Here is a 72,089-nt window from a genome sequence, read left to right as displayed (position 1 = left end):
GTGGAAGAGAGGTGAAAAAGAGAGTGCAGGCAGGGTGGAATGGGTGGAGAAGAGTGTCAGGAGTGATTTGTGACAGACGGGTATCAGCAAGAGTGAAAGGGAAGGTCTACAGGACGGTAGTGAGTCCAGCTATGTTATGTGGGTTGGAGATGGTGGCACTGACCAGAAAGCAGGAGACAGAGCTGGAGGTAGCAGAGTTAAAGATGCTAAGATTTGCACTGGGTGTGCCGAGGATGGATAGGATTAGAAATGAGTACATTAGAGGGTCAGCTCAAGTTAGATGGTTGGGAGACAAAGTCAGAGAGGCGAGATTGCATTGGTTTGGACATGTGCAGAGGAGAGATGCTGAGTATATTGGGAGAAGGATGCTAAGGATAGTGCTGCCAGGGAAGAGGAAAAGAGGAAGGCAAAAGAGAAGATTTATGGATGTGGTGAGAGAGGAGATGCAGGTGATGGGTGTAACAGAACAAGATGCAGAGGACAGAAAGATATGGAAGAAAATGATCCGCTGTGGCAACCCCTAACGGGAGCAGCCAAAAGAAGAAGAAGAAGAAGTAAATGTGTATTCAGGTTTGTGAAAAAATGCCAGGATACAACCTGCTCTACATGCTAGGTGGCTGGGTTTGTGTGTTAGTGAGTAGAAGAGCTGTGTCTGCTTGCTATTCCCACACTGGATTTCAATGAAAAACAAAGGAAACGGGGCTGCCTAGTGAAACAGGGTCTGTGGCCTGGCCTGTGCATATTCGACCTTAGAAAGCCTGTCTGCTCACTGATGAGGCACAAGCGCTGTCTTTGATGGTAGCCTTTGTAGTTAGCAGTGAGGTGGTTTGTTAGTCAGTAAAAGTGCTTCTTCACAGGAAGCAGTTTACACAGCCACGGTCCACCTGCCTGGGGGCTAGCTTCACCCCCCCGTTCATTATTATTACCATGATAAAGGCACAGGCATTGCTCTCTTTCTTCTACTTTCCCTTCATCTCACATCCACTTAAAAAAAAACTTCCCTCACACCTTGAACACTGTTTTTCAGAGACAAGTGACTGTAAAATGAACCAAGGAGGAACATAAGGGAACAGCAAGTTGTTTCTGGTGGCAGTACACTGAATGTACAATTGCAACATTTTCTTGAATGGTAGCAAGGACTGTACTGTGGAAGAAACATTAGCATATACTGTATAGCTTTAGGCAACCCTATGCATTCTACCGGACAGGATGTGTCTAATAGTTTCATTTTGTGGCATTACAGTATGTAATAGTAATAGTAGTAGTACTTGTGGTATTGTCACAAATACAGAATACAAGGAACAATGCAACACTTTACCATTCTTCAGCATCATAGTATCCAGAGAAAAATTCAGTCATACCTTCCAATTTTCATGGTCTCCTTAACTGTGCATAACACAGCCTTTTTCCTCTGTTCTACTGGTCAAACCTATGGTCATTATGTATTTATAAGGAGAAATATATTGGCCTTCCCGGGTCATCCGTGTGTGGAGTTTGCATTTTTTCCCCGTGTCTGCGTGGGTTTCCTCCGGGTGCTCCGGTTTTCTCCCACAGTCCAAAGACATGTAGGTTAGGTGCATTGGCGATCCTAAATTGTCCCTAGTGTGTGCTTGGTGTGTGGGTGTGTCTGTGTGCTCCCTGCGGTGGGCAGCAGCCTGCCCGGGATTTGTTCCTGCCTTGCGCTCTGTGATGGCTGGGATTGGCTCCAGCAGACCCCCGTGACCCTGTAGTTAGGATATAGCGGGTTGGATAATGGAGGGATGGATATATTGGCTCAGTACTGCCTCACAGCACCAGCAACCTCAGGAAATTACTGGCCTGGTCTCAGTGTGTGTGTAGAGCTGGAAGATTCTTTGTTTGTCCATTTGGGTTTTCTCCCAGTGTTCAGGATGTATCCCAAAGACATCCAGTGAAATTAAATAGTAGGTCCAAGAGTGGGTGAGTGTGCCCGTCAAAGTCTGCTTTTTCCTCAGTATCAAATAGTGTTAGAGTACAAATTATAATGGAAAAAATAATGATGGATATGGACTGTGGGATATATAATAACAGAACAGTACATAGACTACCCTTACTGTTTATTTTCCATAATGGGACAAATCTCTTGGACTGTACAATTTGCAGTGCCTTTTTATAGGAGAGTTTTAGAATGTAATATAAATATAGTTAAAATGAGAATCAGGGATTTTTATAGGATTAATCATTCCAGTATAAATAATAAAAAAAATCTGTGAAAATGTAAATTCCCCCCTGTCCCTAGATCAAACCTATATATATTTTCTGTATTTTCACCTTTATACATAAACAGTGACAAAATTATTTTTTAATCTGTACAGCACAGTACCTTTCATGTAATTTTAAAAAGTAACAAAAATGATGTCTTAAGATTAATAAAAGAGTTAACTGAAAACATTACAAACAAAAGTACATAAAGAGTTTCTCGGAGTTTATAGCTTAAAGCGTAAATGTGCTATCACTGGAGCTAGCTGCAGTTGTTTTGATTGATTACAAAATGTGGATTTAGGAAAGAGACACATGAGGTTAAGAAAAAGGAAGAATATAAATCTGCCATGGACTAGCCTCCGATTGCCTACTGGAGGAGGTTCTGTCTCCTCATAACCTTAAACCAGAAAAACATATTTTGATGGAAGAATATATGGATGACATTATATCTTTCCACCCCATGAAATGTCTCCATTTTTCTTTTTTCATGAATCTTGGTAATGTAAATTTTGTTTTAATCTAGTCCACTTCTGAGTTCAATTTAATAGTTATAGAGGTTTATGAGATATGCAACATTTTAAAACGTTCTCCTATTTGATTTGCTGCCTTATCCAACTTCACTTCTAAGAAATTTCATTGGACTGAAGATGTTCAAAAGGCTTTAATTTGAATGAAAAATACATTTCCCTGTACTGTCCAGAGACATTTAAACATGCCTTTGCAGTTCAAAATTTAAGTTGTTTCATATTAATATATTAGTGCTCTTCTGTCTAATTTTTTATATACTAATAAGATACACATTTGTGTTTTCTCTACTTTTGTGAAAGAAACTATGGCATTGGTAATCAGCAGATTTTATCTATGAAGCTAGTTTACTTATTTTCTTTTTATAAACTTCAGAGGTCTCAAAAAATTTTAGGATTTAAAACCAACTCAAAATCTTAAACCTACATAGGGTAAGCACGATAGGTTTTGTTTTTTATATCAGATTAAATTTTGTTATTCCTTATTTTATAGCTGAAAGATGAACTAAGGATGCCACCTGTCTTATCATGTTAGTTTGATGACATAATCACTGAAAATCATTCTGAGCCAGTCTTGTCTAACAAATGGTCCTTAGCTTCAGTATTTCACTGTGCTGATGACATGATTACATTAGCACAAGAAAATGACAACAGTTAGGTTTAAATTTATTTTAGTCTATGTTCTTAGATATTTATTAAGAAACGCTTAAATTTCTGGTGACTTTGAACAACAAGAGAAAAATATTTATTTTGGTGGCCAGCTTATATCCAGGATATTATGAATATTGTGAAAACCTGCATCCAATACAACTAGTACAAAATGGTTATTTGTTGTTCATGCGAGTTTTTGTGTCAAATTCCTGGTCTATGGACTGAGTTGTTGATGTGCTTCATTAATGTTTTTTTTTTCAATGAGTGGAAAATTTATGGATACTACAGCAAAAAAGTTTTATTGCATTATCTTGAAAAGTACTGCATTATTTCACAATTATTTCATAAGTCTTGCATTATTTTCCAATAATCATTGTGTTATTTCACAAAAGTATTGTATTATTTTACAAAGATACTACCTGCTGCTTTCAATAGTATTGTGCACACATGTGCTTAAGCCCTCAAGTGCCAGCTATTGAGGGAATGGTTAAGCAAACACGTAGTGTGCAAATCAGGTGACAAGAAATGAACAAAGGTTATAGGTATACATGCACTTTTAATCAGTTTAGTACAGATGTTTTAACATTGGCAAAGTAGTAACACAGAGATAGCATTCCTGACTAACACTGCCAGGATTTTAATGGCATTTGCACGTTTTCTCCATGTATTTCTGGATTGATTGGTATCAGTCTTGTACTTAACCTATATGATTACTGGTTTAACATGTCAGCAATACTTCTCATTTAACAAAATAGGTATATATATATATATATATATATATATATATATATATATATATATATATATATCCAACCTGCTATATCATAATTACAGGGTCACGGGGGTCTGCTAGAGCCAATCCCAGCCAACACAGGGCGCAAGGCAGGAAAGAAACCCCGGGCAGGGCACCAGCCCACCACAATATATATATATATATATATATATATATATATATATATATATATATATATATATATATATATATATTGCATTTTGAAGGTGTGGAGCAAGTCTACATTTAATGGTAATAGACAACTGTATTGGGATTCTACCAGTTGAAATGTTTTTGAACACCTAAGGTTTCTAGTACAGTTGAAGCAAAAAAAAAAAAAAAAGGAAATTAAAAAAGGAGAAATGTCAAACAAAATATCACCTAATAGGCAAAATCTTAGCCTCATCAAAATAGTCACCCTTTACAGTGATTGTGGATGTCTGATCATTCTATCAATTAAGGACTCACAATATTAAAAAGAAATTGTAGAAGGAGAAGTACCACTTTGATTAAATAGGCTGAAATCTAACAAATCACCAGGACCAGATAACATTTATCCTTGGGGACTTAAGAAATTAGTGTGCACATATGATATATAAACCTTTGGTACATATTTTTCAAAAGATCTTTGCATACTGAGGAAATTCCTAAAGTCTGGAGGCTAGTGAATCTCATCTTGTTGTATAAAAAGGGTGACAAGGTTGATCCAAGTAATTATAGGACAGTAAACTTAACAGATGTCACAGAGCAGCTACAGGTCTACAACAGGTGAATTATCAAAAACTCCATTTGGGTTCAGGCAAGGAAGGTCATGTTCCAATAATATTCTAGAATTGACAACAGTTGGTAGAGGTGGGTATGATAATGTATCTTGATTTTCAGATAGCTTTTGATAAGATACCACATGAGATTGTTAGTGATCAAACTACAAGAAATAGGAATTCAGGGCATAGCCTGTACGTGGGTACAACATTGGCTCAGACACAGAGAACAAAGGATTATGATGAGGGGAACGTTTTCAGAATTAGGTAATGTTAAAAGTGGTGCCCTCCTTGGGTCACTGCTGGGGCCCATGCTCTTTGAAATATATATATAAATGATGTGGACAAGAATATAACCAATAAGCTGAATAAGTCTGCAGGTGATGCCAAATTAGGTGAAAGGGAAGATAATGTGGAATCAGCTTAATTGTTACAGGGGAGCTTGTATAGCATACAGGCTTCTGCAGATTTGTGGAAGATGATATGTAATGTTACTGTAAAGTATTACAGTACATGTTTGGAAGGAGAAATGTTAGATTGGAATACACAAGGAGGCTTGAAACTATGAGAAGCACCTGGAAATATCAGTAGTGAATTTCAGCCAGTAGACTTTGGCTGCAGACCTACAGAGCTCCACTTCATTGAGGAAATTGTTGCTTTATACTATATGTCAGTAATAACACCTGGTTACACTGTGGTCAAGATTAGGGTTGGGTGAGGGTTATCTAACTCAAGTCAAGTAAACCAAGTGACAAAAACCTGAAATCTAATTGGCTGTCTAACAGAACTACTGAATCGCTGTGGAGGTCTGCAGCTGGATCCGTCTCATTTCATCAGGTTTCACTCCCTCTGCCCAAAGAAATCTCACTATGATGCATTGTTCAAAAATGACGCAATCCCACAGCAGAGTGTCCCTGTTTATTTGGCCTTGGCTTCAATTAGACTAATGGCAGAGCGCTGTCCTGTGTGTGTTTTAACTAAACATAAGCCAACACGATCATGTTGTCCAACAACAGAACTGAGTACAAATGGAGGATGACTGGCTTTTAAAACAGGTTGGCGAAAGTGATACTGTATGGGGGGTGGAACCAGAAGTGATGTTCTTGGAGCCTGAACTGGAAGTGACATCAGTGGGGCGGAACTGGAAGTGATGTTGTTGGAATCAGGCAGAATTTCCCATGTCTGGTCTGCAGAGATAAAAGAGAAAGGTTTACTGCACCCCTCCACCCCCTGGCTTGACATGGAATTACCTTCTTTTGGCTGTATGACATGGCAAGTTCTTAGATCCTAAAGGGACTCTAAATTAGATAGATAGATAGATAGATAGATAGATAGATAGATAGATAGATAGATAGATAGATAGATAGATAGATAGATAGATAGATAGATAGATAGATAGATAGATAGATAGATAGATAGATAGATAGATAGATAGATAGATAGATAGATAGATAGATAGATAGATAGATAGATAGATAGATAGATAGATAGATAGATAGATAGATAGATAGTGGAGCAGGATATTGACAGCAGTCTGTCGCTGAAGCTGCTCCTCTGTCTGGAGATGATACTGTTCAGTGGATGCAGTAGATTCTCCATTATTGACAGGAGCCTGCTCAGTGCCCGTCGCTCTGCCACGGATGTCAAACTGTCCAGCGCCGTGCCTACAATAGAGCCTGCCTTCCTCACCAGTTTGTCCAGGCGTGAGGCGTCCCTCTTCTTTATGCTGCTTCCCCAGCACACCACTGCGTAGAAGAGGGCGCTCGCCACAACTGTCTGATAGAACATCTGCAGCATCTTATTGCAGATGTTGAAGGACGCCAGCCTTCTAAGGAAGTATAGTCGACTCTGTCCTTTCTTACACAGAGCATCAGTATTGGCAGTCCAGTCCAATTTATCATCCAGCTGCACTCCCAGGTATTTATAGGTTTGCACCCTCTGCACACAGTCACCTCTGATGATCACGGGGTCCAGGAGGGGCCTGGTCCTCCTAAAATCCACCACCAGCTCCTTGGTTTTGCTGGTGTTCTAGTGTAAGTGGTTTGAGTCAAACCATTTAACAAAGTCATTGATTAGGTCCCTATACTCCTCTTCCTGCCCATTCCTGATGCAGCCCACGATAGCAGTGTCGCCAGCGAACTTTTGCACGTGGCAGGACTCCGAGTTGTATTGGAAGTCCGATGTATATAGGCTGAGCATGACTGGAGAAAGTACAGTCCCCTGCGGCGCTCCTGTGTTGCTGACCACAATGTCAGACCTGCAGTTCCCAAGACGCACATACTGAGGTCTGTGTGTAAGATAGTCTACGATCCATGCCACCAGGAAATTAGCGCTTTGATATACTGGAGATAAAAGACACATACAGTATGCAGTGCTAACATCAATTGGAAGTGAAATATACTGTGTGTTGTCTGCTCTAAGTGCCTAATTAGAATAACCAAAATCTAGGCCATTTCCAGTTAGATTGAGACTGTTTAAATTAAAAGCCTCAGTCATTTCTCAATTCATATCTACATATTTTTTATTTAGATGTCCTAATTTTAGGGTGTGGACATATTTGTTCGACCAAATTTACTAAAATATAGGATGTTCAAAACTTCCAACTGACCGTAGCAAGAAGCCCTTGGATTGCCTTTCTTGTTGCAAAAATGCATGTACAGCGCCAACATGAGATGAATCTAGGTTGAGTGCTTACTGAAATGACCTCTGTAGTTTACAAAATGTTCATTGTATTAGTTATGGTTACTTTCAGCAAAGGTCATGTGCTGAAGATCTGTTTTCATTTTCTTTTGAAATTAATCATGTATGTATAATAAGATTATAGATTGAAATTTAGTCATACTATTACTACAAAGCTGTGAATCTTCACTTAATGAATAATTGAAAATATAACGGGGCGGCACGGTGGAGCAGTGGTAGCGCTGCTGTCTTGCAGTTAGGAGACCTGGGTTTGCTTCCCGGGTCCTCCCTGCGTGGAGTTTGCATGTTCTCCCCATGTCTGCGTTTCCTCCCACAGTCCAAAGACATGCAGGTTAGGTGCATTGGCGATCCTAAATTGTCCCTAGTGTGTGCTTGGTGGGTGTGTGTGTGTGCCCTGCGGTGGGCTGGTGCCCCGCCGGGGTTTGTTTCCTGCCTTGCGCCCTGTGGTTGGCTGGGATTGGTTCCAGCAGACCCCCGTGACCCCGTGTGTTAGGATATAGCGGGTTGGATAATGGATGGATGGATGGATGAAAATATGCCCTTATCTACTGTAGTGATGCAGCTATACACATGTGTGTCTTAGACTGTGTATAGCATCAGAAAAACTGAAGTTGTCTCATATTGTGGAGTGCGCTAGGAACATGGAGTCCACTGAAATGACTGGTACTCTGTACAAGTGATTAATTTACAACTACGGTGGTACATGTGATAATGACATTTTACTAATTAAAGTCCTTTATTAGAATCCCTCGCCAGAGAAGGAAAGAAATTGTAGCCAAGAGCACAATCATATTTTTTTTTCCTTCGTCATCTTAAAAAGAATAATCAAAGCACTTCTTGACAAAATGTGTGCTGGGAAAATGTTTACATGATTTTATTTCTCTGATGCAATCCGCATGTTATACAAAGGCACTAATCCCATTAGTATGTTCCCACTGTACCTGAAGCATGGCCTTTGGCTTTCTTTATACTTACTGGAAAATTGAATTAATTTGTGAATTTCTGGCTTTTAATCTTGAAAGGAAGATTTGTGGATATAATAGATGGCTAGGGTGTAAAATGTTTTGCTCAGCAGTTATTATAGTCAACTTTAATAATAACAACCTCAGATTATATCTTCTGCTGTGTCATGGAGATTTATATCTCAGGGTTCAAGTTAATCTCCAAAGAGTTGAGAATTCTGTTCAATAGTAAGTGGTCTCTTCATTATTTACGATGAAAGGCTAGGAATTTTTCCTGGACAAATTTAGAAAGGTACTATTTCCCACATATACCTGAATTGGACTTAATGGATTTGATAAAATTATTTTGTTACCTTTAATTGGTCATTTTGCTGCTTTGTGTAGGAGGTGGACATCATAGCAAATGAATACATAATAAATATTCATAAAGTGAGGTCAGGTCATTTGATGTGATGTTTCCCCAAGCAATTGTAGCCAATGCGTTGTTCTACACGGTGGTCTCCTGGGGAAGCAAGTTGAGTTCAGGTGATGCAAAACACCTCAACAAGCTTACCTGTAAAGACAGCTGCATCACAGGACTGACTGCAGACACTGCTGTTGTGCTGTTGTGGAAAAGAGAATTGGATGCCATCACGAATATTTCTACCCATTCCCTTCGGGGCACTTTCTTGGTGTACTTTTGGCCACAGGCTCATACTTCCATGGTGTGACAGGAAGCATCTCAATGGATCTTTTCTGTCTCCTGCTGTTAGGCACTTTAATCTTTCCTCCCAACATCCCTTACTTTATTCCAGTTAGAAGTCACTGGCACAATATTTATTGTATTATTTGTTTTTATTTAATTGTCTTCTAGTATACTTTGAATCAGTATCTGTGAATTTTATGTTTTTGTTTTGTTGCAGTATGCATTTGAATTTTTCCCTTAGGATTTAGTATAGTATATCTGATCTAATCTAATCAAAGGTAAGGTGCAATAACATGAGACTAAATTAAGACACATTCTAATTTAATATTAAGATATTTATCTTATGCTAAAAATAATTTTGATATAGAATTGATGATTGATCCAAGATAAATGTGTTCAAAGTTATATTCAATGTGTTAATTATTTCTCTGAATTAACTATAGTAGAAATCCCTGAATTGCCTATAAACATTTAAAAAACTTAATATTTCTGTCAGTCATACAGATGTATACTTTTTTGTTTGCCAGTCTGAATTAGTCATGTTCTATGAATGTTCTAAATGTCTAACACTCTTCGGATTAACTGATATTGCCCATTTTTCTCCATCATCATAGTAGTATCATAGTATGGTATATGGTTTGTAGTTGGGTATTCTGGTACAGCTGAGATATTTTGTGGTATCTAAAAATCATTTGCCCCAGTAGGGACTGAGAAGTTTGGATAACAAATATGTAATGTTGTGTGGAAGATTTTGATCTCCAATTTCAGGTGTGTACATTTTTTTTGTATTTTTTTCAGCGAACTACATCCCAGTACTGCATTACACGTGCTTACATGCGAGCTAAAGAAGATTACATGGCTGGCTCAGAGTTGCACAGTGGGGACTAAACCAGGAGACATAAGGTTTAAAAGTCTGTTGTCTTAGCTACCTAGTCTGTGTGCGTTGACTCCTGTATAAAATACATAGAATTTATGGGTATTGTATAAGCCCTCTGCGGTGGGCTGGCGCCCTGCCCAGGGTTTATTTCCTGCCTTGCGCCCTGTGTTGGCTGGGATTGGCTCCAGCAGACCCCTGTGGCCCTGTAGTTAGGATATAGTGGGTTGGATGATGGATGGATGGATTGATGGATGGATGGATGGATGTATAAGCCCTATGCTTTAGAATATTAATAGTTATCTTTGACTAAACAAAAACTTCTTAGTAAAAATCTAATAGTGCAGAAATTACAATACTAGTTCAAAAACTTTACAGCATTTTGCAGTATGTGCTTGAATGTGGTGTACACAGCTAAGTTGTCCCACTTAACCTGAAATTTTTAACTTTTGTATTCAACAATCAGGCCATGAGTATTATACAGAATATGAACTTAGAGGAGACTTGGTGAACAAAATACAGTAAATAAAGCATTTAAGCAAAGTTTGAGTTTTCAAATGAAACAGTAACATGTCCTCCATGCTCAGACACTGTTGCTCACCCTCTCACTCACCTTTAAAATCCAAAAGTACTCGCTCCCTTCTTAGCACCACTCTGTTTCAGTGCCATCTTGTCAGTCTTATTTTTCCACTCTAGACCAGTGGGGGTCCACTGTTAATACAACTTTTTCTCCCAACCAGCTTCTTCTTGGCATTGGACTCCTTCTTTAATTTAGCAGCTTGTTATATCCCAAATTCTATGGTTGATGTCAGTCCAAAAATAAAAAACTTAACTCTTCTAAATTTTATTGGAGCATTAATGTGTATTGGGCAGCACGGTGGCGCTTTGGGTAGCGCTGCTGCCTCGCAATTAGGAGACCCAAGTCTGTGTGGGTTTCTTCCGGGTACTCCTGTTTCCTCCCACAGTCCAAAGATATGCAGGTTAGGTGCATTGGCGATCCTAAATTGTCCCTAGTATGTGCTTGGTGTGTTGGTGTGTGTGCCCTGCGGTGGGTTGGTGCCCTGCCCAGGTTTGTTCTTGCCTTGCGCCCTGTGTTGGCTGGGATTGGCTCCAGCAGACCCCCGTGACCCTGTAGTTAGGATATAGCGGGTTGGATAATGGATGGATTCATGTCTATTACATGGGGATACTTTGGTGTTTGTTTTTCTTTAAATCTTGCCTTTTAGGATTTTTATCAGAATCATTGAGCTTTTCCAGCTGTTTTGGTTATTTAGTCAATTTTTATTGATGAGTACATTAGTGGGTCTGACACTCAAGTAGCCTTTCAGTATTCATTTTCATTATTCTGGTGTTTACTTGTCAATAACTGCCATTATTAGGATAAAAGTAAGGAAGCAAACTTCATAGACAAAACATCAATTAATAGCAAAACAACTAAAGAGAGTCAAGTATTTCAAACAATAGCAAAAATATAAATACATCTAAGGTTCTTTCAAATGTAAACCTTACACAACTAAATGTTTCTGAATGCAAAATGAAAGAAAAAAATAGCAGTTAATTGAACAATGAGATCAATTATAAGTAAAATAGCTGGCTGATTATGAAACTGGTTTTAACAACAACCACAGAAGTCTCCCAAGACTTAACTTGAAAGCATCACTTTGACTAACGCATTGTAATGCTGTTGAAAAATTGAGCTTTTACGAGTATCCTAAATATGACTCCTAATATTTAATTTTTGTTTTATTTTAGTGTGTTTTTATTTTAGAATTATTTAGATAATGACTCTTAAACTGTGTGTCTAACACTATGCCTTAGAGCTTATAAATTGAAATTCTGTAATCAAAATGTTCTGTAAATGAAATAGCAAGCAGGTACAAATGACCTCATTAGATCATTAACATTCATGAGGTAGTTTTCCAAGAGTGTCAAATTTTGGAAGTAGATAAAATTCTGGGGTGTAGCCTATTCAAAATAGACCTACACAGGAATTCAGGGAAAAAAATGTACAAATTGTTCAAAAGTGTCATTAGTTAGTAGAATTAATATATTTAAGCTTAGATTAAGTGACCAGTGTGTGTATGCTTGTAAGACTGTGTAAAATGGAGTCTTGGGACTTTAAGATGAACATGTTTCGTGTCTAACCAAAAGTAACTTAATTAAAACCAACCAGACCATGGGAACTTATCGGTTGTCCCAAACTTTGACTGATGCAATATCTTACACAAGGCAGTGTTTGATTGTGAGAAGAATCAGTCAGCAAGACACTATAAATTCAAAAGATTTTAGAAGGTATGCTAGAGAGACATGACTGCCAAGAATAGGAGGGGAAAGAGAGAAACAACTACCAAACAGAAGACAGCTTGATCAGACTTTACCACCTACAGACTGGCACTCTGTTTCCAACCATCATGCCTGGTTTAAGAAAACAAAGAATGCAACAACCAAATATACATAGACACCTGAAACAAAGCTTGCTGTGTGACCCTGACTTGAATTGTTCAGGTTGTATATTTTCACATCTTAACATTTACACCTGGTTTCTCCTTCATATAAACATAATAAATGATTGAAATAGTTTTGAGTTCTGCTTTGTTCAAGTTGTCCTATTGTTTATGTTCATAAAATAAGCCATGTCTATGTATGTTAAGTACTGGGTACTTAAAGGGTAGTGATTAAACCTTGGCTTATGTTAGATTGTGTAGCCCTCTCAAAGGTAGCCATCGGGATACAAAGCCCAACAGGAGTAGCCATTCCTAGTTTTTTTCTGGGGTATTCTGAAGTGTAGCTCTTTCAGGGAAAGCAATCTGAAAGTGGATCGACAAGTAAGCAAATCCCAGCAGGGATGCCTCGTCAGCGCAATGGCTTCTAGCCCTCGGTAAGATTTCAAAGTTGAGATAACTGGCCATGGCCAGTGTTGAGGTATTTTTGCTTTATGTCTGAGTTTACCAGTGCTGAGTGGAGGACGTATGTGCGAGTCAAGCATTTCCAGTATTAACTTGTCCACCAATATAAAAAACAACCTTAGAGGTTAAAGTGAATTTCCTGGATACTTTTACACCACAAAACACTTATCTAACAGGGCTTTCACAAGTTTTCTCTTGACTATTTAAGTGCGTAGAATCATGACTTAAATGTGTAGCCTGGGTGCCTCTGTTATGTCAGGTTTATAGGAAAGTAGGAAAAAATCCTGGTCGGGTCGATTTCTGTGTGGAGAACCTACATATTTGTTTTCATCAAGTGTTTTTTCACCAATATCTCATGATTGAGGTGGCACAGTGGCACAGGGGTAGGGCTGCCGCCTCACAGTAAGCAAACCAGGATTCACATCCAGGGTCCTCTGTGTGTGCAGTTATGTTCTCCCTGTGTCTGTGTCTTTCTGTAGTCCAAAGACATGAAGATTAGATGGATTGGTGACACTAAATTGGCCGTATGTGTGAATGTGTTTGCTCTGCAATGGGCTGGCACTCTGTCCCGAGGTTGAAAATATCTGAATGGATGTATAGAGGAAAAATTATTTTCACGCAAAATAATAGCCTTTATCTGTCTTAAATGAAAGTAATAATAATAATTCTTTAATACTTTTTATACTTTAAAAAATAGCATTGAGTAGATTGGGATGTTGCAGATTATGTATATTATGTTTAAAACATTTTGTATGGTTCTAGGACAAATGCTGTGTGTAGACTACAATTCATTTTCTACCTTTTCACATAAGATATGGCTTATTCCTCATTAGTTAAGTGACCTGACATTTCCCCAAAACCCATTGTCATTAACAACATACTGTAGAACGTCTTAACCTGACTTGTACATTCCTTTCCCCTGTAGAATATCACACACCTGACACACAACTATAACGTCAAAGGTACTTACTTTCCTGGACTGAGCCTGACTATGTAGGCTATTCAACGACACTCTCCTGAAAACATCAGCCTCAGACCAGGGTCTTGGTAAGTCCATTCTAGGTTAGCTTCAGTTTGTTTATATTACAACAATCATGTAGAAGGCAAATTTTGGATTGTTTTTCTTCCAACCGCTCCCCTTAGACAAATTTGCCAAGGGTAAACCTACCAGGAGAGCAAAGCTCCTCACACCATAGCTCTAAGGATAACTAAAGTCTTACCAGAGTGCATTGCAGTGTACAAAACAAGCACAAATGATAAGATGACCTGAGCACACCGAAAGACTGACATTGTTTGTCTGAAATAAAATAAAGAAACACTACAGGAATACCCACACTTGCATCTGAAAAATGCAATTTCAAATAAGAAGAGCTGATGAGAAGTGCTCAAAAAGCAACATGGAGGCAGCAATAACTGAAAAACTGCACTTCTTTGCTTGGGGGACAGGGCCTTTGTGTGCAGCAAAACCCAGCATGGTTCATCACAGAACCCAATGATACACACATTTCCATTTAGCTTAAATCCTTGGGATGTAAGTGGAAAAGTAGAGAAGCTGGGGAATAAACCACATCACCAATAACCAAGTGCAGGACTTTAGCTGAAAACCAGTGCATGACCTAACAAATGCATAAAGTATTTATTCTTTATAAAGGAGTGCTCAGTGCTCCCAGTGCTCAGCAGACCCCTTTCCTCTTTATACTGTGAATGTTTTGCTTATGTTTACACAATGAGCAAGCAACATTGCAAACATACACAAAACTAAAGGATTTTGATCATTGAGCCAATGAACACTATATTTCCAAAAGCATGTGAGCGCCCCTCCAAATTATTGAATTCAGGTATCCTCAGCCATTGTTATCAGGTATACAAAACTAAGGCCATTGCCATGCAATCTCCATTAACAAACTTTAAAGATAGAATGGATTGTGCTGAAGAGGTCTAGACCTGCCCCAGTCATCTGTAAGTGCTATTATTCTGAAGTGAAAGTGTCAAGAAGCAACAACAATTCAGGCCATTGAGTTGGACCGCCAAGTGCTGCAACACATATTGAGCAAAAATCGCAATTTTCTGTAGCGTCACTCACAACAGAGTTTCAAACTGCCACAAAAAGCAACAACATCACAGGAAATACAAGTACTTGTATACAAATACAAGCAGTCAGGAGCTTCATTAAATGGACTTCCTTGGTCAAGCAGCTGCACTCAAGCCAAAGGTCACCACATGCAATGCCCAACATTGGCTGGAATGATATAAAGCACGCTGGCAGTAGACTCTGGAGGAGTGGAAATGTGTTCTGTGGAGTGATGGATTGCATTTTATTATCAGACAGTCTGATGGATGAATCTCTGTTTGGCAGATGTCAGGACAACACCACCATTTTGACTGCATAGCGCCTGCTTGGTTCCAGTGAAATGGTACTACAGCATACAAAGACATTTTAAATAATTTTGCTCTTCCAACAGTTTCTTGAAGGCCCTTTCCTGTTCCAGCATGACTGTACCCCTGCGCCCAAATTTAGGTCCATAAACACCTGGATGAACTTGAGTGGCCTGCACAGAGCCTTGACCTCAACAGTATTTAAACACCTTTGGGATGAATTAGAATGCCAATTGTGTGCCAGGTCTTCTTGTCCAACATTGGTACCAGACCACTCTAATGCTGATTTAGCTGAATGGACACAAATGCCTTCAGACACCCTCCAAAATCTCCTGGAAAGCCTTCCTGAAAAAGTGAAGGCTGTTACAGCCACAATCCATTCCATATTAATTCCCATTGTTTTAGAATACGATAGCCCAACAAGCTCATATTGGTGTGATGGTCTGCTGTACACAAACGTTTCCAGTAGATACGGAGTTGACAACTGTGAGTTTTGCCTTTCAAAACATCCATCCATCCATCCATTGTCTCCCGCTTATCCGAGGTCGGGTCGCGGGGGCAGCAGCTTGAGCAGAGATGCCCAGACTCCCCTCTCCCCGGCCACTTCTTCTAGCTCTTCCGGGAGAATCCCAAGGCGTTTCCAGGCCAGTTGAGAGACATAGTCCCTCCAACGTGTCCTGGGTCTTCCCCAGGGCCTCCTCCCGATTAGACGTGCCCGGAACACCTCACCAGGGAGGCGTCCAGGAGGCATCCTGATCAGATGCCCGAGCCACCTCATCTGACTCCTCTCGATGCGGAGGAGCAGCGGCTCTACTCTGAGCCCCTCCCGGATGACTGAGCTTCTCACCCTATCTTTAAGGGAAAGCCCAGACACCCTGCGGAGGAAACTCATTTCAGCCGCTTGTATTCGCGATCTCGTTCTTTCGATCACTACCCATAGCTCATGACCATAGGTGAGGGTAGGAACATAGATCGACTGGTAAATTGAGAGCTTCGCCTTGCGGCTCAGCTCCTTTTTCACCACGACAGACCGATGCAGAGCCCGCATTACTGCGGATGCCGCACCGATCCGCCTGTCGATCTCACACTCCATTCTTCCCTCACTCGTGAACAAGACCCCGAGATACTTGAACTCCTCCACTTGGGGCAGGATCTCGCTACTAACCCTGAGAGGGCACTCCACCCTTTTCCGGCTGAGGACCATGGTCTTGGATTTGGTGGTGCTGATTCTCATCCCAGCCGCTTCACACTCGGCTGCGAACCGATCCAGAGAGAGCTGAAGATCACGGCCTGATGAAGCAAACAGGACAACATCTTCTGCAAAAAGCAGTGACCCAATCCTGAGCCCACCAAACCGGAACCCCTCAACGCCCTGGCTGCGCCTAGAAATTCTGTCCATAAAAGTTATGAACAGAATCGGTGACAAAGGGCAGCCCTGGCGGAGTCCAACTCTCACTGGAAATGGGTTCGACTTACTGCCAGCAATGCGGACCAGGCTCTGGCAACGATCGTACAGGGACCGAACAGCCCTTATCAAGGGGGCCGGTACCCCATACTCTCGGAGTACCCCCCACAGGATTCCCCGAGGGACACGGTCGAATGCCTTTTCCAAGTCCACAAAACACATGTAGACTGGTTGGGCAAACTCCCATGCACCCTCCAGGACCCTGCTAAGGGTATAGAGCTGGTCCACTGTTCCACGACCAGGACGAAAACCACACTGTTCCTCCTGAATCCGAGGCTCGACTATCCGACGGACCCTCCTCTCCAGGACCTCTGAATAGACTTTTCCAGGGAGGCTGAGGAGTGTGATCCCTCTGTAGTTGGAACACACCCTCCGATCCCCTTTCTTAAAGAGGGGGACCACCACCCCAGTCTGCCAATCCAGAGGCACTGTCCCTGATGTCCATGCGATGTTGCAGAGGCGTGTCAACCAAGACAGTCCTACAACATCCAGAGCCTTGAGGAACTCCGGGCGTATCTCATCCACCCCCGGGGCCCTGCCACCAAGGAGTTTTTTGACCACCTCGGTGACCTCAGTCCCAGAGATGGGGGAGCCCACCTCTGAGTCCCCAGGCTCTGCTTCCTCATTGGAAGGCATGTTAATGGGATTGAGTAGGTCTTCGAAGTACTCCCCCCACCGACCCACAACGTCCCGAGTCGAGGTCAGCAGCGCACCATCCCCACCATATACAGTGTTGACACTGCACTGCTTCCCCTTCCTGAGACGCCGGATGGTGGACCAGAATCTCCTCGAAGCCGTCCGAAAGTCGTTCTCCATGGCCTCCCCGAACTCCTCCCACGCCCGAGTTTTTGCCTCAGCAATCACCAAAGCCGCATTCCGCTTGGCCTGCCGGTACCTATCAGCTGCCTGCAGGGTCCCACAGGACAAAAGGGACCGGTAGGACTCCTTCTTCAGCTTGACGGCATCCTTCACCGCCGGTGTCCACCAACGGGTTCGGGGATTGCCGCCACGACAGGCACCAACCACCTTACGGCCACAGCTCCGGTCAGCTGCCTCAACAATAGAGGCACGGAACATGGCCCATTCGGACTCAATGTCCCCCACCTCCCTCGGGATGTGGTTGAAGTTCTGCCAGAGGTGGGAGTTGAAGCTACTTCTGACAGGGGGCTCTGCCAGACGTTCCCAGCAGACCCTCACAACACGTTTGGGCCTACCACGCCTGACCGGCATCCTCCCCCACCATCGAAGCCAACTCACCACCAGGTGGTGATCAGTTGACAGCTCCGCCCCTCTCTTCACCCGAGTGTCCAAGACATGTGGCCGCAAGTCCGACGACAAAGTCGATCATCGAACTGAGGCCTAGGGTGTCCTGGTGCCAAGTGCACATATGAACACCCCTATGCTTGAACATGGTGTTTGTTATGGACAATCCGTGATGAGCACAGAAGTCCAATAACAAAACACTGCTCGGGTTCAGATCGGGGGGGCCATTCCTCCCAATCACGCCCTTCCAGGTCTCACTGTCATTGCCCACGTGAGCATTGAAGTCTCCCAGCAGAACAAGGGAGTCCCCAGAAGGTATGCCCTCTAGCACCCCCTCCAGGGACTCCAAAAAGGGTGGGTACTCCGAACTGCTGTTCGGTGCATAAGCACAAACAACAGTTAGGACCCGTCCCCCCACCCAAAGGCTAAGGGAGGCTACCCTCTCGTTCACTGGGGTAAACCCCAATGTACAGGCTCCATGTCGGGGGGCAATAAGTATACCCACACCCGCTCGGCGCCTCTCACTGGGGGCAACTCCAGAGTGGTACAGAGTCCAGCCCCTCTCAAGGAGATTGGTTCCAGAGTCCAAGCTGTGTGTCGAGGTGAGTCCGACTATATCTAGCTGGAACCTCTCAACTTCGCTCACCAGATCAGGCTCCATCCCCTTCAGAGAGGTGACATTCCACGTCCCAAGAGCCAGCTTCTGTAGCCGAGGATCGGACCGCCAAGGTCCCCGCCTTCGGCCACCACCCAACTCACACTGCACCCGACCTCCTTGGCCCCTCCCATAGGTGGTGAGCCCATGGGAAGGGGGACCCACGTTGCCTCTTCGGGCTGTGCCCGGCCGAGCCCCATGGGTGCAGGCCCGGCCACCAGGCGCTCACCATCGAGCCCCACCTCCAGGCCTGGCTCCAGAGTGGGGCCCTGGTGACCCGCGTCCGGGCAAGGGAAAACGCCGTCCAAAATTGTTTTCCATCATAGGAGGTTTGTTTTGTTTAACCGCTCTTTGTCTCATCCCTCACCTAGGACCAGTTTGCCTTGGGTGGCCCTACCAGGGACATAAAGCCCCGGACAACAGAGCTCCTAGGATCATTGGGACACGCAAACCCCTCCACCACGATAAGGTGGCGGTTAAAGGAGGGGCCTTTCAAAACAATTCTTTGAAATCTTTGTGTTTTCTTCCACAGTTTGCTGCACCTTTCCTGGGATTTATGAAATGACACGGACCACTTTAGAGCTCTAAATGGCTTGGTATTCAGTAAATACATCTTTTTTAATATTCCTTAGCCAAAAATATACAAAAAAATCTGTAAAGCCCAATCTTTTGGGTCGTCTAGCATCCCCTAGTGGTCAGAAGAAATACTTTAGGTAAAACGGTTGAATTTACACAATAAAATACTGTACATTGTTTATGTCTAGAAGATTAATTATAACTTTCAACGTGTATATATGCTCATTTGTAAATTTTATGTTCAGTTTGTCTCCATTCATTCAGAAAATAATACTAATCTCAATGAAATGAAGAAACATTTTTCTTTTTTGTTTATCAGCATTCATTTTTCTGAGTGTGTATCATGTGGAAGTGTTTACCAATCCATGTGTTTTTTCCGGTAACATATCTCATTGAAACATAACATTGGAGTGCATGTTTCATAAAAGTTAAACTCATAAAAAACTGTTTTAATTGTGAATAGTTATTATTTGCATTCATGAACTTAATAAAAAAATGGTATGTTTCCATCACACCACATTTAGGTACAAAATTATTCACGTAAACAATATTATCAATAAATCAATTTAACATGAAAATATTCAGTCAATCAAATATTTTAAACATATGTTAATAAAACAATGCATATTTATTGATGTACATATAACTTCTGCAGTTTTTGTCACTTCTTAGTTTTTTTGATCCAGACCTCATTTGGTTTTCTGATGTGTCCCTATGAATTATCCAGCAGTAGTCATACTGACACCCCAGCATCCCTGGTGCCATTTCCTTGATGTCCTGAAGGAGTCTTTCACCCTGCAAATCACTCACCGCTCCAAGATTTTCAGGGAAGAATTCCAAATGAGAATCCAAAAAAGTGAATTTTGAGAGTCAGTTAGTTATTTTCCAACCCGCTATATCCTAACACAGGGTCACGGGGTTCTGCTGGAGCCAATCCCAGCCCACCACAGGGCACACACACACCCCCGCAGACCAAGCACACACTAGGGACAATTTAGGATTGCCAATGCACCTAACCTGCACGTCTTTGGACTGTGTAGGAGGAAACCCATGCAGACATAGGGAGAACATGCAAACTCCACGCAGGGAGGACCCGGGAAGCGAACCCAGGTCTCCTTACTGTGAGGAAGCAGCGCTACCACTGCACCACCGTGCTGCCCTTGAGAATGTTATGTTAATAATAAGAGTTACCTTGCAACTAAATTCCTTAAACTTAGCTAATAAATTTTTCAGTTTCTTTATAATTTGGATCTTCATTATTACCCAGGAACTTAGAGCTTCCTTTTTTGAATGATACTTAAGCCTCTTATTCCAGGTCATTTATCACACCATCATATTCTGCATCAGAAATCAGTTTTCTACTGTCATGTCCAGCAAAAATGCTCTCTTTCAGTTTATCCAAACCTGGACACTTTTGACAAAAATACATAAAATGGTCTCCATCTTTTGTTAGGACTTTTGTATATTGTGTCTGCTGACCGAATCAGATACACAGAACTTTTAGGTACCAGTGGTGCTTGTTGTCATTAGCAACTATTAAAAAATAACTGTTTTGCTTTGAACATAGATTTTTTTATTAGAAAATATTACATTCAAACAAATTGCCATTAAATTAAATAATTCTAGTGCAAGATGAACAAAAAAACTATAATTGACAGCCAAAAAATATGTTCTGTGAAAAAATGTTACATGATGGAAAAACATTATTTTCATTTTTGAATTCAGCACCCAAAAATATATAAAAGCCAAATTTTCAATGTGTACCTATGATATTCTTACCTTCAGCAGCATACACAAAACAAGATCCAACCTTGGACCACCTGCGGACTTGAAGGGCATGCTTGTGCACATTTTGTGTTGCCACTGAATCTCCTGTTAAACTTCATTATGCATTGTCATCCATCTTAGGAAACTGGAAAGCTGTAAAACGTTTGCAGTGTTTATCAATGAATCTCATGTAAGCAAACAAATGACAATTTTTGCATTTTTAATACCACTGCAATAGTGTTGTCTTTATTTGGGTATTCGTTATGACTAAGGAATCAGTTGTGCAACCCATCTATTAAAATATACCGTTGTTTACTGCATTTCTAATACTAAAAGAACGGATAGTTGTTAAGAATTGGCAACATCAACTGATCTTTTGTAAACCACATTGATACAGATACATTATTGTTTCCTTGATTTTCGAGAATATAGTTAAGTAATAGCCTTTGTGTATGTAGAACACATTCAACTGATCTGCCATGTAAATTAATTAATTGAAAATGCTCACCAACATTTTAATGTAGATGATATTTGCCTCTGTGGTGAGTTGGCACCCTGCCCGGGATTGGTTCCTGCAGACCCCCGTGACCCTGTGTTCGGATTCAGCGGGTTGGAAAATGGATGGATGGATGGATGATATTTGCCTGCCTGTAACTATAAAAAATACAACATTCTGTAAGTGAATAGTTAAAACTAGTTTGATTTATCTACTTTCACAAGTGCATCAGTTATTCATGGCGTAAAGGATATTTATTTATTGCGTATCAATACATATTGCTGATTACCAGATGAAGTATATTATTGGTCATTCGGTGGCAGACATTAGGAAGTGTGTATTGCCCAAATGGCTGTTTAGGGCAAATTAACAATTTAGGCAGACACATCAAGAAGTTAAAAGTGAAGTACCGCATCTTAATGTGCAAGGAGCAGTTGGGGGTTGGGGTCAAATGAGCCGAAGTGGAAAGGGAGGTTTGGAGGTAAATCGTAACAGAATATTTATTATCCTTTAATGAATGTCTTTGATCTTTGGATGTGTTGTACTGTTTGTGCACCTGGAGTTCTGGGCTGGCCTCCAATTGGCTGCTGCAACCTTTGAAAAGAGCACAGCTCACAGGTAACACATTTAAATGAGCCTTGTGAAACGTGGGAACGTTGTAAAACCATTCGGCTTGTCATTGTCTGAGCCTCTTAATGTCTGTGGAGCAAAGGAGTGAGATACTAAACTGGGCCCTGTCTTTAAAAAGCAGTAAACTACCAAGAGCCACACACTTTGGATGTTCAGACTTTTCTACATTGAATACGATAATATAAATAAAGCCTTTATTGTATACAGTTTCAATGTAGAATAAAAGAAGCTATTTTTGAAAAGCTATGCAAAAACTGAGTTAATTTCATAATGATGGGTGATGAAGTAGCCCACTGGTTAACGCAGCATGATCATAGATCTCAGTCCGGACTCTAAATATACGTGAAGCTTTCACAATTTTTTGCATGTTTGAATGGCTTTCCTTTAGTATTCATGTTTCTTTATGCAGCCCAAAGATGTACATTTTACATTAAATAATGTTAATTGACCCAGTATGAATGAGTGTGCATTCAGGGATTTCTCCTACCTTGTGCCCAATGCAGGTAAGAGAGGCTCCTACTTCCCATAACATTGCTTTGGACTGATGGGTTCAAAAGTGAAAAGATGAAATTTGATTAGGCTACGTGATGCAAATAAGCAGTCACATTTTTATTTTGTTTCATACAGATGTGGAAATGCGAAAAAAGCTATTTCTTATGTAATCATTGCAAAATAAATGGAATACAACTTCTTCAATTTGATTTTTTCCACGTGGATTTCTTGAGTAGGCTTATTTTAGGCCTTTTTTTTCTTCACTTGTGTGTACAAAAGCATTCTGAGCAAACACTTCCAGTAAGTCGTGAGAGCAATGAGCTCAATGTGTCCTGATGATTCAGTCAGGGGAGCACAATAACAGTGCCTTTATGAAAAGAAGGGCAGTTTTGGTAGTGCCTAGCTAGCTGTTAGACTGTTCTTTATGATTCTTATTTATGACAGAAATAATATCCAACTCTGTGATATGTTACCAAATAAAGTGGGTTGAATTTAGGTTTGATTCCAACTATAATGCTTTAGCTGGTGTTGTTATTTCAGTAGCAATCCACCTCTTTAGAAATACTACAATGACTCTAAACAGACCCAGTATGAATGAGTGTGCATTCGGGGATTTCTCCTACCTTGTGTCCAGTGCAGGTATGAGAGGCTCCAACTTCCCATAACATTGATCTGGATTGAGGGGTTCAAAAGTGCAACTGAAACTTTAATATAGCTAAATGTGTATTTGCTTGTTTTTTAGGTGTCTGAACAATGTAAACTAAAATACTGCAACGGGCACACTAATCAAACAGATGGAAAATTTATAACATTAAATTCAATATCTGAACTCCAAAGGTAAATGCTAAATGATAATTTAGTATTTAAAGCCAATGTCATTGTGAATGCCATGCCATCCCAAATCAATGAATACATGCAATACATTGTGTTCTTCCTGCTACTTGGGACCCACATGGACAATACGTCTACAGGATTTACATTCCATTCAGTGTTATATAGAAAATATATCTCACCCTGCCTGTTTTTTGTTCAATTTTCTAGCCACTTTCAACAGATCAGACTCCTCAGAGAGTCACTTGGTTAGATATACTGTTATAGTGTTATATGTGAAATAAGAATCAAAATCAGAATTCACATTATTATTGGCCAGGTACACTAACATGTACAAGGAATGTGATCTGAACTGGACCTGCACCTTTGTGGTCTGTAGTCCAGCATTTATGTGGTGACCCAGAAGTAAGCAGAATTCTGTGCAGTTTGGTTACATTGACACAGACCTGTTCACTTATATTCCAGAACTACAAACACATTAGATATCAACTAAATTATCACTGTTAAAGACAGTCAGCTTCTTGTTGAGGTAAATCTTTAATAGATTTGTTTGTTCATAATTATTTAAAAGTGTAGTATGTGATTGTTGAACTAAACAACTAAATCAACAAGCAGCCCACTGTAATATGTATTTGATTCATCTAATTTCTTGAATTAATAAAAATCAAAAAATAATTTTATGAACCATTCATATGTTTTATGAGAAACTAACATTGTGTTGTTTGATCTTCAGACAGCTGACTAACCCTCACTTCAGACAGGCTATTCCATTCCCTTAAATGTTCTTCAAGTAGGACAAGCATCACCCCCACCCCCCGTAAATAAATATGACCACCCTGAATTGCAGAAAACCACATGATTGCTACAGAGTAAACCACCACATAACCAACTGGAGCCGCTTCTGCCTTCATTCCCCTCCTTTTACAGGAGGAGTGGGGGGATGTCCCCTTAAGAGAATCCCTGGGGGTCCCTGTGGTTCGTATTTCAGGATAAAGTTAATCACAGTTTCACAGTGTCAAAGCTGGCGTTTTCCAAATTAGCATCCCAATGGGCCAGGTCCATTGTGCTCTCAGGAATAACAAGGAAAGATGTTTGTACTGAGACAATTAAAAGCACTGCTAATTCTTTTTATCCCTTCAAAGGTGAAGGTGATTAGGAAAGGAAAGTTTAGATTTCCTGAACTTGAAATGGAAATGCAGAAGTGATAGACAGGTCTGGCCTGAATCCACATCCTTCACAAGCCACTCCGTGCCTCTCTAACTCCCAGCTACACTACCTACATGCAGCAGTGATTCATATGCCTGTTTTTAATGCAAAGGCTGATATCTTCAGCAATACATTTAGGTCTTGGAGATCTATTAAAAATTTTCAGATTTTCAAGGTCATACAAAAATTGACCTATAAACTGGAGAAGAGAAAAATGTTTGACTTTTTTGCCCTTTACTAATTCTTTAAAAAAGACAAAACAAATATTAATAGAATAAAACTGGCTTCATTGCCTACCAGAAGGACTCAGAATAAAAATTACCACCTCTTCGGAGTTTTAAATAAAGAGAACCAACTGTAATTAGCCCTTTTTACAGCATATACAGTATTAACAAGAACTACTGCACTGGCACTGAAACTGAGAAATACATTCCATCAAAAGGCAATAGCAGCCAACAATACACAGGCATCAATCTACTCTTCAATACAAAATCCTATTGTGTGTCTCTTGATTAAATTGTACTGTCTTACTCACAATATCGGTCTGACTCAGAAAAAAAGGTTATTTGTTTCTGTCTCCATGAATCATGACTATTAGACTATTTACTAATTTCAGACAGTGTAAGTACTGCAGAAAATATGTAACATATTCCAAGTGTTTCTGTGTGGAATACCAAGCCTCTGTAATATTTCCCACCTATGTGACTAAATGCAGGTTTTGAGCTACAAGTAATCTTAACTCTTTTATGCCTGTGAAGTAGTGTGGCGCTCGCAGACAGGTCCATGTGTACATTACACGGATTGGTGCTCCAATTATCATGAATTAGGTGGTCTTCACAATAATTTTATATCTACAGTATAATGATAGATAGATAGATAGATAGATAGATAGATAGATAGATAGATAGATAGATAGATAGATAGATAGATAGATAGATAGATAACCCATTGTCTGAAGCCACTTTTCCACTGCAACTCAGGAGCCTGTCCCAATGAGTGTCAGGCACAAGGCAGGGGCAATCAGCCCATCGCAAGGTGAAAACACAGACATCAGGACCTGATCTGGCAATACCAATCCACTTAACCTGAACGTCTTTGGACTGTGAGAGAAAACTGAAGACCCCAAGCGGACACAGGGAGAACATTTATTGAACTGGCACCTCATACAGGATTGGCTCCTGCTTTGTGACTCCAACAATCTCCACACAGATGACTGGGCATAGGATTTCAAATCACGAGGCAGCAGCACTAACCACTGCCTCACCATGCCACTTTAGCATTATTTTTTCTTGTGTAATTAGTTGCTAAATTATGAAAGGTTCCAGTGATAAGGATGAACAGTGGAGCCACATTCACTCAAGTAATTGTTTCCATCATTTACAAAGTATACAACTTCAGTCTTATTGACACTTCAGCATCAGGGACAACATTACTGACTTGACAAAAATGAATGCTTTAACAGATGGTGTAGGAAAGTATAATGTGAAAAGTTGTTGACTGAAGATCAAAAATGATACATTGGGGTCAGACTTGCAATTTGATCATGGAAAGGTGCTATATAAATTATTATTGTTGTTTTCTTGATGACTCCAAGAAAATGTAGAAGATGCATGAATATGGCTGGGTGTTAAAGGAAATATTGTATCTGAACACTGTAAATATCTTGATAATTTATTGTTGTTATTGTTGTTGTCATCATTGTCATTGTTGTTAGTTATTTAGCAGACTCCTTTATCCAACATGGCTTACAAAGTAAGTTACAATAAAGGCAAGATTGATTAGGAGGTGCAAGCATCAAAAGCGACAGAGAACAAAATTAAAAAGCAAGCAAGAGGGAGCTGATCTACTACTACTACTACTACATAATTATACCTGCAGCTAGACTAAGGCGAAAATTTGAATACTAAACTGTCTGTCAGTACAACAACCGCCATCCCATAGGAGAGACTCTAAGCAGTTACAACATATTTGATGAAAAGGTCCGTTTTCAAAAAGACACCTACACATTAGTAAATTGGGTGTAGTTACGATTGCCAAAAGGATATTTATTACTCCATAATTGAGAAGCATTGCCAGTCTTGGCAAGAGGAGGGAGAGTCAGCAGGCAGAGACAGAAAGGAGACAGTGAAGAGAGTAAGAGAAAAAAAGTTTTCAGTTTTACACATTTCCATATTACATACCATCAAACAATCACAATCGTAAACTGGATCACATAACATTCCCAAATTGTTTACTCCAATCACAGGATGCTGGATCCTATCCCTGCAACTTCAGACAGAAGGCAAGAACCAATCCTGGAAGAGGTGCCATTGCATCACACAGCCCACTCGTGCACACATCCAGAGAAAACAAAATTGACTACACCACGCTGCGGCTTGTAATGAACACTCAAAAAAATAAACTTGTAGTGACTTTGTATATATATTATATAGTATATATTTATTTATCCATCCATCCATCCATTATCCAACCCGCTATATCCTAACTACAGGGTCACGGGGGTCTGCTGGAGCTAATCCCAGGCAGCACGTGGTGCAAGGCACGGAACAAACCCCTAGCAGGGCGCCAGCCCACCGCAGGGCACACACACACACACACACCCCAAGCATGCACTAGGGACAATTTAGGATTGCCAGTACACCTAACCTGCATGTCTTTGGACTGTGGGAGGAAACCCACGCAGACACAGACACGGGGGTCTTGTGGTTTAAACTCTTAACTCATTTAAAATTATTGGTGATCTTATTAAATTAGTTACATCATGAAAATACATTTTAAAATGTATGTATATTTCCTTTAACTACAATATTGCATTACCAGTATCCTTTTTTGATCCATTTATTTTTATTATAAAATGTATTACCTAACAGTTATCGCTAATATCCTTTATAAGCACACAACAAACAGCTTTTCCATTCTGCTGTCCTTTTGAAATTGCTTTGTTAGTCTTCGTTAGTATTTCCTAAAGTATAAACTCTGTATGTGTTCTAGAGCATTTGTTTTATGTTTCCCTCATTATTTACTTAAATAAAGTCACATTTTTATTTTTGATATACAGCACAATAAATTTATGCTACACAGCAAAACAGCAAGTGCAAAGTTAAGTTAACAGAGCGTTTATACAGAAACACTCTTTCCAAATGTAGACTCTAATAGTTAAAGTAACCCGTAAACATATACATGGCCAAAGAATGTTTTCATGTAAACATTTTAAATGTTAGTTTAATTATGCTGTACTCAAAGAAATCTGCTCATAAAGGTAATTAATGTGGCCCAGGACAGGTCTTATAATTTTCTAACACCTAGAAGGTCCTATATAGAATAGTAAACACCATGCTAATTGAGCGGCGTTAGGGAAGCCACTCTGATTGTCTGAAAAAGTGTTTTGAAAGACTGTCATCCAACCTCTTAGAGTCTGTGAGACCTACCAACAGGATCTTCAAAAGACAGCAAGCTGGGGTTTAAGGATTGCGGGTGCATCAAGTTCTTTTACTACCCACAGGAAGTCTGTCCATAAATTGAGTCATGCTTCAGAGGCCACACTGAATCCCCCAGTCACAAGCACCTTCAAGAGCAACATTAAATTCAAAAAGAAGGTCACTGCCAGAGCTGATTCTTTACCTACTGTTTAGATTATAACCTATGATTCTCAAACCTGCATAATCAACTTCAAACCTGGCTGGGGTTTTATGTTACATGCAAAGTGATAAATGCGTGAAATGACAAGTAATGAACATAAAACGGACTTCCAGTTAAAACAAAGGATATTGAAAATATTAAGCTAAATATGCCACTTCATATTCAGAATGGCTAAAATTTAAGCAAGTAATTAATATAACCAGCAGAATATGAGAAGAAGAACTAATGAATGTTGAACAGTGCAATGTGTTTCTAATGTTTTCTTTTTTCCCCCATGGAATCAACATTCACCTGCTTGCTATTTTTACAGATGCATGTTGATAAGACCCCTTACTAATAACCAACAGAAAATGTCTACCAGTAAGTTCATGTGATGGATAGATGCATTTTATTTTAGGATGGGGGTTAGAGGGATATGTTTTGTTCTAGGCTGCTTTCATTTCACTCTAAGTGTAGACATATTGGGAAAGCTTGAGCTCCTGACAAAACGGATCGCTGTCGGACTGTTCGACCTGGCTTTCTACGATTTACTAAATAGATGCACTTTGCTCCATAACTGACAAAATACTTCAAGAAAGATTAGCTAATATAAACACTGCAACAGCATATGTAACGTGCACTAGCAAGAAGAACTTAGACCACCGTGTCAAAACCGAGCTGCTGTGAACTGCTCGAGAGCCAGTTAACGAATTGGGACGTCAGGTGAGGACGTAAGAGACCGTGCGATCGGTGAGCATTCTTTGATGTGATCCCTAAAAAGGACAACTTTATTGGTGAAATCATACGATGGACTTTTGTATTTTACCCATTGTGTTTCATTGACACTTAGTGGCAAATTTGAATTAATAGTTTCAACTCTTAAAAGTAAAGGATAGTAAAGGATAGTACTCCACTACCTTAAAATAGATTTAGTTTAGACAGGTTTTTATGATTTTTGAAACGACAGAATTTCATTTAGATGTGAAATCTCGTTACATGTTATTTTTTTAAAACCTCTACGTAATTAAATATGCGATAGGTTGGGATCTATGGTCCATTTAATATTAAGATGCGTGTGTCTGTCGGATGCCAACTCGTATGGTCCCTTCAGAATGGACCGGTTCTTCTAATATTTTAAACTGCGTTTTACTTGAGGACTTTTCACAACACTGCGCCAGCATTCAGTGAAAAGCGCTATACAAAAATAATTTGAATTAAATAGAAGAATGTGCCCGTTCAGTAGGTTTGCTCTTTTCTCCTTAAAATAAAGAAAATCGCGTAACAGCCCTGCAGCCTATTATGTACTGTTCAGTATGACTCCATTTCCTAAGAGTAATCATTTTAAGGATTGCATGTTGAGGGTGTATATTGATGAATGGTTTAGAAAGATTTGTAATTTCCATAGATCAATTCTTACAAACTACTCGACTATAAACCAAATTAATAAACCTGATAGGTGCGGAATTTAATAACAGTTGATTTATACAGTGGGTATACGAAGGAATATTCGTTAAATACAAGTTTAATTGAAAATATTTTTTTAAAAAAACTGTGAAAAACAGTTAAACCAAATGCATTAATGGATACTTTTGTAAAAAAAAAAGCAAAATTGACCCTAAATGAAAATACCAATAAATCCGAATATTATAAGGACCGGGGGTTGTTTTGCATGTTCTCACTTTGTCAGCAGTTAAGTGAACTGCAACAAGTTCAACTTTACTTGTCTCTTATGAGAAATCGGCTTATAATAAATATTTAGTCTTTAAAAGAACTTGCGTGGTGCAAACAGACTACAGTAAAGCTGTAACAGCACCACGAAACTACTGTTAACATGAAACGCAGAGGGGGGATGAGATCGTCAAGTACACCAAAAATAATACACCCGCATAACGCTTTGCCAAGGGAATTTTATACATTTGCGCAGCGTTAACATTACAACCCAACCGTGGTAAAGGAAAATACCACCATGTCAGTTTCCTCTTGCATTTCCAGATCGTTGACGTTTTATTCGTTTACAATAAACCACCAAGGTGACTGTCCAGCAGATGAGTTGCCAGAGTTGCTAATGACTCCGCCCGGTAGGCGTGGCGCGGGAGTTCGGCACGTGGGTGTCGGGGTGGATTTAAATTCCAGGGTGCGAAGAACAGACAGTAAAGCTACTAGACCTTGGGGATAGGAGACTTGCACAAGTGTGACCGAGTTTAATTGTAAAGAAGTGGACACTATGACATCCGGCAACACTGACCAGCGCCTCGACCACCTTCTGAGCGCCGTGGAAAGCGAATTTCAGAAGGGTAGTGAGAAAGGGGATGCTTCGGAGCGGGACATTAAGATTGGACTGGAAGATGTTGATCTCTGGATGAAATTTAAAGAACTCACCAACGAAATGATAGTAACCAAAACGGGCAGGTGCGTGAATGGTCTTGGCCTTGCTTACTTAAGGATGAAAAACGAGAGATCTAGCAAAGTTGGAATATGAACATATTGTTTCATGGCTTCTTTATAAAATCTTCAAAAAGTGGCTTTTACTTGAAACATCTAGGAAACCTTTAGGTTTCAGAATAATAATCAACTATTACTATTGAATTTCAGAATGTAACTTTTCGTGTCTGGTAGAAATGAATACATTGTTGGTTTTTATTGCTGTATAGATAATTGGATAGCAATGTTACACAAATATTAAATTTGAAATATTTCTAACGGGTGAACAAATCGTGATTCTTTTACAGGCTTACCATAAATGTAAGAGCATGTTTTACAGCTGAGCTTTTTTGCGTCTTTTTATTTGTAAGTGTAAATAACAGACATTTAATTCAGTGAAGTGCCCTATATAAAAATATAAATGAACTGAATTTTAAGTTACGCTCCAATATCGGGCTTATAATGTACATTCAAAGTCACACGTGTAGATATTTTCAATTTTTTCGTAATTGCAGCATTATTACCATCATCTTGTTAAACTGTAGTATTAAAGTATCTGATTTTAGAGTAGAATAATAACAATGCATACGTAAACAACTACATTTAATTGCTGTACACTACAGCGTTTGGAGAAATATGGGCTATGATGAAATTAATAGCACTGATTAAAAACTTCCGAATAGGCGTAACCGATGTACGGGAGGAACGCACGAAAAACTTTTGCTTCTGGGTGAAAAAGCGACTGGTAATAATATGTAATCAATTTTGATATAAATTTGTCTTTAATATTAGTGTTATTTATTTCAGGACAGATCTCGTAAATGTATTACTGCCATGCTATCCAATGGTTAAGTATATTGAAAGAGTACGCAGAATAACGACTAACGTGCCCTTCTTTTTGCTTGTTTTAAGGAGGATGTTCCCAGTCCTCCGAGTCAACGTTTCAGGATTAGATCCCAATGCCATGTACTCCGTCCTACTGGATTTTGTGGCCGCAGACAACAACCGTTGGAAATACGTTAACGGGGAGTGGGTCCCCGGGGGCAAACCTGAACCTCAGAGCCCCAGCTGTGTCTACATTCACCCCGACTCCCCGAACTTCGGAGCCCACTGGATGAAAGCGCCAATATCCTTCAGCAAAGTCAAGCTTTCCAACAAGCTTAACGGCGGCGGACAGGTAAGCTGATTTTAACAGATATGAAAAGGACCCCCGTGACTGGCCCGAGAGGGCACCTAATGAGGCAAAGGCCGTAGAGTCTCTGTAAACTGGTTCAGCCACTCGTGTGGTCCCCGTACATTCCATCAGACAGTCCCAGGAAGCCCCTTAGCCTCTGCCACCCTAATAGCCGCAGAAATCAATCAATGCACATGTCGCCCGAATTTGAACCTTTCATCGCCCTACCTCCTCCTACTGATTCTGTATTTCATTTATGCATTTGATTTACTGCTTAGCATTTCCACAAAAATATTTAAAGCACGACGTAAATGATTAAAATGTTGTTTTGGCAACATAAATCATTACTGCCATGAATTCAAATATAAAATACTTAATTGTAATTGCTTAGCGCCTTGAGTAGTGAGAAAAGCGCTATATAAATGCAAAGAATTATATATTATTATTATTATTAATTAGGCTGAATGATTAAAACTATTTATACCAAAGGAAAGGTCCTTTTGCATTGGTGATGTCTTAAATTACAATTCCAAAACTTTCTATGAATTTGATTAATCAGAGCCAACTGAAAAGAACGTTTGATACTCAATTATGTGCATGGAGCAATCGTCCACTTTTAGTTTTTAGAAACTGCTAAGATGTTGAAAAAGTATTGAAAACGGGCGAATATAAATGTTCCGCTTGAAGAAATTCATGTATTTATTCTCCTAGATCGTTTTTCCAAAACAGAAGCATAAACCCATAAACGTGTTTTAGAAAAAAAATATATAAAACACACCGACATTAACACCTTGATTGTAAGTTTTGTTCCTACCTTCACATTTTAAGGCAATCCTACTTAACTCATCCATTCTTTATGCATTCTGTGAAAATCGCCAACAGCTCAAAAAACTTTTTTTTTTTGAAACAAACTACCGTTAGTTAATATATTTAAAATGTGATTTACTATTGTTCAAAACCACAGTTTTTGGGTAAATATCTAAAGGGTTTGGAAAATAATATCCCAATATAGAGATCTGCATTTGATGATGATGGCTGTGGGGAGATAGACTATATTTATAAAATAGACACATGTTTATAGAACATTAATCACTTTGTTGACTATAGTTAAAATAAATCCATCCGTTATTTAAAAAAAAAAAGAAGAAATCTTCGGTTCAAGTTGTTGAAGCCACAGCCCATCCCGGCAGCTCGAGCACAAGGCAGGAGTGGTGTCCCAGTGTGGGCTCTCCATCTCCAACCCTCGGGATACAGTTGGGGGTCATGGCTGCAAACCCAATTTCTGAACAATAGAATAAATAAACAAATACTTACATACATTTTATAATTTGTTTTAATAGTCAGTATCACAGATAGCCGGATTACATTCATGACATACAATATAAGCAATGTAACTATGCTAATAATTTAATGGACCTCTGTTATCCTAAGCTGGACTGGTCTAAGAATGTTACAAATTGTTATTACCATTAAAATAAGTTTATGCAATGCATTTTTAAGATTTCTTAATTCAATTCAGGGTTACAGCACCTATCCCAGCAGTGCTGGATCCAAGGCAGGAAACAACCCTAGACAGGGTAATAGTTCATCCATCGGACCAGTAACTCACATTCACAGACACAAAGGGACAATTTAGAATCACCAGTCAGCCTGACCTGTAAGTCTTTGGGAGTGTGAAAAGAAAACCAGAGAAACCACAAGGACACCCACCCTACATGCACACAGGGAGAGCATGTGAACTCTACACAGACAACAATCAGAGGCAGCATTCAAGTCCAGGAACCTGCATATTGGCGGCAACAACACTAAAGCGCTGCTCCTCTGTGCCACCCTATATACTCCCACGTTTTAAAATTGAATAAAAAAATCATAAAATGTAAAGGAAATGATCAAAATCACAGATTGAAATCAACTGCTAGATTAATCATAATAAGGGGCAGACAGCAGTTATTCTGTTTGGATGGAAATACAACTTGGAATAGTTACAAATGAATGAATACTGTTTTCTCTTCTCAGATAATGCTGAATTCACTTCACAAGTACGAGCCACGTATTCATTTAGTAAAAGTCGGAGGAATTCAAAAAATGATCTCCAGCCAGTCGTTTCCTGAAACTCAGTTCATAGCAGTGACTGCTTATCAGAATGAAGAGGTAAAACATCCAAGTCTACATCTGAGATGTCAAAACCGATGTTGTGTTGTAAAGGCCTTTACTAACTTGCTGACATTTTGTTTTCAGATCACAGCTTTAAAGATTAAGCACAATCCTTTTGCAAAAGCCTTCCTTGATGCTAAAGAAAGGTGAGCTAAATTTGAATCATTTTTGTAATTAAATCAAATCAATAGGTATCTAATTTGAAAAGCTTGCATAATAATCACATATGGTTAATGTCATATAAACAGTACTAATAATCAGAATTGGAACATTTATAGCATTTCAAATAATGCAGGGCTGTTTCCCAGCATACGTGAGCTAAGTGACTATCTATCTATCTATCATACAGTGCCTAATCTATCTATCTATCTATCTATCTATCTATCTATCTATCTATCTATCTATCTATCTATCTATCTATCTATCTATCTATCTATCTATCTATCTATCTATCTATCTATCTATCTATCTATCTATCTATCTATCTATTAATACAGCTAGTTCTTGGATGCCCCTAAAAAAGCTAGAAATGCCCAAAACTGAGGAGTTTTTTTTAAATTATTTTATGTTAGTCATATTGATTTCACAAAGTTGTTTCCAGCATTTACTTTTAAATATGCCATTTTCATATTTTCCCAGAAGTGATCATAAAGACATTCCAGAGCACATCAGTGACAACCAGCAATCTGGATATTCACAACGTAAGTGAATAACTGAATTGATTGAAGAAGTGTTATGGTATAACAAATTTTGTTATTAGTGATTGTGTTTCAGTTTATTTTATTTTGGTTCAGCTACATGGTGGTACAGAGGTTGTCCTGGTCATTGTCTGTGTTAGGTCTGTATGTTATTTATGTTAAATGGGAGATTTTAGCCTATTATCCCATCCAGGGTAGGTTCCTGCCTTAGGTCCAGTGCTTTTTTGAATGGCTATGGCTCCATCCAGCCCTAAAATTAGACTACATAGGTCAAGTAAATGCATGATTGGACACTTTTTTTTTGTTCTTTATTTCACCTTATACAATTTCTTGTATTAGGAATTTGTTAGTTTTTGCATACCCCTTGGGGTCAGAGCGCAGGGTCAGCCATTGTACAGCGCCCCTGGAACAATTGAAGGTTAAGGGCCTTGCTCAAGGGCCCAGCAGAGTTGGATCTCTTTTGGCAGTGACAGGGATTTGAACCAGCAACCTTCTGGATACCAGCACAGATCCTTAGCCTCAGAGCCACCACTCCGCCCAAACTGTACCACTTCTGGCTCCAGCCCAAAATGGTTAGGCGGGTGTCGGAAGTGACAGGTGGGGCATGGCATGATAAAGTTCCCAACAATCCAAAAAGGAACAGTATACCTGACAGCATGGATTGGAGTGCTTGACATGATATTTATTAGGGCCTATCCCAGCTAAATGACCCCCTGGAGTCGGGTCTGCTTCATTTTAGGAGTGAAGTTCTCTTACAGCTTAAGCAACTAGCGTGAGACTCCTAGCCAGCCACAGGCAGTATGAAGTTTGCACGTTCATCAAGTGTCCATGAAGGTTTTCTCTGGATACTCGTACAGTGCATCCTAAAAAAGGAGTTACTCTAAAGTACCAGTTGGAGTGAGTGTGCCTGGTGATGGGGAGCACCCAGCTTGCACTTGATGCCTCTAGAGTAAGTGCCAGGTCCCCAAGACCCTAGAATGTGACTAAGCCAGTTCAGTAAATGTGTGGATAGGTGATTTCTATTGGGAAAACATGTTGGCTTTATGGTTAGTGCTGCTTGGGTTGTTGTTGTGGTTTCCTCTCACATTTCAAAGACATGGTTGCTAACTGGTGACCCTGAACCTGAATTGTCTCAATAAGTCAATATGAGTGTGGCTTAAGTGTGCCATGCAATGAACTGGCATCATAACTAGGATTGAGTATTATTTTATACCCAATTGTTAGGATCGATCCCTGCAGTGCTGTAATGGAAATCACTTCTTAATAAAGTTAATAAAGTTAGCATGACAGAAGAATCTGTGTGCCATTCCAGATAAGAGTTAGTCAGGTTACTGTCCTAGTGTTAGTTATCGCTGCACTAATAATGGGGCTCACTCAGCTTTTTAAGTAAGTTGATTTATCTGCAGTGCAGGTGGATTACTGTGAGTGATCCATTGCCACCAATTCAAAGATCCAAGAAATGACAATAATTTAATGATGACATTAATGAGACACAAAATTAACACACATTTTTGGGACAGAAAGCCAAATGAAATAAACCTTTAAGCCCACCTGATATTGAAAGCAGCTGTCCCTTCACAGCTTGTTCATCTCAAAAAAAAAATGAAACTACCAGGACTTCGCAGTATTAATCTCTCATTCTGGCTTTTTCAGGAGTATTCATTATAGTGAGAAAATGTTGAGTCTTTTATTTCCTATTGGACTTTACGTTCTAACTTGTTTTCTTCCACAGTTGGAGGTTGGTTCCTGCCTGGCAACGGCTCAGTGTGCCCCAGTCCAAATCCTGCTCAGTTTGGGACAGGCCCTTCACTTTCCTCCGGGTCTTACTGTGAGCGATACTCCAGTCTCAGGAATCACAGATCGGCACCCTACTCCAATCACTACTCGCACAGGAACTCCGCAACAAGTAAGAGCTCCAGCAGTTTCCAGAAAAGCTATCTTATGAAAACAGAGTATAAGGATGTCACCTTGCTGATGTATGTTGCGGCCTTCTATGGCCACAGTTCATCCAGTGCGTTCAAATGTGAATGTTTTTAAGGGCGTCACACGGAGCCAGTAGTGGGTCAGTTCTAAAGTACTCAATTGGAGAATTAGCTCAACCTTTTTTCCAAGACATTTTCCTATATAGTGTGCTGTGCAGAAACTACCACATTTAATATTTAATCAACAACTTTTAAACTATCGCAGCCTGAAACGAATGTTACTATTAGTAGAACATGTTAGCAAAAGAAGTCAATCCACAACCTGTCAATGCAGGCCTCTGCCAATGCCATTGACATCTGCACTGGCCAGCGGAGGTGGCCTCACTTGTTATCTAGCTCTAAAAAGATCCTGGAGGTCCTCAAGTTTATGATTTGGCTACTTTAATACATCTAATGAAGGTGGGAGGTGCAGCTCAGATAATATTATTATTAAGCGAGTGAGCCCTGCCATGCACTGGTCCCATCCAGGCTCGGTTCCTGCCTTGTGCCAAGTGTTGCTGGGATTTGCTTGAGACCCCCATGACCCTGAGTTGGACCATTTATGTTTGAGAAGGTCGGTTATATGCCTCATATTCTTATTAGGAAAAATGCTTTGCACGTTTTACAATGGCAACTCACAGCTGGGACACAGTCCACCCAAACAGTATTTTTTAAAGCTCCTTTTACATCAGCGGTCTTAAACTCAGTTCCTGCAGGGCAGCAGTGGCTGCACATTTTTGTTCTACCCAATTTTCTCAAGTACAACCGCGTTGCTTCTCATACAACTTAACTTTTATCATTTATTTCCCTCACTTAAAATTTAAAACCCTTTATCGATTCTTTGGCCTTTGAACAGCATCACACATTTTTTGCCTTCTGCCACATACAAGTGAGATGTAAATGACAAAGGGAACAAATGCCAATCTAGTGCGGTTTTCGTGATTCAGTAATATATCTGGAAAGACATTAGAGCACTGAGACGGCTCAGTCTGCTCAGATAAACAAAATATTCTTATGAAAGCTGCTGATAATTAGAAATGACAGAATAAGGGCATAAATATGTCACCAAATTAAACATTTCCTTAATAGCTGGGATTAGCATTTGATTTAAAAACTGGCAGGAGTGGAACCCTGCATACACTGTAGGCCTCCTTCAGCCGATCTGCTTTACAGCTTTAGAAAAATTAGGGATGAAAACGGTCATTCACTGCAACGAGTGCATTCATCCTATTCACTTCAGTTGAACAGAAATCCCCCAAGTTGAGTTTTGAAGGTCCTCTGAAGTCTTGCCCTTCAGCACACTACTTGTGTGAAGAAAAGCAGAATTTCCAACATTTCTGCAAAATTGGCCCTTAACAAGTTTCCAGCTATGTCTGCAAGTTATTGTTGCTGAATTGATATTAAAGTAACAACTGGGATCCACTCTACTAATTCCTTTCATAATTTTAAACACTTGTCTACTCTTAATCTATGCTTGCTTAAACTGAAAATGTTCAATTCTTCTAGTCTGTCCTCATAGCTCCTGTATATAAGGACTTAAAGCAAAGATATGTCTGAAGAGCACAACAATATGGCAAATGTATATAATAAAAACATAGCAATATGGGAAATGGCCTCTTCACAATACTGCTCACCCATTGCTATATTTGCACTCACGACTCAATGAATGAACATCTTGCTAATGGGTGTTAAAAAATGGATGAATAAATCACTAAGTGCATGTCTTTTTGGTTGGTCTCCTAGATAATTATGTTGATAACGGCTCAGCAGGACTGACATCCCATGACAGCTGGTCTGGAATTCAGATCTCAAGTTCCAGTGGAATGGTTTCTCTTTCCCATGCCAGCAATTCCACATCGAACCCCAGGTGAGCAAACTTACTGCTTGTGCCAGCTCTTAAATATTATCACTGTCGTACCAGCAGATTGTGAGAGTGTCTTGTGTAAGAAGAGAAATTGCTATACATAAGAGAACTTGATGTGTCCAAAGGCAGAGTCTTAAACACCACACAGTATGTGCTAGTGGCGGCAAAGCACAAAGCTGTCAAATGAACTGAAGCCCACCTGTGACCCTTAGAGAATTGCCTCATCTGCTGGGGTCTCAAATATATACAGAGAGAGACAGAGACAGTACGGAAAGACCAAACTGTGATGTGTATGGAGCTTCAGATAAAGGCATCAAGTACGTGTGCTGTGTATAATCTAACACTGACCTGATAAAGCCATCATCATGCATCTTTAAGAACATAACCTTAAGGACGTTCAATAATAACACTGCCTTACACGCTCAAAGAGCACATTTACAACAATCAAGCAGGTTTGAATAATAACAAGTTAAAAGAAGTGTCCTGCCAATGATGGTTTTAAGATTGGTAAGATTAAAATGAAAGACAGAATAGATGGTAAGGTACTATATTATAGATAGATAGATAGATAGATATGTAAGGCACTATATAATAGATAGATAGATAGATAGATAGATATGTAAGGCACTATATAATAGATAGATAGATAGATAGATAGATAGATAGATAGATAGATAGATAGATAGATAGATAGATAGATAGATAGATAGATAGATAATGCACTGTATTTGATAAGGATAGATGATATGAAAGACACTATACGGATAAACCAATAGACATGGGCACTTTTCCCACGTATGCAGTGATTAATCAAAGGCAGGATGCCTGTAGAAGTCGGAGTTTCCTGCACACTGCAATATCAGAAGACACTAAGTTGCAAAATGCACAATGACCCTTCATCCAGCACTCTCAAGATTGTCCTCGACCAAAAAATGTTACTTTTAACAAGTGGGGCACACTGTTCTAAGGCAGTTTACTATTGCAGAGATGTAACATGTACAACCTTTTCCAACAGTTGGAGCACAAACCTGTTAAGTGACCTGCTAGAGTGTGCAGATCAGACAGGCAGCACTGTGGTTTAAAGTCTACAGCTATCTGTCGCTCCATAAATTTTCTGAACTTGTTTTACGAGCCTAACAGTTAAACAAGTACTGAATGATAACACGATACTGAAATCCTCATAGCAAAAAAAAAACAAACAAAAAAACAATTCAACCTCACAGGGAGTTTTACATTTCGCCCCCAGATTTGAATGTATGAATAGATGTTACCTATTACATTTATGGCACCAGTATCGTTGGTAACGCTTCCTACACAGCAGGTAAATCCTTCTTTTGACACTCTCAGTTGTGTGGCTGGGTAGCATGGTGGTGCAGTGTTTAGCAAACTGCCTCACTGCTCCAGTGCCTTAGGACTGAGTCACTGCCCTTTGCCTAATTTCCCCTTTTTTTAATACTTCCATCTCAGGCACATGCAGGGACGGACGGTTGTTCTCATCTAATTATGTGTGTGTGTGTGTGAGGGTCACGCTATTCTCACCTGCACCCAATGCTTCCAGAACAAGCACTACCTTCCTGCAAGCCTGAACTAGATAGGCACATTAGAAAATGGATGGGTGGTTTTTGTCTTTCGTTGCCATTGGCACACCATTACAACTTGTGACATAAACAAAGAGGCGATATTGTGGATGCTAACGTTGTGTTACTGTTTTTTATATTCAGTCAGTATCCCAGCTTGTGGTCAGTAGCTGGTACTTCACTTAGTCCCGGCTCTCCTTCTGGATCCATCACCAGCGGCTTGTCTTCTCAGTTCCTGCGGGCTCCTTCTGTCTCCTACACAGGCCTTGCCTCATCAATGCCTCCCCCCTCACCATCTCCCATGTATGACAATACCTTGGCTGACATCGGAAGCAATGATGTGCAATTTGAAACCTCCATTGCAAGGCTTACTGCTTCGTGGACACCGGTGGCTCAGAGCTATTAGTCTGAGCAACAGTAGGCTCCAGCAGGCCAGTTGTATGACCAGCGATCATTAGAGGCCTTGTTCAGTACTGGGAGTAGGTGAGAGCTTCTGAATTTTGACAAGGACATCTACCTCAGTGCAACTGTCTCAGTGCTTCAAGAACTAAAGTACCAAGTGCAGTGGACATCTAGAGCGCCATCTTCAGGCTGGCCCAATGTATGACTGACGACTTCCTGGTGCGCATAACTTCACGTCCAGGACTCTTTGTGGTGGTGTTACCGACAGAGTGCCGATGGCGGTGTGTTACTGTATATAACAGACAGTTGCAGGTAGCGATGTTTCTTTATTCTCTGCCACATTACGCTTATTATTTTTGTTCTGCAGTATACGAAAGTACTTTCATTTTTACACTGACAACCTGGATTTGAGTATCCCTACGGTAATATTTAAGATTTACATAATGATGGATGTCATTTTGCTTTACTTTTCCATTATGACCAACACTATGTTAAATAATAATAATAATAAACCATAAGAACACTTCGGCCTGTTTTACGCTGCGCACCGCGTCTGTTCTGCCTGCCGCCATGAACACTGCAATGCCTTATTCTGCATCACAGTTGTCAGATTACGTTTTAATTCGTTACGCTGTTTTCAAGTTTTTTAACAAGCTCGTAACACAAAAGAGTGATGAATGTAAAGCGGCCTACAGAAGGCGTTGCTGAAAAGCGGGGTGAATACTGTGGCATTGTAAAAAAAATAAAATGGAGCCGGCGCGCGTGTGTGGCAAAGGGGAGTCGATACAATCAATAGTGGAAAACAATTGGGATTAAATATAACTATTTTCAAACAACTCTTATTTATGTAAAAGACAAGATAATGGAAAACGAGGGGAAGAGCCCACAAATCAGCCATGTGAGAGAAAGCTGCAAGGAGGTGGTCTCACAGCGCAGGCCCTGTCGGAGATGTTTGTAAAAGTTTACGCCGACTCCGGCTGACAACATCAAATGTTTTACGTATCACTGGATTTTTGGATATGGATATCTGTACATATATTTTTTTTGTTGTTGTTGTTTCTATTGTATTCATCATAAGCGTACACATCTTTTATTTATGTTATAAAGTAAATTAATGACTTTTTGAAAAAAAAATGTTTTCTGTTTTTTTTTTTTGTACCACAATGTCCATTTGCTTTCTTGCTTTAACTCACAGTAGTAAAAGAAAGAAAAACACATAAAATAGATTGGAGTTACAGACAGAATGCGAGCCCACGGCAGACCCCTTTAGCAAGTCCCGTTCCCAGTGAGCAGCAGAACTCGAATTTCCTGTTGAGACGACGACCGCCTTACAGTACGAGACGGCCGGGTGCAAAAGGGGCGGGAAAGGAACAGCAGCGTCACGTGGCGGGACAGACACTTTACAGCGCCGCTCATAAACGACGCCGTAAATCAGCAGGGCTGCTGTGAAGTGCGAAGAGAAGCCGGCGTCTGCAATCGCCGCTGCGCCGCTGACAAGGCTGCTGGCACCAATAAAATGGGAATTGATATCCAGGTAGAAATGACAATAGCGGCAATTACACGGCCATCGTCCTCGGCAGTCTCACAGGATTATTTACAAGTTCTTCACCTGTGAATCAAAATGCATACAAGACCTTCTTAAACAGCGTGGTGGCAGCATGGCGACACCGTGATCAGGGCTGCTCCACAGTCCTGGCTTTTAATCCACAATCTAATTTGCATGTTCTCCCCGCATCTCAGCACATTTTTTCCCCCCCAGCATTCTTATTTTCTTCCCACAGCCCACAGGTGTGTGAGTGAGTGTGCCCAGTGATGGACTGGCACCCCATCTTCTACCCATTACTATTAGAAAAGGCACCCACTCTGCATGACTCTGAACTGGGCAGACACGTTAGAAAATGGAGGGAGGGTATTAGCTGGTTTTCTTTTCTGCTTTCAGCTACAACACATTATAGTCCACCACATGTTAGACATTGGGTTTGAACAACAGCAGGACAGTTACAAAGCTTGGAAAAGCTGCTGTACTCTTTCTAGAAACTCACATCTCCACTGCTAATAATTCATTTGACCTTGTGGTGTGCTGGCGCCATGTCCAAGTGTTGCTCCTGCCTTGGATAAACAGGTTAAGAAAAGAAAGGGATGGATGGATGGAGGAATGGATAATTCATCTGTTGCTGATGTATGATATCCATCCATCCATTATCCAACTCGCTATATCCTAACTACAGGGTCATGGGGGTCTGCTGGAGCCAATCCCAGTCAACACAGGGCGCAAGGCAGGAAACAAACCCCGGGCAGGGCGCCAGCCCACCGCAGGGCACACATACCCACACACCATCGACAATTTAGAATTGCCAATGCACCTAACCTGTATGTCTTTGGACTGCACCCTGAGGAAACCCATGCACACGGGGAGAACATGCAAACTCCACAACAGGGAGGAACTGGGAAGCGAACCCGGGTCTCCTGACTGTGCGGCAGCAGCGCTACCACTGCGCCACCGTGCCACCCTGATGTATGATATGCTGTACGAATTAATAAAAAAATATAAGGCTTCTGGCCACCCCATCAAAAGTGGCCCAGTATGTGACAGTGACAGTGCCTTGTGACTCCCTGTGAAAGATCAGGTCCAGAATGTCCAGACAGATTGTAAGAAAAGTTCACTTTTAAGAGCAATGGTGGCAGCGGTAGTACCAATGTCGTGTACAGAGTGGGGTGAAATTCTTCTTTGCATGTTCATCCAACATGGACGACATTGGAATAAACAGCTGCTGTCACGTCTGCTTCTTAGAGACTCCGGGAGTTGCTTCTTTCTGTCTCTTAGTCACATAAGAATCATTTAGCCTCTTAATTCATGGCGGCTGCTAGTTGGCAGTGCCACCCGTCAGCACCTCCATCCTAACGCCGATCTGCCACCTACTTTGTATGCCTAACTTGTAAGCTTTTGGCCACATCAGTACAGCACACAACACTTCAACTCAGTTTACTAATTTGGCAAATCCATTTGGAAAGACGTGCAGCAGTAAAACCTGCACAGGACTGAATGTAATAAAAAAATAATAATTTCCATCAACAGTGAATTCAGAAAGTGCTCAGATCCTTCACTTCTTCACATTTTTGCCTTGAGCTAAAATCCTTTAAATTAACTTTACGCCTCATCAAGCAACACTTGATACTCCAGAATGACAACGTGGTCTCCTTCCATCTTGACAGAGCTTGAGATGATGAGCACAAATGGAAGAAAAAATCCCCAAATCCAGGTGTGCAAAGCTTGTCATGTCAGAACTCCAAAGTCTCGCTCGCTGCCAAAGGGGCTTCAATGAAGTGCTGAGTAAAGGGTCTGAATATTTGCGTCAATGGGATAGTTCCATTTTTTTTTGTAATAAATTTGCAAACATTTCTGAAACCCCGTTTTCGCTTTGTCAGTCTGGGGTATTGAGTGTTGCTTGACGTGGAGAAAAACAAATGAATCGAAATGATTTGAGCACAAGGCTGTAACGTAACAAAATGTGGGCCACATGAAGGGGTCTGAATACTCTCCACATCCACTGCGCTTACTTGAAGACAGTGGGTGAACGTGGCAGCTCACGACTTCAAGCTGAACTACATAAGTGGAAATTAAAATACATGAATGGATGGTGGGTAGAGAAGAGGGTCACCTCAGGGTCCTCCAGCACTTACAGAATTGGTGTAGTCGGCAGGATTTGGGGGTAACCGTGTCTTGTATATCGTTTGCCAATACTGTTTGAGTAATAAAGTAGTTATGGGGTATCCAGTGCAGGGAGATTACCACGTTCCTGCCCATAAGGATAGCAGGCTGAGAGAAGTGCCCACAGACAGAAGGGGCATCACAGTGACAGTAGCGCACTGTTGGTCTGTAAGTGGCATTAACCAACGTGTATCAGAATCCATGTGTCTAAGTTAAACTCGTCAACCAAGAAATACAAGCTGCAAGTTCTCGGTTACATTTGTGGGCACCTCTGTGCTGTTTGTGCCAAAGCTACTGAGTCCCTAATGAGGAGTGACAGGCATCACTCATAACCAGCGTTTTAGTAGATACGTCTGCACACGTGTGTTAGTTTAGGGGGCGAGTAGGCCAACCCATAGCAAACTCGAGAAGAGTGAGAACGGGGTCACCCTAGAGTCCCTCATGATAAAACACTTGGTGTAGTCAGCAGGATTTTGTGGTCTCCATGTGTCGTAATAAAGTAGATACAGGCCACCTGGAGTGGGGAAGGTTGCCACTTTCCTGCCCCCAGGGACAGCAGGATGAGAAGGAGGCCCCAACAGAGAGGATGTCACTCTAAAGTAACACGGGTTGACATCCAAGTAATCAAGGTGGGCCTCAGTGTTAACGTTTGCAGTGCACCATTTTGTAATGCATGCATAAAGAAATCTTTACATTTGTCATTCCAACAGATGGCACATCACACATTTGAGTAGTAATAAATTACAAGGCTACAACTATTTGAAATGCGGCATCTGCTGGAATAACAAATGCAATGCACGTGTCTCTGTTGTCTGCCATTGAGTAAACGATTCATAAAAGCTGTGTTAATGTTTGTGATGCACCATCTGTTGGAATGACAAATGCAATGTACACTCACCAGGTACACCTGTTCAACTGCTTGGTAACACAAATATCCAATCAGCCAATCACATGGCAGCAACTCATTTTCAAGACGAACAGCTGAAGTTCAAACTGAGCATCGGAATGGGTAAGAAAGGTGACTGAAGTGGCTTTAAATGTGACATGGTTGTTGGTGTCAGACGGGCTGCTCTGAGTATTTCAGAAACTGTTGATCTACTGGGATTGTCAAGCACCACCATCTCTAGGGTTTACAGAGAATGGACAGAAAAAAAAGGAAAATATCCAGTGAGTGGCAGTTCTCTGTGTGAAAATGCCTTGTTGATGCCAGAGGTCAGAGGACAATGGTCAGACTGGTCTGAGCTGATAGAAAGGCAACAGCAACTCAAATAACCACACGTTACAACCGAGGTGGGCAGAAGAGCATCTCTGAACATGCAACACGTCAAACCTTGAAGCAATGGGCTATAGGAGACCACATCGGGTGTCACTCCTGTCAGCTAAGAACGGGTAACTGAGGTTACAATTCGCATCGGCTCACCAAAATTGGACAATAGAAGATTAGAAAAGTGTTGCCTGGTCTAATGAGTCTCGATTTCTGCCATGACATTCAGATGGTAGGATCAGAATTTGGTGTCAACAACATGAAAGCATGGATCCATCCCGCCTTCTATCAACGGTTCAGACTGGAGCTGGAGGTGTAATGGTGTGGGAGAAATTTTCTTGGCACACTTTGGGCCCCTTAGTACCAACTGAGCATCATTTAAATGCCACAGCCTACCTGAGTATTGTTGCTGACCATGTCCATCCCTTTATGACTGCAGCATACTCATCTTCTAATGGTTACTTCCAGCAGGATAGTGCACCATATCACAAAGCTCAAATCATCTCAAACTGGTTTCTTGAATATGACTGTTCACTGTACTCAAATGGTCTTCACAGTCTCCAGATCTCAATCCAGCAGAGCACCTTTGGGATGAGGTGGAACAGGAGAGTTGCATCATGGACATGCAGCCGACAAATGTGCAGCCTGTACTGTAGACCAAAAACCCTGAGGAGTATTTCCAGCACCTTGCTGAATCTATGCCATGAAAAATGACAGCAGTTCTGAAGGCAAAAGGGGGTCCAACCCAGTGTTAGCAAGGTGGACCTAATAAAGTGGCCAGTGAGTGTATATAGTATGTCTCTGTTATATGCCACTTGGTAAGAGGTTCGTGAAAGCAGTATTGTTGTTTGTGATGCACCATCTGTTGGAATGATAGGGACAAATCAAATGGATGGACACATATATACACAGTCACTGATCCTTTTATTAAGGTCTGCTGATTCCATTTATATTTATTTGTAACCTTTAGAGATTTACCTGGCAGCGAGGTGAGTGAGGATGAGTGGAAGTGGGCACAGTGCTGGACTGCTGGCCCATCCAGTGTTGGTTCCTGCCTTGTACCTGATTTTGTCCAAGTTTGAACGGGGTATTAAATCATCTCATAGGCTCTGACCATGACCTGAACTATTTAAAATGTGCTAAAACTTAACACATCGATTTTGAAAATGGTGCCAACACTACGACCTTCAGGCAGCTAGTTTCTAACTGATCGCTCCATTTCGATCAATCTTTGATGTCGTTTGCACAGTTCCTGCTCCCCGAGACTCTGAATTGGGCTGAACAGACTGAGACAATGGATGGCTACTCACACAGTACCACAGCGTCATTCTACCAGTCATGGGGGACTGCAGCCAATCCTGGAAGCGTCAGGAGCAAAGCAGGAAGAATCTGTGGATGGTGCACTGGAGTGTCGCATGAGCCACTAATACAGTTAGCCAAAGACGATTGGGATGGTGGAGGAAAACCGGAGTACTTGAAGAAAGATGTGCAGCTGCAAGAAAAACTGAGCAGTTTTAGCATAAAAACAGTGACAAGCGGCTTAGCAGTTGACCAAGTTGGGTTTCCCCCCGGGTTTAGGGGGCGTCTCTTCTGCTCTTTATTATCTCTCACTGCTCCTTGTTTGATTTTTAACAGTGTTTTTACATGCCAGCACTTTCAAGACTCAACATGGAAAACAGAAGCGGACATCTTACACAAGTAATTTAAAATTTGGGACGCGTCGACATGAAATGCTGAACGTCATTGTCATTATTCATAGCTGGTTTCCCACAGCATTTTTTTTTTACAGGTTTGTATCCATTTTCAGAAACAGACCCCCATATTCATTTCTCATCAACCAACTAATCGCACATGTCCACTGAAAGCATTTATTCAAGGACGTGCCCACCAAAGGCACAAGGCAGGGCTGCAAGGGTCACCTCAAAGAAAGAACAGCGCTGAGGCGTACGAGCGTCACCTGTGCGATGTTAAAAAAAATGAAAAGCCCACTTAGGAAAGCCTGAGCAGAGACCACTTTAAGTTGGCGCAGCACGGAACAGCCAAAGCCCACGAGCACTCGGCCTCCACCGAAAACAAGACGGCTCCATCCCACTGACAGGGCCATGTTAAAATCGCCACTCAAGTGTGATGTGCACTTTACAATATGAGAAGGCCAGCACCCACTTAGCAGGCCAATGACATGGGGTTTGTGGAAGCTGCTAACTGTTGAGACAATATTTTTTAATTTAATTTTGTAAATCAAATAAACTTGAAAGAAGCCGTTAAACCAGAAGGCAGCTGTCCTAATATTAAACACTGCAGCAGAGAGAAAGACGAAAGAAAGGAGAAGGAACCCACCAGAGTGTCCAGGCAGGACCTCAAAGTATATCAAATAAGCCAAATCTTACAAGTAGGTGAATACGGGCATTGTGCGGAGAAACAGGGGTAGGCTGGGACTTCAAATAAATAAAAAGCCCCAATGTGTTAGTCAGTTCAAGTCACTGTTATATGACGCAGCCCCCCGCAGTCACTGACATGACAGCTCAAGAAAGACGGAATAAAATACAAACCTCCAAGCTGTGGACGTTGTGCAGATTATCAAGGGTCTTAACAGTGATAAGATAAGAAAACCGCACCATAAACTATAACAAAAGTCAGATCTGGACATATGAAGCTCTTAGAAGGTGGCAAACGGGGGTCTCTGTACCCCCACACCAACTGGCTACCCCACAGCAGATTACGACACAGGCTGGAGTTCATGATTTCAGTCCGACACCATGGCAGCCGTTAGTGACGCTTATGTCTCCCACATATTCCAAAATCTACATAAACACAGGATGGATTACTTGAACAAAGTGGACAGTAAGAAGAAAAAGACCCCCAGAGAGGCAGTGCCAGGAATCTGGATTCAGCTAGGCCTGGACCTTTCCATGCTCTCCTCATGTCAGCGTAGGCTGTCTGTCACCCAAAGACACACGGACTGCTCCTTTTCCCGATTCCTATTAATGACATACACTTCGGTGTAGTCACTAAACCTGTGAATACGAAAAGTGGAGGAATGGCAAACAATTCAAGAAGACTTCAGAACTGGGCAAGCGCAAGCGCTTACAAAATGCAGGCTAGTGTTGAAAAGTGCAAAGTGCTACACGCGGGCATAAATACAAGATGGGAGACAGCGTCACACAGGAAGCGACCTTTGAACAGGATTTTGGGGTTTATATTGACACAATGCATATAAATCAGACTGTATAATGCACTAGTGAGACCACATCTGGGGTCCTGTGTGCAGTTCTGGTCACCACAGTACAAGAAAGACAGAGCAGCACTTGAAGCTGTGCAGAGGAGAGCAACCAAGAGCATCCCAGGACTTCAGGACATGTCCTACTGGGACACACTCAGAATTAAACCAGTTTAGTCTCAACTGTGTGGGGAGCTCATCCAGGAATGTAAACTCCTCAAAGGCATCGATAAAGAAGAGCCAGCAAAAATCTTTCAGTGCACAAGTATACTTGAGGACCCCAGTGGCAATTACTGGGAAATGCATTTAAAACTGAAGCCAGGAAGAACGCCTTTACCCACAGAGTTGTGGGACTCTGAAACAAACTACAGAGACAGGGAGTGAAGCAGAAACCTTGACAACCTTTAAGAAGAATCTGAATGAGATCTTGGGACAGCTTAGCTATTAGCTAAACAACCGGGCCAGATGGATTGCATGGTCTCCTCTCATTTGTCAGATTTCTTATGTTCTACACTGGCAAGAGAAGGCCTGTGATGGACTCTGCAGCTGTGAGGCAGTTAGGCTAACCACTGATACACAACACACTAAAAAGTGTAAAAGAAGTGAAGGCGGTTGGCCTCCAGCTTTACAACGCACCGGTGAGGCCTCACCTGGAGTCCTGCATGCAGTTTTGGTCTCCATATTACAAAAAAGACACAGCACAGCTGAAGAAAGTCCAGAGAAGAGCGACTAGGCCGACTCCAGAACTGCGATGCGAGCTATGAGCAGAGACTGAAGGAGATGAACCTTCTCAGTTTAAGAAAATGGATTAAGAGTGGGGGCGGCACGGTGGCGCAGTGGGTAGCGCTGCTGCCTCGCAGTTGGGAGACCTGGGGACCTGGGTTCGCTTCCCGGGTCCGCCCTGCGTGGAGTTTGCATGTTCTCCCCGTGTCTGCGTGGGTTTCCTCCGGGCGCTCCGGTTTCCTCCCACAGTCCAAAAACATGCAGGTTAGGTGGACTGGCGATTCTAAATTGGCCCTAGTGTGTGCTTGGTGTGTGGGTGTGTTTGTGTGTGTCCTGCGGTGGGCTGGCACCCTGCCCAGGATTGGTTCCCTGCCTTGTGCCCTGTGTTGGCTGGGATTGGCTCCAGCAGACCCCCGTGACCCTGTGTTCGGATTCAGCGGGTTGGAAAATGGATGGATGGATGGATTAAGAGTGGACATGATTGAAGTAGGGCGGCACGGTGGCGCAGTAGTAGCCCTGCTGCCTCGCAGTTAGGAGACCTGGGTTCGCTTCCTGGGTCCTCCCTGCGTGGAGTTTGCATGTTCTCCCCGTGTCTGCGTGGGTTTCCTCCCACAGTCCAAAGACATTCAGGTTAGGTGGATTGGCGATTCTAAATTGGCCCTAGTGTGTGCTTGGTGTGTTTGTGTGTGTCCTGCGGTGGGTTGGCACCCTGCCCAGGATTGGTTCCTGCCTTGTGCCCTGTGTTGGCTGGGATTGGCTCCAGCAGACCCCCGTGACCCTGTGTTCGGATTCAGCAGGTTGGAAAATGGATGAATGGATGGATGGATGATTGAAGTATTTAAAAGATGCGGACACCATTAGGATTTTCACACAAAGAGCCACAGACACATGACCAAGTAGTGTGGGGACCTTCAATACGCGACTTCAGTGTGGAGAAATGAGGTGGGTAGGATTGGTGAGCTTTGTTAGGCTGTACGTCCCGTTTTCCCAACATTCTAATGAGCAGATCTTTCCTACAGGAAGAATGGACTAACGTTTAGGTTTGAAAGTTGTATGCGGCCGGTGGGAGCTCATGTGGACGTGGTATCCTGTCCTGTGGCAGTTCTTACCTCACTGCCCTGCTCCCAGGATCAACTCCAACTCGTAGACGCCCTGCAATGTGATAAAGCGAGCTTAGGAAATGAACGAGGAGATGGATGAATTCCCCATCTTGAACAGATTAAAAATAAAAAATCCCACGCCACAAGAACAGAGTAAACCTACACCTGTGGATGTTCTTCCCAGGCTTTCTGAAGGCCATCTGAAATGAAGATGTGCCACCTTACTTTGTATTCTTTTTCAGGTGCATATCCATTACCATTTTCAACTCTTCTTATTGTTGCACATGGATGTTATTTTGTTAAAATGCTGTTGCCATTTTTTTGCCTCTGAATGAAATGTTATTAAAGGAAAATGCATCCAGTGCTGAGGGGATAAGCTCTGACTTTAAACTGGAAGGCCAATTTCCATTTTTAAATTACACAGATAGCAGAAATTTGTGTAAGGTGTCCATGGGCCACTGTGAAAGTTTTCTATACAAGAGGTGAGATTTGCAGGTGCTTGACTGCCAACTCCCATTTCAATTATGAAACCTAACAGTCCCCCCCTCCAGAGTTCTTTGATGGCTTTGTATTTCCCCCCTCTAGAAGTGTAAATGGCCACCAGATATCACTGACTCTGGTTACTTTTCAGACCAGACATTTAGTTGCATGTGTCCACGTAAAGAACCTCTTGTCCTATCAGAAACAGATTTCCAGAAAACAAACATGGTGTTGACAAAGACAACAGCATCATTTATAAATAGGCCTTTAACCTTAATTACTTGGAAGCTGTCAGCCCTCTGCACCACAAGACAAAGTGGCCTCGAGCGTCAAGGGGTTAGATTTTAGCAGGCTGTTTGCTGAGCGTACATCTGCTGCCGTCTCCCTCTCTGATTTTTGTGTGGTCTTACTAATGAAGAAATTCTCATACTAGAGTGTGACATTACAGACAACTGAGCACACTTTCTCCAGATCAGCTCAGCATGTGTGCCCATCTTGCCAGGTCCTAAAGCCAGACGTTCAGCAGCAGGCCGTGGCCATCTGACTCCAGGGCAAATAGCGCAGTGTGTTTGTGAGGGCTGAATGTAGACGGTGATGAGAGCAGTCCTTCCAGAAACAAATAAATATGTCTACTAATAAACTAAAGGTATACTAACTCTTTTAAAAAGAGGCAGAGCGTGAGCATCGTTTTTATCATTTCATGGTGGAGAAAATCAAAATGAATATTATAATTCAATTAGTCTAGAACAGAATGGAAAATTGCATTTATCATGTAAAGAACTGCAACATTTTTATTAATTAGCATTTATAAAAACAAACAAAAAGTTACCAGTATACTTTAGATCAGGGGTTGACAACTCTGGTCCTGGAGGAGCACCGTGGCTGCAGGTTTTCATTCTAACATTTTTTTAATGAGTGTCCTGTTTGTGCTGCTAATTAACTTCTTGTGAATTCATTTTAATTGAATTGCCTTTTTAAGATTTGCTCCCCTGAATTTCTTCATCGTTCCTCTGAATTGCTTCATTTTTTTCCTTAAATGGCACCCAAACAGAAATGAAATGTGAAGTGAGGGAGCCAACAGAAGACCAACTAATTCAGGGCCTCAGACTCCAACCAACTGCTTAATTAGGCACTGATTCTTCTTGTTAATTAAACTCGTTCTTTAATTCCATGGCTTGTTGCTGCTCACGTGGTGCAATAGTAGACATTTCCGAAATTGTTGATTTCCTCTTTCTAAGAGCCCTGTTAAAATGTTTTGGGTGACCTGAGCAGATCGACATTCCCGAGACCTTCACCTTTCTTTATTTTCAGATATTGTGTGATGGACACCAGTTGTTTTGGCTCATTTTGTATCTCATTATTGTTTGGCAGCTAATTAAGGAAAAAGAAACAATTAAGGGGCCTGAGTCTTCAAGAGCAAATCAATTAAAACCAATTCAAAGGAAGTTAATTAGCAGCAAAAACAGGTCACTCATTAAAAAAAGGGTTAGGGCTCATTTATACTTCATGCTCAGAACGCATACGCGCCCGAATCATGGCCACCACGCGTTCATCTGATGCGTCCTCTGACCAGGTCCTCAGAAATTAATGTGACATGTGCACGAGTTGCAGTACCAGCAAAAACTCGGGGGGGCGCAGTGTGCTAAAAGTTGGAATGTGACGTCAGAGTCTCTGTTTACTATCTACATGTGACAGAAAGCCACTTTACGGATCCTACGGGATCGATGTGCGCGCTTCGATGTTTGATGAATGGTTCAATGCAAAATGCCGACATACAGATGTATTCGTGGTGCTTTTATATTCAAGCGTCGCATATTCTTGATTGTAACGACACGATACATTTTAAAAATCTCACATACCGTCTTCTGTGCCGTATTTTTTTTCTGGGGCTTCCTCCTGACCTGACAGCAGCGGCAAACAGCAATAGATCACCACACAGAACACAGTAAATGTACGATATTCCAACTCTCTGCAAATTTAGAATCCTTAGATTTATACTTGATATCACTTTCATGATGAAATGCATATGAAGTATGTATGTTACATTTTTCAGCTAAATCATTAATTTCATTTAAATAATGAACACTGTTAATAATTACACACATGGGGGTGACACAGTGGCAGTGCGGTAGCGCTGCTGTCTCACAGGGAGTCACGTCGCTGGTATTTCCTATCTGGAGTTTACATGTTTTGCTGCTGGGTTTCCACAGGGGGCTCCGGTTTCCTTCCAAACATATGCAGATTTGGTGACACTAAAATGACGCCAGTGTATGTGAGTGCTTGTATTCTCCTTGAAATGAGCTGATGCCCCATTCAGGGATTGTTTTTGCCTCGTGCCCAATGCTTGCTGGAATGGACACATCCCTGGATTGATGGATTTAATCATTAAACATCCTTTTCAGAGATATTGTGGTAAGGTCATCGGAATTTAATGGGTGTTCCAGGCAATTCACAACACAGAGAAGCCGAACCTGTTCTCACCGTGATAATATCTCGCACTGCCACCTGGTGGATTCCTCCAAATTTACGTAAAGTACGTGCGCAAGTATAATCAGTACAACTCTTGTGTAGCAGGAGTGTCCCCTGGAGCATGCGTCGTGTGAAGTATAAACCCGGCCTTAGAATGAAAACCTATAGCTATGGTGGTCCTCCAGGAACGAGGATGGCGACCCCGACCTTAGACTGTTTGAAATCCCACCTTCCTCTGACACTCGGAATCCATGACAGTCCTCCTCCAACTCCAACTCCTGACTGACAGCCTTGTGGACTTAGCAGGAAGGGCAGCCAAGCACAATTTAGGTTTACATGCATTTATCTTACTTGAGTGTCAGTACACACCTTTATCACTAAACATTGTACAGTGGAACCTCGGTTTGCGAGCATAATTCATTCCGGAAACATGCTCGTAGTCCAAAACACTCGTATATCAAAGTGAATTTCCCCATAAGAAATAATGGAAACTCAGATGATTTGTTCCACAACCCAAAACTATTGATATAAAAATGATTAATACAAAATATAAAGTAAAAATACATAAAACAAATTAACTTGCACTTTACTTTGAAAAGAATCATGGCTTGTGTGAGTGAGTTACTAAACTCTTGTGGGATTCCACCCAATGGGACAACACGCGGAAGAGCGTCCCAAAGCAATCGCAGTCTCCCAGTGCTGTAGCAGTTCTCCGTAAAAGCGAATCCGAAAAGATCGCAGACATGCTATAAGCGCCTGCCGTCAATGGGTGATACAAGGAACATTATAAATGTGCAGGGCCCTGCCTGACTGCTCTGGTCTGTGTATAAATAACAGCGCTGTTGCTGTTTCAAGCTGAATAAAGCTTGTGTTGCTAAAGTACTGAGACTCAGCTTCGTGTTTTAGGGTGCAAGACGGGGACTCGCACGTCACAGCACACACGCACACGCGAGCACACACACATGCGCGCACACATAGTCACAATGCTAATGCTGTAGTAAACACTATACGCTCGTTGACTATATGAGTGAGGCACACCGACTCAGACGGAGAATAGGAGACAATTGCCCACAATCCCGCAGTGAGAGAGAGAGAAGAACCATCAGCTCAGTTGTGATCACATGACGCTCAGCAGAAAAACTACTCGTACTGCAAGACCTCGCTCGTTTATCAAGTGAAAATTTATTAAAAATTTTTGCTCGTCTTGCAAAACACTCGTAAACCAAGTTACTCGCAAACCGAGGTTCCACTGTACTTAATTTAACAAAAGCTCCTTTCACATATGCCGGTACTATATTAGGTGGACTGGAGTACCAAATCACCATTCAGGTTTGGTTCCTCCATTGCATCCAATGCTGCCAGTATAGACTTTACCCTTCAGAGAGACCCTAAGGTATAATACAGTATGTGGATTTAGAAAGTGAATGAGAGCTTCTTTTCTAATTTTGTTGTTACATTTTGCACATAGGAATGAATCTAGTCTATAACAAGGCCGACATAATGAAACCCTCCCAACAGTGGCAATAAAAAACTGCACTGTATGTTAGTAACAAAAATAGTTTTATTTTCAAGACAGCATTGAAAGCAAACAACGAGAATAACTGTTGATCTCACTTTCGTAAAACATAAAAGACAGGATGTAGGAATTAAAACTTCAGTCCTTATTTGTGTTTGTGTCAAATCGCACAGTTGATAGGGGGTATCAATCAAACGCCACTTACGATGAGCCTCAGAATAACGCCTTTCAGGTGGCTCACCTGATTAACGTGCTTCAGTTAAGATTATTTTGGTGCAACGTATACCTTTGAATGATCTCAGATCTCCATGGAAGTCTTCCTGTTACTTGAATAAGTTTCACTCCTTTCATAATTCCATCATTTCCTCCTTCAAAGTCATCACGTTAGGCTCCAGATATTTTTCCTGAACAGCCAGCGTCGTTGAAATTAAGTTAAAGAAAAAAAAACACATTTTCACAAGTAACACCTAAAGGGGGTGACATGTTAACAACTTGTGAAGTATGAAAATCTTTAGGCAATCTACAAAAATACAAATAGAAGAAGCGGCCCATTTCAAAACACTACTTCTATTAAAGCAAAACTGAAGCAAAGGATATGAGGAGAAGTGAAAGTCGGCTCCCACTGCGGCAGACATTAGTGTCTCCAGGCTCCTCTGTTCCATGTCACCAAAGCAGTACCCATTAGCCTTATCAATAGTTTTCATCATTTGAACCATACTTTCTTTGTCCTAAAAAGTGAATCAGATTATTTAAAGTATGAGCTCAAAAACAGCAACAAGAAAAAAATCCTCATTTTTTACAGTCCTCCAATTGCAACGCTGCTTGGATACATAAAAGAGACACGTAACGTGTTGGTTAATAAAGCAAAAGGCCACAAGCTCAAACCCCACTCAAGTGTGACATGGTGCAAATCAAACCTTCACGCTGAAGTTCCAACATTAAGGAACACGAAAGAGCATGATGAACATGTTCAGCACGTATTGGGGTCTTGGCGACAGCAGTAATTGGTTGATAATTATTTCCATTAAGAGCTCAACTACTTAATTAGTATAAATGAACATCCATCCCGTTTATTGATCCATTTTCTAATCCGCAACATGAACAAACAGATGAATTTCAAAATTATGGACACACTGGAATTATGCAGTGGTTGCTTCGTTAAATGCAATTTAAAGTGTAAGAGAACAGCTTCTTAAAATGTTACAGTTTCAATTATCTGAATTTCAGCTTCTTCGTTAAAATTAAAATTGTTAATGTTTACTACAAAAGATGTAACTAGCCATGACCAAAAGAGCACATAGTAACTTGAAGTGCCCATTCCTAGATCTTCTACACCAGTTGTTAATTCTCTTATAGGACCTCTAGCTCACAATTTCTTCTTCCACATGTTAGCCACAAACCTCTCACTTCTGGCTTTGTCACAACAACAGCAGGCCTCGGCCATTACAAAATCCCATATTGCTGCAGTAGCCATCCTGTTGCATGTCTTGACTTTGTCATTAGACGAGGGTGTTAACAAATCCTATAGAATTAGGAAGGTCCTCAGACAGGCAAAGCAGCCAGCCCAGAATGTGTTTAGTGGCAGGTATGAGATTACTCTGGTCAAAGGAAGTGTCAAGAACAAAGCGATCTTTTGTGATTTCTTTATTTCTATTTGTTCTGTGAAGAGCACTTAACATTGAAAATGACAGAGCAAAATGTGTGTGTGCTTCTCAACAGACAAAGTGATTTGTATCCATTTCTAGGATTTAAGGAAGGGGTCAAATATGTCTGAATTAAATCTTCATGGTTGTATATCGCTTTTCAACATGATATAGTCTTCATATATAAAAACATGTTAAATGAATTAATAACTACATTTAAAATTTCACACAAGTATACTAAAATGCTCGAGTACTTGAAGGGTAAAACATGCCAGCAAATAGTGGGCCCACAAAAGCAACAACAGCCACTGTGCCTCCGAGAACGTCTTCAGTTTAGCCTTGGCTGCTGGGATTCATTGTAATTCATTTCCTTTCTTTTAACTAAAGTCAGTTATTTTATGTAACTTTTTACTTAATTAAAAAGACACATTACTGGATTTAGTCCAAATTTGTGTGTGTGTATTTATTGGCAGGCATACAAGCCTAGGGGGTGCTTTTTAGGTTCAGACGATGAGAGACCCTGGGAAAAGAAAAAACGGCGTGACACAGATGTCAACTAATTTTCCCTCTTTGCCCTTAGAAAGAAGAAGCAGGAGGACACTGTGAAAGAACACCAATGTCACTTTTGGTCAGGATCACGTAGGTCCTGCCCCTTCCGGTTTAATTGCTATTTACCCAACCTCAACACAAGTCACTGCCATTTTATGAATGGAGTTTCCCCAAAAGCAAAACAGGTGAGGCCTCCAAAATTCAGCCAAGAAGCAGGTCAGGATCTTCACCATCCTGCCAAGTACAGGCTCACTAGTCCAGCTAGGCCTCAAACATTATTTACTGGCTTCAGCTGGAGCTGGCAAAATACTATAATATCATAACAAATACAGCAAAAGCCCCACAAGGGAGGAGGGTTACCATAAACCTCCAGTTTGGTCACAAAAAGGGCAAATAAAAAAAACTCTCTATTATATACAAAAATCCTTTTTCAGAGAGATACTTTCAAGTCCGTTGAGATGACACTTTGTGCCAAGAGATTTAACCAGGCCCGGGGCCAGAAATAAAAGACAAAGAGTAGATGACAAAGTAGAACAAAGAATTCAAAAACGTTGTGGCGAAACACATGCAGAGTAGGTTAGAGATAATGAAAGTACTGAAATTCGAAAGTCTCAAAAAAAATATAGTAAAGATTGCATTAGCGCAAACAAATGGAAATTATTACTCGGTGAAATAATGTAATACTGAAAAGAGATCGAATATATTGTTTGGATTTAAACTTTAAGTCAGAGACTTGTAGATCGTCTATTTTGTGTTGCCATCAGGGAAAAGTAGTGTTTCTTCCCAATGAAGAGGTGTATCCGCGAGAATTAAAAGATTTGTTGTTTGGTGAAAGTGAAATCCACATACGCGAGCGGCAGAGACGTGAAGTGGCTAGTGCATAGCGCACGCCGGGGGGTTGGCAAGCGAAGCGAGCAGGGGGTGAAACCCCCTAGTCTTTATAAATAAATTATTTGAGAAAATAGAAAAATACACCAAAATGCTCAAAAGAGCAAAAGAGGGTTGTCTTCACAGTAACGAGTTTCCACGAGCCTTTATAGGACACCCATAAAACATAAGGGACACGGCAGAACAAACATTCACACATAGAAACCAAATAATAAACAAAACTGATTAAAAAAATACATAATTAAACATATATAAACATAAACAACAACAATAACAAATTATAATAACCAATGACCAAAAAATAGATTTATACTTAAGCCAGGGCTTAAACATAATATGTAGGCCCACCTTCAAAAGAGGACGGACCTCAATACTCATAGACATTTTGTGAGGTCTGGAAAAGCCCATGAGACTTAATGTGACTGTATATGTGTGTATATATACACAATACATAATTATATACATAATTTGGGATTACAGGGGGCCGGAGCAGATCCTGGAAGACCTGGGCCAGGACCAGCACCATGAACAGAGCACCACTATATCACAGTGAATGCATGATGGCTTTATCAAATGTAGAAAATCCTGATAAGCTTTGCTAACTGGGTAAGTATTGCTTTGCTTTAAAAAAATGCACCTTCTTTTTTAAACAGGCATTCACTTTTCACACAACATTTACAGCAGGCTTAATTAGAAAATGACTACGACTGAAAAGCTAATGAAAACAACCCAAGAAGAACTGTGTTAATCAAGAACGCTGTTCAGTGAAAACATACAGAGCATCATAATAGCCAAGTGTGTGAGAGAGAGAGAAAAGAGAGGCAGAATTAAAAAGAGAAAGAATAAGGTTGAGGTTTCCCAGGACTACACCTGAAATAGACGGAAAAGACAAAACAAAATTGAAATGTTTAAAAATCAAAAACAAATTTAGCCACTTCAATTGCAAATTTGAATTGTGTGAATTTGTCTAAAAAATACTGAAGCTTTTTTAGTTTAGATAGTTAGATAGGCAAAATTGCACAACAGCGGACACTTTACTTTGAAGAGACTGATATGGAGGACCTTACCTGAACATTTAAAGGCACAAAAGACACTAAACTGTAATCTTCAATCAGTTCCACCAACTTCTCATTCAGGCACTTGAATTTTTTGAAAAATGGATCAGAAGTCAAGTGCTCCAGTAAATAGGACAAATCCAGTACTTCCGTATAAAAGTCTAGATTAAATGCTTTAAAAATAAAAATGAAATTACAAATTGGTATTGCAATTAACAATTACTTCCTTTAAGCAACTACTTCTTGTTACATGTACCACATTAACAATGTCAGCCATCTGTAAAGTCACATAAAGCATACCCAGCTTCCCATATTGTTCAATTAAGTCCATCTTGGAAAGAATGTTCACATGGGGGAGCTCAACATGCAGCATGGTGGATAAAGATGTACACAGCACTGAAATGAACTTGGCTGGGTCCGCACAGTAATGGGAATCCACTAAGTGGACAGCAGCGAGCTGAAGGGGACAAAAGAAAACAAGTTCAGTTTTAACTGGACTGTTGTGATGAAAGCGTGCATCTTTGTTGAGAAGTTTAAAGTCTGGGTTAAGAAGAGCTGACCCCTTGTCAGGACTCCAGCATGAAAACCTATAAACCGAATAAGGCACCAAATCATCAACACTGTTAGAAGTATTTATTTTAACCTTCACAACTTAGTACATTTAATAAAGAAAACCATCATATCCTAATTAGTAGTTCACCAATTCACTCATTCAAATCAATTTTATTTATATGTTCCACCAAAAAATTTTGATTATTGTACAAGTGTACTGTAGTAACTTCTCTAAGAAGGCACCTTTTGGTTTTGAAAAGCTACGCTCAACTGTGACTGAGGGGCGTGGAGCTTGGGAAAATATGAAAAAGTCATTGATTATTGCTGCACATTTGAAAAATGAATATTTAAAGTATATTATTTTAACACTAGAGCAATTCTACTATACTGTATGACTTCTGCAGTAAACTTCTGATCTATTAAGGATGAATTAAATAATGCTCCAGGCAACTACTGCAGTAATTACATGCACAAAACAGGTACTGTGGAAGATTATAATTAAACAACAAATTTTCTGTCTAACTTTAAAAAGGTGGTCACTGAAAAAAGGAAGCATGAAATACAGTACTTGTCAACGTATTCCATGTGTGACAGACAGCAGTAATTTGGAGACCTTCAAAACTAAAATCAGTGTTAGTTTGGAGAAATTAAGTGAATAGAATTGGTGGGCTTGCTAGGTTCTAATGCTCTGCTATTGTAATTTTTTACGCCATTTTTAGAATCCTGTTCACTCACTACAAAGATGCAAAACAAAAAATTTAAACCACGGTGGGTAATGTAATCGAGTAAAACATGGAATGTCTTCTTACTGTCTTTTCTTTGGTCCCACTGAATGCAAATACAAATACACAAAGAATCTCAGTGGTGTGTACTCAATATCTTTCTTAAAATAAATAAAAAATGTGTGCATTGCTCTACCACCCACATTCCAAAAATGTGTATGCCGACTCCTAATTTGCCAAGTATGTGCAAGGGTGAGAGTGAAGGCAAGTGTGCCCCATGACAGACTGGCATACCACCCAAGGCTGGTTCCTGCCTCGTGTCCAATACTGCTAGGACTTGCTCCAGTGCCCCCAGGGCCTTGAACCAGATTGACTGGATCTGATAATGGATGATGTCCATATGTGAATTTGTTGCTCGCTAACTCAGGTAGACTAGACGTGAACATGAAATTGATTAAAATAAATGAGTTTCAAAAAGTGTGTTCTCAGTGCTGATCTGTACGTCACGGTAGACATCTGTACAATGAAGTGCAACTGGTGCTTGTGAGACACACACCTGAGATAGTGGGAGCCTTGGAAACAAAAGATGGAAAGATCTCCTCTTTGTCTTCTCATAGGCAAAAACTTCAAAATGACCAGGAAGGGGCTGGGAAGTTGGCCGAGGTCTCCAGGGCTGTCACTGTGCTGGACTTTATTTTTTTGACTTTGTTATAACTGAAAGAGGACCTCCCCAAAGGTTTGTTCTCCTCCAAGTATGGTGTTGACTCGCGTTTACGTTTTTCTCTCCTCTGATGTCAACTGGCCATAGTTCAATAACTTAATTAATGGAAACGTCATGTGGGGGTCTATTTACGTTTATCCGTTTAAAATTGCTTAGTTTTATTGTGTGCTTAAACAAATCTGTACCTTCATGTGTGCATTATTATGGAAGACTATTTCAGACAAAACAAAATACACAAAAAAATAAATGCACTGTGAAATGTGACATATAAACACAACAACATGTAAGTATTAATAATTAAATGTTGCTTGAAATTTTTTTCCAATTTTTGTATGTATGCATTCACTTCTATAAGTGGCACTGCACACCATATTAAAAAAAACACAACGAAATGAGAATCCACCGGTCTATGTTGAGAGGTTTGGCTCTAGCAAGCCCAGTGTTTCGACTGGTGAACTGTTGGTACAGTGGACCTGCATTTTCAGTCATCAAGGGCCACATATACAGCGGACAGTTCAGATGCAGACTGCTGATAAATGTTTTGGTGCTTCTTGAATTAAGCAGCTGGTTTATCTAGTAATTCTGGGCAACTTCTTCTTGCACTTGTTTCCGCCACAGACGTGCACTTCATTGATGATTTGCAAATCAAAAAGCAGCACTTGGTGAAGCCCACCCTCTCAACTCTGACAGGTGGATGACACTTTCCATTTAACTGAGTACTTCACATTACACTCTGAGTCAATGAAATAAACAATTAAATAAGTACACCAATAAATAAGCAAACAAAGTATATTTCATGACACATTTAATTATTTATGCTCACATATCATTGTGTTTTTAACTTTTATGATCATGTTTCAGAAGGAAATTATTTACATATTAATTTGGCCCTCAATGTTCCTCCATACATTTCCTAATTAGTAATTTGTAGAACAGAAGTTGCATTTTACCTTTGAACATGTTACAGAGCTCGGAGCCTGAACTCTGTGAAGAGAGCTATTCACAAATAAAATGAAATCAACTGAATTGAACGTAGCCAACTGAAAATGAAGCAGTAGTCTGTAGAGCACTTCCAGCAACCCTCACCACAAATTCCTGAGATACGTCAGCCAGTGCTCTCTTATACTCTCCATTTTAGACAGGCATTTTCTGAGGATGCAGAGGGAATCAAAGGTTAAACTAATTTTTTTGGCCTTCTGGAAGAAAATCCATTGAGAGAAAGTGTAAATGTCACACAGAAAATAAGTATGTCTGGTATGAAATAAAGGTCCATGAAGCTGTGAAGCACTGAGCCAGTGTACTGCCCCCACAGTAAATCCAACAACGCAGTTAATGGAACAGTTTGTCAGGGTAAACATCTAACCAGGATTACAATAAAGAACAATGTGCATAAGTGCACTCAAAGTACCAAGCAGATCGTAATTATTTAGGATAGCACTGATTCAATCGTGAAGCCTGAGCTCATGTCCATATTCTTTGTAAAATTGTAATAATACTCGTTTATGAAATCAGAGCTCTACTGTTGGTATGTTTAATAAGTTTAGACAGGAACAATACTGATGACTGCTTTAAAAAGTCTGCTTGGCTGCTGTCAAAGCTTGATGAAGGCTGTTTGTGTAGCTAATTACAGCATTTTACTTTCAATTGGGCAGTCGAGATAACTTTGCACATATAAACACAAATTGTTGAGTGTGTGTACAGAGACCCAGGAAGTTGTATTTTTACCATTGATTTTGCTGTATTTCTTTAGCTTAATTCCTTGAAAGTAAGATAGACAGACAGACAGACAGACAGACAGACAGACAGACAGACATACATACATTATTAATCCCAAGGGGAAATTCACATACTCCAGCAGCAGCATACTGATAAAGAACAATATTAAATTAAAGAGTGATAACAATGCAAGTATACAGACATACAATATCTTTGTATAATGTTAACGGTTCCAAACCCCCCGGGTGGAACTGAAGAGTCACATAGTGTGGGGGAGGAACGATCTCCTCAGTCTGTTAGTGGAGCAGGACAGTGACAGCAGTCTGTCGCTGAAGCTGCTCCTCTGTCTGGAGATGATACTGTTCAGTGGATGCAGTGGATTCTCCATAATTGATAGGAGCCTGCTCAGCGCCTGTCACTCTGCCACAGATGTTAAACTGTCCAGATCCATGCCTACAATAGAGCCTGCCTACCTCACCAGTTTGTCCAGGCGTGAGGCGTCCCTCTTCTTTATGCTGCCTCCACAGCACACCACCGCGTAGAAGAGGGCGCTAAGGGTCCTAAAGATGATATCCAAGCTCCTCAAATGATAAAAACCAAATGAAGGGCTGTTCAGAGTGATTTTTATTTTTTTACCTACAATCTCATATTGACAGACATTCCACATTCTACGAGTGCAACATGAACCAGCAACCCTGGGGGGTTACAGTTCCACATGAGCCACAAAGCTTTCTAGGTATGCCAGTACTGCCACAATTTGGTTATGTTAATTACTGCCATTCATTTCTGCTTTCTTGTATACCTTAATCTGTGTGCTGATGTATGCAAACTATAAATGTAAATTTATGTAACCATTTTAAGCCTGTACTTTGTGTAGGGTGCTATCTTCTTGTATAATACGGCACCGTGGCTGTCCGTTTGTCTGTCCAGGATTTTAAATCACCTGTAGCTCACAAACCGATTGACCTGAAATTGGGTACACATGTACAACGTGACGTCTACTATCTGCTTTCGGGGTGATGACTGACCTCCATGGTCAAAGGTCAAGGTCAAAAATCAAATAACCTGTAGCCTGAAATTTGGTACACATATACTACGCTGAAACTCTGCACTACAGCTTTATATTAAAAGCAAAGAGTTTTGGAATTATTACTCTTTTTATTTTAATTTTATCGTAGAATCAACTCTCAGCAGCGTGCATGCAGTGTACCGTTACAGTCACCTGCAGCTCCCAAACCATTTCACCTTCTGACCTGAAATTTGGTACACATATATGGTCAACAGAGTACGCTCAAGTCAAGTGTATTCACTGCACGCGCCGTTACTGGCACTAGAATAAATTGAACTGAAACCGAAATAAAAGGCAATAAATGTGCACAGATTTCTTTGTTTGCTTACTCGCTTCAGCCTTCATGTACTTCTAAGATGAACAAAGTGTCTCTAGACAATCCCAAACTAGAACTCACATTAATAGCTTACTTACCCTGAAATTCCATTTCACCAGCTGAGCAAATATGTTCTTTACTGAACTGTGGTGCGTATAGAGCTCGACTTGTCCAGGGCAGTCAAAAAGAAAATAATGATCCTTGAATTTCTCCAGCTTCTCCTTTAGCCAATCAAAGTTTGCTTCCATGTACTCCATGCAGTATATGAGTCCACCATTAGGTCCCAACTTCAGATTATCCATTACATCATCAAGGGTCACCAATTCCGCAATATTGACCATACACTCGTAAGGAAGGGTGTCATTGGCTGGGTCAAGGTTCACGACAGCCACCTTGCGACCAAGCTTTGTTAGAAACTCCTGCATGCCAAGGCAGTAGGTGGTTTTACCCGATCCGGGGGGCCCGATGACCACCTGGCCAAACAGCACAGTAGGAGGCTTTGAGTCAATTTTCATCATTTTGACTGTACCAGTTATAACTTCTCCTAAAACGAGACCAATACATAGAAAGAAATTTAATATCCTGGCAGTAAAAAGTCACATAAATATACACTTCAGTCTACTGTGATAACTCATGAAGAGTTTCCTAAGGAAACGTAGCTGTATAAGTGTTCTCTGCATTAACATCTAAGAAAAAAATCCTTTTTAATCCAGAAAATTACTGTTATCTATCAATGTAGTGATATCTAAAAGCAGTTCTCTCAAGAGTTAGAAAAACAACACGTGTTTAAGCAGTTTGTGTAAATTGTGCAGTGTTATTCTTTTGCAACTTCCATCCGTCTCTTTGTGCCCCCTGATGTTCTCTGTCAGCTGCCTCTGGACACACTTAATGTCTTCCTTATCCTCTGGTCAAATCCCTTTTTGTAACTAAACTCTGCAAACTAAACAGTTTTAATTATTAGACATTTTCTTTGCCCCCATTCCATGGTGGGAAGTTCACCAGGAGTTGCAAAGGCTTTTACAAAACCCGAAAACCTGCAAGACGACAGACAGGCAGCTAGATTGACAGAACAAGGGAAAACCTGCTCCTCGATTTTTGTGTTGTTTTATTCCCCCTTTTTAGGTTTGTGTGTTAATTTTACCAACGTGTAAGCAGGTCTCAAAGAACTGAGCAGTCATGGACGCAAGAAAATGTCAAAAAGGAGAAAAGATTTAAGTTTGGTTCCCGCTTATCAAGTAGTAGTGGGGTGCTGTACCGTGTTAGCCGTTATGGATGCAATGGGAAGTCAAGCATAATGACACCTCTTATTGGCTAAATGAACCAATTACAATATGCAAGCTTTTGAGGTAGCTTAGGCCTCTTCTTCAGGAAAAATGTAATCAACCAATACAATACAATACAATACAATCAATCAATCAATCGGCATCCAAAGCTTGCATATTGTAACTGGTTCAGTTAGCCAATAAAAGGTGTCATGTTGCTTGACTTCTCATGGTCCTTATCAAAAAAAAAAAAACAACCAATTTTTTTTTTAAATGAACGCAAAACTTTGACAAAAATGATGAAACCCGTTTTCTTCATCTGTTTAACAACTGCAAAAGAAGGAGATACAATTTTGTTGGAGTTTCTTGAATGAAACACCACGGACAGAAACTGTTACGTGAAAACGAGCCGCCATTTCGGTGGTCTTCGATGGACTCAGCTGCTGAGCCACCGGACTCGCACATCAAGACTGTCAACAAGTCTTTAGTGATTTCTTGCTAATTATTCCTAATCCATAAGAGGTTTCATCACCTCGATCTGTTCACTATGTTGGCGCGTTGAAGGCAGGCGAACGATTATCGATTAAAAATAAATACAACCCTGAATTAGGAAATCGGGAGGTGATGTTTAACCGCACGTTTAACATCTGCTGCCACACTCGTTTTGTTGTTTTTTTAAAAAAAAATTTCTAGCTGGCAATTGTGTAAAGATCGGATTTATTTTTCTAAAATCGCGAAGGCGTGGATAATCAGTGTCGTTAGCGTATCGAGAAACAAAAGCGTTGGTAACGAGAATGAACTATTATTAATAACCGCGAACTGTATTTAGAACTAATACGTAAACTTTCAGACTGTTATTTTGCAAAGTGTTTTCTTTACACAAGAACGATTAAACGCTGCTTGAAAACTCACCATTTTTAAAACAGCTCGATGCGGACCTACAAGAACTGGACAGGCGTCCGTCACACAAACTGTTCCGGGTTAAACCGACGTTATTGGTTCCGTGGAGAAAAGGGGCCCGTGCGCGTTTATTATGCTGACAAGTCCGCTGAACTAATTGCGAGGTATACATAAATGAAGTGAACTGCGTGGTCATATATAACATAACTTACTTCCTGTAAGAAATACTCGCTATTTATGTATGTATGTATGTATGTATGTATGTATGTATGTATGTATGTATGTATGTATGTTAACCTGTTTAGTGCAAAACTGGAAAAGTTATTAGTTTTGCACTGCTTACTACAGTCATTCTGTATCTCAGTTCAGTTCATGTTGTTGAGAGTTACAGTGGCAATCACCTGAGCTGGGCATGTGTTATGGAGGCGCCTACCATGTGGCCTGTGTCTGGATCCCAATGCCCTAGTGCAGTGACAGGGACACAGTGTTGAAAAAAACTGCCACCGTCCTTCAGACGAAACATCAAATCAAGGTCCTCGCACTATGAGGGCATGAAAGATCCCTAGACATCTTCCAAATTGAGTAGGGTATACACAGAGCTGATTAATCAATTAGCTGTTTACATTATTCAAGGTGGATGGTAGTCCAGACCACCAATGGGGGAGACACCCCCTTGGCCCACAAAATCGAACAGTACAGAATGAGCGTTATGGAAACCGAGGGGGCGCTGTTTATGCAATTTAGGGGGTTGGGTGGTGGAGTACAAAGGTCCACAGCACCCTGTCCGAGCTATGGACACTGAGGGGAGCTGTTTTGGTAAGTCAAGAGACGTGCAGTCCAGGCACCGAGTTGTACCATACATGGAGCTCCATATGGTCTTCAACCAGCACTGGATGTACCCTATTGTCCTGGCTAAATTACCCACAACAGCCTGGTCTTTCTTGCCCCTAATCATCCCGTGACCCATATTGGCTAACTAGTGTTTCTCCACTTCAGCAACTAGTAGTTAATATGTGGTGAGTGTACTGGTGCAGAAATGGCCACCACTGCATCATCCATGTAGATGCTGCACATTGATGGTGGTCGAAGTGCCATACCCACTAATGGTCTGTGTACACTCGTGGCACAAAAATTTTGAGAATGACACAAGTATTGGTGTTCAGTGTTTTTAGATCTTTTTGTCAGATGTTTCCATAGTATATTGAAGTATAATTATGAGCATTTCATAAGTTTCAAAGGCTTTTATTGACAATTACATGAAGTTTATGTAAAGAGTCAATATTTGCAGTGTTGGCCCGTCTTTTTCAAGACGTTCTGCAATTCACCCTGGCATGCTCTCAATAAACATCTGGGACAAATCCTGACTGATGGCAGCCCATTCTTGTATAATCAATACTTGGAATTTGTCAGAATTTGTGGGTTTTTGTTTATCCACCTGTCTGCTGAGGATTGACCACAAGTTCTCAATGGGATTAAAGTCTGTGGAGTCTCCTGGCCATAGACCCAGAATTTCAATGTTTTGTTGCCCGAGCCACTTAGGTATCACTTTTGCCTTATGGCCCGGTGCTCCATCCTGTGGGAAAAAAAGCATTGCTGGTCACCAAACTCTTCTTGGATGGTTAGGAGAAGTTGCTCTTGGAGGATATTTTGGTACCATTCTTTATTCATGGCTCGGGATCGGGGGGCACCACCAGTGCAAAGCTTGCTCAGAAATGGCAGCAGGCAGGTGCGTGAGCATCTGCACGCACAGTGAGGCAGCGATTTTTGGTGGATGGCTTGGTATCAAAGAGGGCAGCAAAGAAACCCCTTCTCTCCAAGAAAAACATCAGGGACAGACTGATATTCTTCAAAAGGTACAGGGATTGGACTGCTGAGGTAAACTCATTTTCTCTGATGAATCTCCTTTCCAATTGTTTGGGGCATCTGGAAAAAAGAAAAGGTGTGTCATGCCAACAAGCATCCTGAGTCCATTCATGTGTGGTTGCTCTTCAGCCAAGGGTGTGGGCTCATTCACAATTTTGCCTAAGAACACAGTCGTGAATAAAGAATGGGACCAAAACATCCTCCAAGAGCAAATGTCTTATCTTTTTTGTTGAAAGTAAATTATTATGCAGGCTGAGAGGGGTTCCCAAACTTTTTCGTATGACTGTATAATCCCTTCATCATTTTCTGGATCTACTCCTGGGTCTTCTGCCACTTGCCTATGCCTCAGATACCTCCTGTGCCTGTCCAGGTTCCATCCTCACTTCTTGTCCAAACTGGTTCATTTGATTCCTCTGGAGAAGCGGCATGTCTGCTCTGAAGTTCCTCCATATTGCTGAACTCCTCACACAAGCACAGAAAATAAACCCAGAAGCCCTGCATGAACACCTCATCTCAGCCTCTTGTACTTGTTTCTTACTGTAGGTCACTACACATAGCACAAGACCATGGGTGAGGTTGGAGAATGTGAGGCAAATAGAAAACTGCAATCTTCTTCCAAGAGCTCGCGCTCCTTTTCTACCATCATGTAAAACATCACAAAGTCTGCTGCTGCTCTTGATGGCTCTTTGTGATCAGGTCTACTGTACCTTTACTTGTGAAACACACACTGTAGTACTTCAGCTTGTCCACTTGGGGCAGCTGCTCACCTCTTGCCTGGAGAGTACAAGCTGCTGTGAAGAGCCAAGTTTTCGAAATGCTGGTTCTAATGCCAGCCACCTCATCTTCATCTTCATACTGTTCCAGTGCACAACACAGATTACAGAGGAGGCCAAGAGAACAACATCATCTGCAAACAGCAGAGATGTGGCCTTAGGTTCTTGATTTGGATATACAGTAATCCCTCGCTACTTCGCGGTTCACTTTTCGCGGATTTTATATGTAAGCATATCTAAATTCATAACGCGGATTTTTTGCTGCTTCGCGGGTTTCTGCGGACAATGGGTCTTTTTACTTGCTTCCTCAGTTGGTTTGCCCAGTTGATTTCATACAAGAGATGCTATTGGCGGATGGCTGAGAAACTACCCAATCAGAGCACGCAATTAAGTTCCTGTGTGCTGCTGATTGGCTCAGCGACGGAGTGTTGCATTAACCAGGAAGTCTCATCTCACTCATTCATCATTAACGTGCTAATGCTTCAGGGGCCGTGTCCAAGCACCAACAGAAGATGCAAATGATTGCAGAAAAGGTAAAAGTTTTGGATATGTTGAAGGAAGGGAACAGCTACATCGATTCTTTTTATTTAAAAAGGAGGAAACGCATATAAGATCTACGGCCGCAGTGTCCTTTAACCAGGGTGCAAAACGAGTTGCAAGTGGACGTGATAAGGCAGTAGTCTGGATGGAATCTGCTTTAGGAATCTTTGCAACAAGGTCGATGACGTCATGACCGCCTACAAGCTGCTACGTGTACTTCGCTATACAATAAGTGTAAACTTATCTACCGATTTCATATTGCTTAGCAGTTGTCCCTGTTTTTAATAGAGTAAATGGTGGGTTGTAAACAATACAGGGAGGGTTTAAAAACGTCCAAATACACGTTAAATAATTAAATAAATATAGTGTCCCTACTTCGCGGAAATTCAGTTATCGCGGTCGGCTTTGGAACCTATCTCCCGCGATAAGTGAGGGATTACTGTATTACACACCTCGGCTGTGTGATGTTTTAGCCAGGGTTCCTTCCCTGGCTTATGTTTGTATTCCCATTCCTTGTCTTTCAAGTTCATTTTTCAGTTTGGATTACATATGTGCACACAAACATGTGCATGGGAAGCAGTCAGGGGGCTTAACTAAAGCATATGATTACCTGGAACGGGGGTTGACGATAAGTACTAATGCCTCGTCTTCTTGCTCTGCAGCCCCTCAGCAGGAAAGTCCTCCTGATTACCTCAGTTCAGCCTCCAGTACTGACCTCACTTCCATTTCCTACCCCAAAACACACCATTCCTGCCATTCCTCTATAAAGCCAACCTACTGCAGACACCATTCAGCTCTATTCTGGACTCAGCCTATTGAGATTACTCGTGGTGTTCATATTTGCTTGCAGATATTCAAGTGTATGGGGTGGCTTCTCCAAATCTTTTTCTTTGCTTTGTCTCTTACAATGCAATTATTTATGTTATATTGTTTGTTATGTTTATGAATATTTATGTGTTCTTTGATTGTTTTAATTTTCTTTGCGTTTTGCAGGTGGAATGTATTTTGCTGCAGTGTTGGTATCTTTGTAAGTTTTGCTACGGTCTTTGGACTTTTTTTTGCTTGTCTCTTTTTGCTTCTGTCGAAGGATTTCAGACTTGTTTGCTTTCAGACTGCCTTCTTGGTCACTCCTTCAGACTCTTTTTTGATCTTATGAGCATACCTGTATTGTTATGTATTCTTATTTTTGTTAATAAATCTCCTTTTATGAAGATTGTCATGTATCTCTCTACAAGTTAGGGGTTTACGGTAATCCTCTCCTTTGTGGAAGCATTTTAATTATATTTTGAGACTTTATGTATTTTTTTTTTTTTTTTAACGTTTGAAACTAAAGCCAATTTAACCCAGTTGGTAGGTCAATGGCAGTCATTGGAGTAGGCAGTCAGGCTACCAGGGAGTGAGCCTTATCTGGGAAGGCTAGTAATAATAATAGTTTACATTCGGGTCCAAATTACCTCGGATGATTGGGGTGCTACTGTAGTTTTAAATGAACCAATTCACCTCAATTTGAGACCAGAGCTATAATAAGATTTAAGAGGTTTACAGTTGTTAGTTATTTTGTTTATAATGATTTCTAACAAGCAACATAACCATAAGCAAAGAAATATGCCAAATAAAACATGAAAGGAGATATGTCCTGTATATATTATATAAATATTTTATTTATAAAACAATACTTTCAAAAGTAATATTATCACAACAAACTGTAATATACAGCAATTAATCAAGTACAATATGTACAAACATTTACAAAAAATATAGCTTTTTAAAAATATCAAGGGATTGTCTCACTTTGGTATTTTCAACAAGAAACAAATTTAAGATGACATTTTAATTAGTCAATGTCCTTGATATATAATGTGATGGGTGGCCAGGAAGGTGAGGGAGGCAAGGGACAGTAGCAGGGCCTAGCCAGGCTCTAGGACAGGGCCGAGAGTGTGTGCTGCTACTGCTGATGGCATGACAGATTCACATGTCATTTCTTCTTTGGCATAGAAAGAAGCTATGGATGACAAATAAACTGCATAAAGAACTCTCTGTGAACAATGTTTGACAAGGGTGTCCTTTTGGGGACAATACTTTCCCCTTGGGGATTAATACGGTGTACCAAATACCAAATAAAGGCCCCAACATTGTATCATGAGAGACAAGGCTGTCTGGCAGCTACCATGTGCGTCTGACCCTTTAATAAGGAGTTGGGGATCAGTTAGACTGAGGCTCCAGGACATTCACATGGTGCTCCTCTCCTCACCAACCCCGGAGTACTTTAATGGGCACAACCTGTCTGTGGCCCAATGGCTGTCAATTCAAGTGGTGGGAGTGGGTAAACAATCTATTGGCAGGATTACAAGACGCCAGGGT

The 72,089-nt window shown here is 40.9% G+C and overlaps 2 protein-coding genes across 3 annotated transcripts; one reads left to right on the top strand and one right to left on the bottom strand.

The window, feature by feature from the left end:
- Positions 1 to 30,552: 30,552 nt before the first annotated feature.
- On the top strand, positions 30,553 to 41,419 carry tbxta (T-box transcription factor Ta). The gene is made up of 8 exons (XM_028819162.2): positions 30,553 to 30,839; positions 31,764 to 32,028; positions 34,042 to 34,176; positions 34,264 to 34,325; positions 34,819 to 34,880; positions 36,610 to 36,783; positions 38,582 to 38,705; positions 40,424 to 41,419. Exons 1-8 carry the CDS (start codon positions 30,655 to 30,657, stop codon positions 40,683 to 40,685), a joined length of 1,269 nt encoding a protein of 422 aa, XP_028674995.1. The 5' UTR covers positions 30,553 to 30,654; the 3' UTR covers positions 40,686 to 41,419.
- Positions 41,420 to 55,186: 13,767 nt separating this feature from the next.
- gpn2 (GPN-loop GTPase 2) lies at positions 55,187 to 66,643 on the bottom strand. 2 transcript variants are annotated; one of them, XM_051919104.1, is made up of 6 exons: positions 66,565 to 66,643; positions 64,489 to 64,934; positions 59,595 to 59,751; positions 59,307 to 59,467; positions 55,758 to 55,887; positions 55,187 to 55,580 (listed from the first exon to the last, which is right to left on the bottom strand). In XM_051919104.1, exons 2-6 carry the CDS (start codon positions 64,906 to 64,908, stop codon positions 55,507 to 55,509), a joined length of 942 nt encoding a protein of 313 aa, XP_051775064.1. In that variant the 5' UTR covers positions 64,909 to 64,934; positions 66,565 to 66,643; the 3' UTR covers positions 55,187 to 55,506. The 2 variants fall into 2 exon arrangements, with proteins under 2 accessions (XP_051775064.1, XP_051775065.1); XM_051919105.1 differs by lacking the exon at positions 66,565 to 66,643 and adding an exon at positions 66,497 to 66,518.
- Between the last annotated feature and the right edge of the window lie 5,446 nt (positions 66,644 to 72,089).

The sequence above is a fragment of the Erpetoichthys calabaricus genome, chromosome 14 (genome assembly GCF_900747795.2).
Source record: "Erpetoichthys calabaricus chromosome 14, fErpCal1.3, whole genome shotgun sequence".
Lineage (NCBI taxonomy): Eukaryota > Metazoa > Chordata > Cladistia > Polypteriformes > Polypteridae > Erpetoichthys > Erpetoichthys calabaricus.
Note: the sequence above shows the minus strand (reverse complement) of the source record. Positions and strands in the feature narration are given on the sequence as shown.

Excerpts from the sequence above, each read along its gene's own strand:
- tbxta (XM_028819162.2), top strand. The coding sequence starts at position 30,655 with ATGACATCCGGCAACACTGACCAGCGCCTCGACCACCTTCTGAGCGCC. Across the intron at positions 30,840-31,763 it reads ATAGTAACCAAAACGGGCAG|GAGGATGTTCCCAGTCCTCC; the intron begins GTGCGTGAATGG and ends GCTTGTTTTAAG. Across the intron at positions 36,784-38,581 it reads GCACAGGAACTCCGCAACAA|ATAATTATGTTGATAACGGC; the intron begins GTAAGAGCTCCA and ends TTGGTCTCCTAG.
- gpn2 (XM_051919104.1), bottom strand. The coding sequence starts at position 64,908 with ATGATGAAAATTGACTCAAAGCCTCCTACTGTGCTGTTTGGCCAGGTG. Across the intron at positions 59,468-59,594 it reads TGAACAATATGGGAAGCTGG|CATTTAATCTAGACTTTTAT; the intron begins GTATGCTTTATG and ends TTATTTTTAAAG. Across the intron at positions 55,888-59,306 it reads TTGTGCCTTTAAATGTTCAG|GACAAAGAAAGTATGGTTCA; the intron begins GTAAGGTCCTCC and ends TTCACTTTTTAG.